At 33.3% G+C, this 60,948-nt stretch overlaps 1 protein-coding gene across 5 annotated transcripts; it reads right to left on the reverse strand.

Annotated features, from left to right (window-relative positions):
* Nucleotides 1-32,381: 32,381 nt before the first annotated feature.
* Nucleotides 32,382-60,026, reverse strand: LOC129953731 (probable cytochrome P450 9f2). Of its 5 annotated transcripts, none has more exons than XM_056067126.1 (4): nucleotides 59,655-60,026; nucleotides 33,445-33,937; nucleotides 32,718-33,384; nucleotides 32,382-32,650 (listed from the first exon to the last, which is right to left on the reverse strand). In XM_056067126.1, the coding sequence occupies exons 1-4, from the start codon at nucleotides 59,855-59,857 to the stop codon at nucleotides 32,481-32,483; spliced, it is 1,533 nt and encodes a 510-aa protein (XP_055923101.1). In that variant the 5' UTR covers nucleotides 59,858-60,026; the 3' UTR covers nucleotides 32,382-32,480. The 5 variants fall into 5 exon arrangements, with proteins under 5 accessions (XP_055923101.1, XP_055923099.1, XP_055923104.1 ...); XM_056067124.1 differs by lacking the exons at nucleotides 32,382-32,650; nucleotides 32,718-33,384; nucleotides 33,445-33,937 and adding exons at nucleotides 34,465-34,724; nucleotides 34,803-35,460; nucleotides 35,516-36,014; XM_056067129.1 differs by lacking the exons at nucleotides 32,382-32,650; nucleotides 32,718-33,384; nucleotides 33,445-33,937; nucleotides 59,655-60,026 and adding exons at nucleotides 34,465-34,724; nucleotides 34,803-35,460; nucleotides 35,516-36,014; nucleotides 36,087-36,488.
* Nucleotides 60,027-60,948: the final 922 nt, after the last annotated feature.

Consider the following 60,948-nt stretch of genomic DNA (forward strand, 5'->3'; position numbering starts at 1 on the left):
GACCGACGACGACGCGAGGACGGACATTGACGACAATAATTATTTTGCTATTACAACAATTATGATCGAGTGTTGTATGTAGGTAAGATAAAGTTACAGTCTTTCATCTGTTTTCAATAAAGATACTCGTTTATATTTAAACCGACAAATTAATTTTAAAGGTATCCGATTACCACGCAACACAAATTTTCAAACCGTACTGGCTTGGCTGTCTTGACTGACTTGAAAGACGGTAAATGAAACCTAAAATAAAATTTAAAAAAAAGACGCAAAAGACGAAACAAAATTGCTAGCCATTCATCAGATATGGATCCACGCAACGTATGTGCTGTGAGTGATCGCTTTCGATTTTTACGCCACACAAATAATGGAAATGATTTGAATGTGCAACTGTCAAGTCTGTTGGTTCAATACGAGAGTTATATGGTGGTAAATATTTGTTTTGCTTTGTTAAACGCAGAGAATTACGCGTCTGTCAGTTATTTACTCCTTCCCATAGAAATGCCTATACTTTAGGTAAAGTGTACACTTAGCTTCGTACATGGTATTGAAAGATTAATGAGACAACAACGTGATTATTGGGCATATTGTCTATGGGATTATGTACTCACATGTGACTGTATTTTCGTTTGTTTGTAATTTTAAAAAATGGATGTATATAAATAATTATGTTGGGATACCTAAGTATTTATGTACAAAAAGCTTACGTCTCTTAGATAAGACCGAGAGATCGTACGAGACTTTATGACAATACACAAGATGGCGCAGCTGTTTTTGTCACCCAGAGAAAAAGTACTCACCCGATCGGAAGATGTCAGTTCTCATCTGAGTTCTTTTTTGACAGTTGCAAGGACAACTACACATTGGAATAATTGAGACAACGTTAAATCAACTTTCTCTTTTACAGCTGGTCAACTTGATTTGACAACGTAACTTCTACTTAAAGACCCTTATTTCATCTGAATCGGAGTTTGCTAACAATGAATGTGACAACTTTTGCACCGAGTGTTGACGATTTAGACACCTTTTTTTGTGACCAAATAAATCAATAGAAAATAGTTACTTCGTTTTTGGCCCTATAATTTTTATTTACAACAAAAAACAATATTGACGGATTCTTCAATCAGGGCTATCAAATAAAGGGTTTCTTTTTAAAAAAGAGTATTTTTGTAAGAAAGTTCAATGGATGTTTATTAACTTCCCATATGAAGTTATTATAATCAAATCGATTTGTCAAATCGAAAATGTTAACATTTCTCGAATTTTCAGGGCCCCTAGAGTCTAATTAAAAGATTTTTAGAGAGAGTTTGCATGAATTTGTACGTATGTTCGTACATTCGCTCAAAAAACCAGTAGATACATCGACTTCAAATAAATTTTGTTAAACAGATAATAACGCAGAAAGATGCAAAAAGATCTCTCAACAAAGTTGAATATGTGTTTTTTTAACTACACTAATTTGAAAAAAAAAGTTAAAATGTTGGTTAATCCTAAATATCTTATTATATTATATGTTTTAACGTGATACCAACAAATTAACAAATGTTGGTAAAAATAAATTTTCGACTCAAATACATTTTAAAAAATTTGAGATTAAAGAGCTTCAAACTATTTTTAACTGATCAGAAATATTGTTTTCAACATTTATAAAAATTTTGAGAAAAATCCAATTGAGGTTTTTTTTTGCAAAAAATACTAAAACTTGATAAAAAATTACTCAAATATCTTTTCAAAAATTAAAAATATTCGCTTCAGACTTATTTTATATCATTCAGTAATTTGTTAATAAGAATCCAACAGTTTGTTTTTTTATGAAAAAATAAAATCTACAAAAAATAGTTCAAGAATTTGGTGAAAATTGATGTTCGGTTATCGATATCTCGTGAACTATAGAAAATATTGACTGCAAATTAAATATATTCGAAATAAATTAGGAAATTAAGAAATGCTACTTAAATTAGTAAAAAACTGTTTTTTCGACTACAAATCTCGCTTAGAAAATAAATTTTGAAATCAAACTATTTCATCAAATGCAAAATATTATTCGTAATTTTTAATTTTTTAAGAATAATTCAACTGACAATTTAAGACCATACACGAAAACCTACAAACTTTTAAGCAAGACAAATTGAAAGACAGGATGGGAAGTTATCAGTGTGGGTCGCATCTCAGCCTATTTTTTCATTTTAAGATGAAGGTATGTCATTTATAATGCTAACCTTTACCTTAAATTTTCCATGACCCGTTAGTTTAACTGCAGCTGCTCAACTCAACTAAACTAATCCCATCTTTAAGTACAGGGTGGCACACCAAAATTTAATTTTATTTTAAATAATTAATTGTTTCTCACACATATGTTGCACCTGATCAAAAATTGTTCATTGCAGCCCTTCAGGCTGGGATCGCCTCAATAATTGTCATCGTTTTATATATACACCTTTTGCTCGATATAAGCCCATACAAAAAAGTCTGGTGCAGTCAGTGCAGGTGACCTTTAGGGACAGTGAAAAGTGTAGTTCCAGTTAATAAATTTGTTTTGAGAATTTCCGTTGGAGCTCTGTCATAACTGGTCTGGCTACATCTCTAATTGCTCCGTCTTGCTGAAGAAGGAAAAACTCATATATACTGTAAATAACGGTTCCCATTTTCAGTTACTGTTACGCCGTTTTCTTCAAAGAAGTATGGCCTGACAATAAATAAAAATAAAACTGCGACCAACACAGTTACTCGTTCTGGGTACAGTGCCGTCTAAGGAGCATTCCTGGATTTAATTAACTTCAAATACGGCAATTTTATTTGTCTACATTGCCGTTTAGGTCAAAATAGGCCTCATCAGCCATGAACACGCAATTGATCAATAAGTTGTCTTTTTAAGCTGTTCCAATAATTTTTCGGAAAAACCGTGGTGTTTACCTTCCTTGTAATAGATACTTCCTACGGAAACGAGTTAAAGTCATCTTAAAGTATCCATTGTAATGACCGTCTATTAAATCCAATTTGGCCGGACAATTTTCAAGTAGAAACACTGGGATTTGCCTGTATTGAATATGCTGCAGCGGCGATTGTATCCTAAATACGAACATTCTGATTTCGATAGTACGGTCTTCGTGAGATGGTTTTTAGATTCAGAAAACATGTTTACCAGCCTCATAATTGTACATCTACTGTCTACTCTCATCTACGTCTACTGTCTAGTTGGGGGAAATTTGGAGGCACTCCCCCTGCCTCCAAATTCCAACCAACTTCCATTTGGATAGTAATGACGGACTAGAAAGCATGGTACCGTTGCAGTGTCCAAATTCTATTTTCAGTATGCGAAGCATTCATTATGAAAAATCTAAATAGTATCCTCACACAAAAAAGAATGTGTCTTATTTTTGTAACACGATTAATGCGCCATCCACCCTGTAATTGAAATTTGAAAAGAGCATAATTTCGATGCATTTCAAAAACAAAACGAGCGACTATACGACGTTGCTAATGATCGATCGACTTCAGTTATTTAAAAACTTTAATAGCCTTCAAATAGACATCTAATTTCCAATGGATATCAAAAAAATTACAAACCTGAGCTTCCAAAACACTTACAACCAGTCCATCAATCCAACGATCCAAAAATTCTTTAGAAAAATAAGAAACAGAAGTCTAGACGAATTTGCCTCAATAAGGAAATTCAATTATTTCAAAGTAACGTATAAATAAATGAAAAAAGTGGCGCACGTAGGGAAGTAGGGACTAGTGACTTACAACTTCGCTCTATTTCCGTGTGGGAGTCATGTCAGGTTTTATACTAGATCCGAATAGCTAATTTAAAAAAGCACTTTTCATTTGAAAAATAACTCTTGGAGGATTTGTAAATTCGTCGCAAGAGCCCTGTGAAAAAATTTAGAGTGGTACAGGCAGGGTTTGAATCCAATAGCAGGACAGCCTTACGCACTAACCATCACGCCACAGGAACTACTAAATAAGGTTTGAAATACAAGATTTTGGAGGCCAATTGTGATGACCTCTTCCATAAATAACAATGACAGAAGGCTCTCCTTACAAAGTTGAGATTGTTTTGTTGCTTGTGTTGCACGTAGGGCCTTTTTATTGAAATAAAATTGGTCATAAAATAAAACCTTTTTCGAAGCATTCTTCCATTTTAGACCACTTCTGCTTATAAACGTAGAAAATTTGAAAATAGACCTCATCATTGCACATTTTTTGAAGAAAATCCGAATAATTACGATGCATTTCAAGAACCCAAGCCGCGATGAACCGACGTTGTAGTTGATCAATAGGCTTCAGTTATTTAAAAGCTTTAATAGATCACCTAAACCTAGGTCACTTATTGCCGAAGAGGAATGGACAAAATCTAGATCTTCGAAAACACTAAACAGGCTGCAGCGATGCTTGATGATGATGATGATGCGAAAATGCTTAAGTTATGTGAAAAGTGAATATAAAATTTTCAATAATTCAAAACCCGTGTTTAAGTGAGTGCTGTTTCAAATTAGTTAAAAGATAACATCATCAAAAATAACAACTCCTCAAATAGAGGACTATTCAAAATCAAACTCTCATTAGAAAAAGCGGTAAATATATAATAAACCAATCAGATAATAATCTGATATTTAAATTGTAATGTGGGGCAAAAATAGGGACAATATTTTATTGATATTATAATATTATTTTGATATTGTTTACACATTATTGGAGCATTGTTTCAACTGATACCATCGTAAGATCAGTTTTTGTAATTTGTTTTTTCTACAAAACAAATGGACTCCAAACATAAAACTGAAATTGAAGACTGGATGTAACACAGTTTCGCTTAGAGTTAGTTAGAGCGGTTTTGTCAAAAAGAATTAAGCTATATCATATTATTATAATTTGGCGGTAAACATGTTTTAATTAAACAATAAAAACTATTTAATGCTTTCTTAAAATTATCTTAGGGCTAGACAAAAATTCATAAAACTAGCCTTACTAATGATAACTTACAATTAACTAACTAGTGCCATACGGACGGTCTAAGTTAATCTATAATACTTAAACAGGCTCTAGGAAGTATCCCATACATATTGTTAAATATCCGGTGTTAACTTTGTGTTAAATAAAAGAAAAAAAACTAAGGTAAACTCTAATAAAACATGACCTCTTGGTGCCCTAAAATATTCCCAAAAAATGATAAACATTATGTGAAGTGCATGCAATATTTTCAGACGGAAATACGTCCGTACGATTCGGGTTACCTTTTATCGTCGGCCAAATCTCAAGAACCAAGAAATAAATCGACTTCATATCAATTTACTATTACCGATTATAACATCAAAACATCAACTTGTGTAGAAAAGATTTTCAAAAAAACCTAAGACGAATGTTTTTATAATAGCTTGTGAAAAAAAGTTGAATTGAAAAATTGAAATTGTACAGTTCACAGTTTTAACAAAAAAACTACTTTAAAATGAAAATATTGATAAAGTTTTCAAACTTCTCAAGTAGCACAAAATTCCAAAATACACCAAAATATTTGGGGTATATTTTATACTTTCGTGATATACATTTTGAATATAAAAAATACACCACTTTTTGGTGCAATATTTAAACATTTAATTTAGATTCAGTGTAAATTATACCGCGTCACCGTTTAAAATTTGCACCAGCTGTGCAAAAAGTATACCGAATTTTGGTATTTAAATTGTGCTAGTGGTATACAAATTGTTCTATTAACTAGAATAAATAATACTCCAGAGGTGTATATTATGTTCTTAAAATAAGCGCTTACACCTCAATGGTATAAAATGTATACCACTTTTCGTAGAAAATCTTTCCCAAGAGCGTGAAAAATACACGATGATTTGATGGATTAAATATACCATTAGTGTAAAAAATCCAAAACTCAGAATTCATTTTGAAACAAAATATACACCGAAGTTTATTTATTTTGTATGAAACTAGTTTGATGAATTAAAATTTACACCATGATTTATTTCCTGGTGGAAAATGTATATAAAAGAATTCCGATCTTTCTATGATTCTAATACATAATATGTGCGCAATAAAATCAGTAATTAATATGAATTTGAGTGTCTCATTTCAAAACGAAGTACATTCTGTCGACTGATTTTCGGACCTACCCCATCTAAAAATCGAGCGCCTTAATAATTTTACTTAATTAAAGCTTTCTTAATGGATTCGTGAAAATTAATTTTTCAAAATTCATAGTTTTTTGGTTGTTCTTATTTTTTTTAAATACGTGCTGTTGAACAAGAGTCGGAAATACCAAAAAAGGGGAATATTCGCTCGAAATATATAATACAAAATTAATAATAGTCTTCAATTTGAAGATGGCGGCCAGTGGAATCTCATGTTTACCTTAATATTTTTTGAAAAATATGGCTGCCGTGTAAAAAATACACTGATTCGTGAATCTAGAGAATAAAATGCACTAATTTAGAAAAACAAGAAAAAAATACACCACTTGAGACAATTATATGCCATCTTCTATTTTCGGTACATTTATTTTGCTGAAAACTGTGCAAAATATTCACTGATGTGTATCAATTTGAGAAAATGGTATAGAAAATCACCAAGTCAAAGGAGAAATGAAAAAAATGCACCATTGTGCAAAATATATACAGGAATATTTTTCACTATGTTTAATGTATTCTAAATGGTGTAAGAAATGTCTAAAAATTCATTCAAAACAAAAACAAAATTGGTTCATAAGAAGTAAAAATATTTGTTAATATTTAGAGACATATGAAGTAGAAAAATATGTATTTATATTAAGGTACATATGTATTTGCATTAGTAATTTTTAAGTTTTAATTTTAAGCTTTAGGTCGCAACATTCGACACGGCTCCCACTAACTAGCATCGCTCAAATTTGCCGGTGTATGGAATGGTGCAAATTCTACCAAAATAGTGTATTTATTAGAACCATTCTCTTTGTTGTGTACATATTTCACCAAAAAAGAGTGTAAATTACACCTCTTCCCTGTGTGGTGTATTCATTCAAGTACATTCCATATGATATGGATGTAACCAAATAAGTTTGCATTTAATATGCTCAGCAGGATATTCTTTCAGGATAACACTTCAAATAATTGTTAAATTTTGAGCTACTCATTTTTGTAAATTATCAATAATTGTAGTGTGAGCACGTTAACAATTCAATGGAGACTGAATATATTCAGTCTAAGTTCAATAATATTTTCATATTTATTTTTCACACCATTTATTTCAGTGTATTTAATTTCCACGGGGTTTAAATCTTCCACGAAAATATAATTGCCATTTCAGATAGTGTATTTTATCTACTAAATATAGTGTACAAAATATACAACTTTGGTTTGTTTCAGAATCGAATAACTTTATGCACCATTAATGGTGTATTATAAAAACATCTAAGAATCAGTTTATTTTGTACACCGAATTTTAAAAAAATGGTAAAATTTTGCACAGAAAAGTCAATGGTGTATTTTGATTACCGGCACATTTTGAAAAATACACCAAAATATTAAATGTTTTTTCAATTTTCTCAGTTTTGCACCAAAATTATTGAACATACACCAAAATATGCACCAGTGTGCTACTTGAGTTATTTCATCTTTTAATGTGTTGTTTTAAAATTTGGAAGGCTTTCTATCTTCTTCGTCTACAGAACCTAGTTAGATAAAATTATGTAATTTTTTCATATGTTGATCGGAAACAAATAATAATAATTTATATAATAAATCAACATGATAGAATTCAGAACTATTGCTTATATCTGTCTATTTACCATTCAATTTTAAGGATTTTGATTTAAGATCCTACATCAAGAATAGTTCGAAAATAGGTACCAACTATTTAGCTCTTTTGTATGTTTTTTTATTTTACCTTCTTGTATACGAGTATTGAATTGTTAGGCAAGTACCGTTAGCATAAATTACAAACAAAAAATGTTAAACAATTTCATTAGATTTCAAGACGTGCCTTCTGAATATTAAGCCGCCATGAACATAAACGCACACACCACAGTGGGTCAGGAAGCCCAAAGAAAGTAACATTAAATGGAACGTGACTATGGATATGAATGTATTTATACTCGTACTAGGTACTGACGAATATACTTTGATTGCGAGTACAAGTGCGAGTACGTATTGTCTGCCGCCACATGCAAGACTATATATATACAAATAATCCGACTTCAAACCTTATCTATCTGAGTATACCAAACCAACCTAACAACCTTATATTTATGTATATCTATCTATCTACATAAAATACCTGGTTACCTGTTAAAGTACAATAAACAGAAATGCGAATTTTTAATCAATTTCATAGTTTTAAATCAAACAAAGCTAATTTGGAGCCAGTGGCAGTGGCAACGATATGGATGTCTATGTTGGTATTAATGAGTTTGAATATATGAAAAATGGTATCTACACAACCGTCTGCGCGTCTGGTGGATAATGGGATCTAAATTGTAAGATTATTATTATTATCTGTAACTGTAAAGTGATGTGCAAAATATTTATCAAAAGAAAATAAAATCTACTTTACGAAAAGTGTGAAACCAATCTCGGAGACTATATTCTATATTCTATATCCTATATTCTATGTTCTATATTCTATATTCTATATTCTATATTCTATATTCTATATTCTATATTCTATATTCTATATTCTATATTCTATATTCTATATTCTATATTCTATATTCTATATTCTATATTCTATATTCTATATTCTATATTCTATATTCTATATTCTATATTCTATATTCTATATTCTATATTCTATATTCTATATTCTATATTCTATATTCTATATTCTATATTCTATATTCTATATTCTATATTCTATATTCTATATTCTATATTCTATATTCTATATTCTATATTCTATATTCTATATTCTATATTCTATATTCTATATTCTATATTCTATATTCTATATTCTATATTCTATATTCTATATTCTATATTCTATATTCTATATTCTATATTCTATATTCTATATTCTATATTCTATATTCTATATTCTATATTCTATATTCTATATTCTATATTCTATATTCTATATTCTATATTCTATATTCTATATTCTATATTCTATATTCTATATTCTATATTCTATATTCTATATTCTATATTCTATATTCTATATTCTTTATTCTATATTCTATATTCTACCTTCTATATTCTATATTCTATCTTCAATATTCTATATTCTATGTTCTATATTCTATATTCTACGTTCTATATTCTATACTCTATATTCTACATTCTATATTTTACTGTTCTATAATCTATTTCGCTTCTTTTTAACTCTTCCTTAAACAAACTTTGCTAAAAACTTTACACAGCTCGGTATAATGGCATTATGATTATATTTAAGTCTTATAAGTTAACTTGCATGCTAATTGCAAGATCTAAGTGTGTTTAAATTATTTCCTTCAAAACAATAACCACATTATGTAGATGCAATAGTTTAAGGTTAGGGTTGGGGTTGCTGGAGGAACTTAAGATTGATTTAAGTTCAAGTTTTTTTTTTTTGAATCAATAAGAGTTCAAAGTTAATGTTTGCTGTTTACAATAAAATTTTAAAGGCCAAACTACATTGAATATCTGTTTCGATGTAAATAAAAATAATACAACATTTTATACTATTAACCGACATAAACTCTAAACCCTTATGAAAACGACATTTATAAGATCTGGCTTTGATTAAATAAGGAAACAAAAGAATATATGTTTCAAATTGTTCGTACGTGAGTTATTTTAAGCAAACAATTTATTGCTATTTAAATATACTCAGATGAAAATGGAATCATGTGATGCTATTAATGTTTAGTAAATATTTTTATAAACGGTATTTAAACAAATACATGATTCGATGAAGGTTTTGCACCTGGATAATATTTTTTTTTTTAATAATAAGCGCACACTTTAGGGGATATTACTACCCATATTATGGCTGGGAAAAACAGAGTGTGGTAAGGAATTCCACATTCGCGTAGTGCGGCAAAAGAAAGAATCTCTATACTTGATAGTACGACCGAAGTTGGGCTCGATGGTATTCTGATGAGCATTCCTAGAAGCGCGAGTATTACGGTTGAACTGTTTAAGGGGAAGAATGCAACTGGCTATTTCTCTTGAGCATAAACCATTAAATTAACGGTAAAAGAGGGTGAGACAAGAAACATTTCAACGATGTTCAAGAGACGCAAATGATCTTATGATGGTAATATCACCTACCAATCTAAATTCTCTACGTTCATAGACATAGCGTATGTGATCGGTTCACAAAAGGTGGTTGGTGATACACATGCCGAGAATGTCGAGATGTTCAGTCTCCTCGATGCAAGCGCCATCCATGGATAATGGCAAGGGGGTGAATCTCGCTTTAACGATACAAGACAGCATTGCGTTTTCGAAGCATTAAATTTCTCTCGGTTGTTTAATCCCCATTTAAGAATGATGTTAAGGTCGGAATTTAATGAGCTTATCATTTTTTGTCGTTGCAGTTCCACATCCGAAGAATAGGGATGTAAATCTGAAAACGAATATGAAAAGCTTAGAGTACCATCGTCAGCAAAACAATGTATTGGATTAGAAGCTACAGACAGGACATCATTAATAAAAATGAGAAAGAGTGTTGGAGATAGAACAGAGCCCTGGGGCACAGCAGCATTTATTATGTGGTTTTCAGACCTGAACCCATCCAATACTACTTGTATTGAACGATTCAAAAGGTAATTACTAATCCAATGAAGCAGGGATTCGTAAAAGCCGAGAGCCAGAATTTTCAATAAGACAGCTTGATGCCAAATCCTATCAAATGCTTTTGAAATATCAAGTGCAATAATCTTACTTTCTCCAAAACGATGTAAAGATTTGCTCCACTATTCGGTGAGATGAACCATGAGATCACTTAGTAGGTCATTAAGAAGCTTTCGGTCTTCGAGATATTTCTAGAGCTGATAATTTACCAGCGTTTCCATGACCTTGGAAAGAAGGGACGTAAGTGCAATCGGTCGATAATCAGAGGTTGAGGAAGATTCGCCTTTTTTGGGAATAGGCTGGACAAATGCAGTTTTCCATCCACTCGGAACGAGACGAGAGGAGTAGGACAGATGAAAAAGCTTACGCAGTGGTTTTGCCAGCATTGAAGAACATCTCTTCAGAACAATAACGGGGATACCATCCGGACCAGCAGATTTATGTGTATTAAGGTCTCTTAAGATTCTCGCCACTGTACGAGTGCGAAAAAAGATTGGTCCAATAGAATCACTAACGCGCTCGATGACATGTGGAGTTATAACACGCGGCGTCGAACTACGAGATTAGCTTTCTCTAAAGAACTAACAAATGAAGTGACATTGACAACTAGCGTAGGAACCGAGGAAGAGGAAGGATTCCTAATGATTTTTACAAATGACCAAAAATTTGTTCTGAAATTGGGACACTGCAGTATTTTTTGACATAATTGTTGGTCATGTAAAAATTTGGTCCTTCGAATATGGGCTTTGCAGGCCTTTCTGCCTTGCTTGAACTTATTCCGGTATTCCTCTGTTGGATTGGCTTTAAAACAAGGAAAACTTACGTTCTTAACCCTAACAACCTCTTTAAAGCTCGCATCGAACCATACGTTTTCCTTAGGTCTGATGCGATCAAACTTGTTATCATATCTGCGCTGGTGTTAACGTCACTATCGAGGAAGCATAGTGACCAGTTAAAGATTCTAAAATAATTATTGAGACTGTGTCCAGTTGGCTTTCTCGTATTGCCAAACGGTTCTCCTAGGAGCTATTTCTTTAACTGAGGAGTTTTCACACGAGAAATTTGCAGATATAACACAATGCGCCTAGAGGAGATAGAACACTAATAACGTACTAATCAGGGTCAGAGGTAAGAAACAAGTCAAGGGTGTTTTCTGCTTCACCTACCACGTCCGATGTTCGAGTGGGCTCGTTGACCAGCTAAGTTAGGTGGTTCAACTCAGCGAAGATCTCAGCACACACTCCTTCTGGTGTTGTCTGACCCGAATGTTGAAGCCATGAAGAATTGTGTACATTGAAATCACCCGTAACAACGATTTCAGTGCGAGGATAGGACGAAACAATTCTTTGGATGAAATCAGACAAAGCATCAAATTCACAAGAAATTGATACTCTGTCTAGATTATTTACGGAAAATTTAATCCGCAAATAATTAAAAAATAAATTAGTGCAGATACCATATTGTGGTAAGCGTTGATAAGCAACATCACTCCTGATGTAGATGGCGAGGCCATTTTTCTGGATTTTAAAAAACCCTGCTGTCTTCTGTCTTTAAAAAAAAATGCCAAATAGAAAAAAAAAGAAACTTGGTATTTAATTAAATAATATTAAGAACAAGCTTTTAAAATTGAATTCAATCAAATTAAACATACATTTCAAAATATATACATTTTTAGACAAACAAATTTGAACCAACATTAATAAAACATCATTTATAAAAACACAGTTTTAAATTAATATATACAATGTATCAGCATTAAAAAACAATTTTTAAGACGTTTAATCAGGGTGGGTGATCAGAAACTTAACATAAAGATGAGCACCGCTTAAAAATGTTTTTTAATGTTCTCTAAAGGAGAATCATAAAATTTAAATTACATAACGTGTGTCTTTATATTATTTTACATTTCAATTTTTTATTTTATATCGAACTTAAAACTGAATTAAAAAAAAAATATAAACCGAAACCGGTCCGGCAAAAAGATCTCCCATATTTTAAAAAGCAATGACAAATAAATAAACAATTTAACAGAAAAATTGTATTGAATTTTTTAAATTAAATACTATGCCATTTTACATTAACTAAAATAATTAGTTAGTTTTAAACATTATATGCGTTGAATATTGTCCTTTCCTTTCCCGGAAGTTTTCCATTGCTCGTCAATTCATTTGCTGTGTAATGGATGCCGCTTATTGAGTGGTTGTCTCCTTAAGTGCTTCCAAAGATGTTGGGCGATGGGTGTAGACTTGGGCCTTTAAATGTCCCCAAAGAAAAAAATAGAAGGTGATATATCAAGCCCAAAAAATCATCGAAAAAATACGGACCTAACACACAAAATTCAGCAACAGCACAACAAACTGTCACATAAGAAGGGCTATGAAGTTGTAGTTGATGAATTTCTTGAGGGTTTTCTGTTGCCCAGTATCAGATATTTTGTTTATTTATAGTACCCGATAAATGAAAATGGGCCCCGCCAGACGAAATTAAAACAGCACCAACGGGAATGTTTTGAAGAATGTCTTCCCAAACAGCTCTGCGAGTTTCAAAATCTCTCTCACTTAATTCTTGTGCGATCATCATTTTGTAGGAATGCATATATGTGTGTGCAAAATTCGTCTTACACTTTTATCAGAGAAACCAAGGGCAGCTGCATGTTTAAGTGCTGAACCCTTCGGAGATTGCTGGATAGACGCACTTACACGTGCCACATTATTTGCGGTTAAAGGTCGGCCAGACGATTTTCTCTTTAGTGCAGAACCCGTTGCCCTAAGGTTTGACAACCAAACTTCAATTGTTTTTCTATCCGGAACAGGATCATGTCATCCAAGTTGAATTCGAATGCGAAATGCTCGATGATTAATAATCGCAGACCCACCATTACGACAAATGCGCGATGCTAACCGTGCCACGCCATTATGATTACTAAAAACAGCACATAGACCTCTATCTATCTATACCCGGAATACCGTTTTATCTATAAAAAGCTTTAAATATAAACTTCTTAAAGTACGGGAGGTTTTTTTGCAGGACCCTATAAAACTTAAGCTACTTAAAAAAATCAATACCAATAATACTACTTAAAATTACTTAAAACTACTTAAAAACGAGAACAGCCTCAGTCCATTACCCACCTGTCCTTAACCTAATCCTTAAACCTATGTAAGCCAGCCAAGACCAAACGCCCTAGACAACTTCAAATGTCATTCTCAATTTGAAGCAACCGAACTGGTTCCTCCTTTATCTCTTCGGTCCCTATTGGAAACAGTCCTACTAACCCGAAGGCGCTCCGCTCTGTCTACTGCGAGGACGTCTCGACTGTAAAGAAGTCGCTTGTCAACAGTTTTACGACTGACGTGGTAGATTAGCTGAACCGCCTCCCTATCCTGTATCCTCGATTGTCTAAATAGAAGAAAGCTTCGGGCGGAATTTTGTCTCTTAAACGTGCACTTTCGTAGTACTCATTGTTGAGGAAGTAAGCCTCCAAAAATTAAGATGTTAGTCGGCGCCATTGCTCTCGCAATGTGACACCTACCTACCAAGCTTCAGCAATAAATTATCTATTCTGTTTATGTTAGCTGTGTTGTATAGAATCTGGTGAGAATAGTAATGTTTGTACTCCGACTCTGGTGTTCTGTGTAGTCCAAGGCAACGTCGTTGTAGACATTATCTCTTAAACACCCGTATATTTTCCTTATGACTTTACAAGGGCCATGTAGCAAATCACCTTCAACCTGGGGCCAAGACGGCTGCTATAAAACCACCGTTTTGTTAGGCAAAAGGCTCCCCTAGCTATGACCAGAGCACCACTCATATGTCTGTCGAAATACAAGTACTGATCCAACCAGATGCATATGTAATTTACTCCACTTTTATTCGCCAGTGGCTGTGGATTTGGTCCAACGATCTCTAGATTTTTCCAGTTCTTTGTCGTATCCCTGAACAGAATAGTTTCTGAAAGTTGAATTTCAACTTCCAGTCATCGCAATATTGCTGAATCTTGTCGAAATCAACTTTCAAAAGTGTCTTGATAACCTTAATTTTTGGGGTCGTTTTTTACGCAATTAGATCTTTTTCAAACACTGTTGTCTAGAAAGATATGGTGTGACTATTTATTTCATACATTTCACTACGTATGAAAGCATTCCAAGACTCCAACAGTTTTCTAAATATTTTCGAAAATAATATATTTTGTTCTTGTTGGCATTTTTTTTTTATATTATATTTTACGAAGAACCCTACAAAAACATTTTCGAAAGTCTATCATTGCTACTGTTATCAACCTGTTTACTCGTACATTAGAGCGGATGCTAGAAGACAAATTCTTAAAAATTACTGTTTATAGGTTTGCATAAATTTTCTTAAAACATTTTGAATTTAAAATTAAAATTCCACCATGGCAACTATAAATTTTGAAAGTTCGAAGCTAAAATTATTCAATCGAATTGAATTGAGTTAAATTATCTTACACCGACGGAAAGCCCCTTGAAAGTCAATAAGACTTATCTTGTCACTTATCACCTTATTCGATTCCACTCTAGATTTCGGAAGCTGTAATACTTTTCAGTTTAATAAAAAGAACCGTAGAGCTTTACGAGTTTTAACAGAGTATTATAGTGATCCGTTTTTGCTAAAAATGCACTCAGGGAGTTTCAAAGAACGACGACGACGTTATCTACGTTTGTGAATACCATATTGTGGTAAGCGTTGATAAGCAACATCACTCCTAATGTAGATGGCGAGGTAATGGTGGAAAAAGAATATAGACACCAAGCTATACCCATGAATACAAAATTCAGCAGGATCGGAATCCTCACCTATTTGGGTTTCACTTAGTGCCAATACAGCAGGCCTATTTAAAGCAGTGTGGGAGTACGCCGAAAGAAAATTCGCTCTAAGCCCACGAATATTACAACAATCTACCCTGAAATTTACAGCCATTACAAATTAGGAGATATTAATATTTTTAAACACCATCTTTATGCACAAGAGCAAGCAAAAGGAAGCTGAAATTATGGATTTTAAAAAACCCTGCTGTCTTTAAAAACAAATGCCAAAGAGAAAAAAAAGAAACGTGGTATTTAATTAAATAATATTAAGAACAAAATAAAAATACAGTTTTAAATCAATATACAATGTATCAGAATCAAAAAACAATTTTTAAGACGTTTAATCACAAAGATGAGTTTTTAAGCACCGCTTAAAAATGTTTTTTAATGTTCTTAGAGGAGACTGACAAAATTTAAATTACATAACGTGTGTCTTAACCTTATTATATATTTCAATTTTGTATTTTATATAAAACTTAATACTAAATTTAAAAAAAAACCAAAACCCATTGCACAGGGTCCGGCAAAAAGATCTCCCATATTTTAAAAAGCAATGACAAATAAATAAACAATTTAACAGAAAAATTGTATTGAATTTTTTAAATTAAATACTATGCCATTTTACATTAACTCAAAATAATTGGTTAGTTTTAAACATTATATCCGTTGAATATGGTCCTCTATTATTAATACATTTACGAAGCCTTTCCCTAGCACACCAAATTCAGCAACAGCACGCCAAACTGTCACATAAGGGTCGTTGATGAATTTCTTGAGGGTTTTCTGTTGCCCAGTATCGGAAATCTTGTTTATTTACATTACCCGATAAATGGAAATGGGCCTCATCAGACGAAATTAAAACAGCACCAACGGGAATGTTTTGAAGAATGTTTTCACAAACAGCTCTGCGAGTTTCAAAATCCCTCTCGCTTAATTCTTGTGCGATCATCATTTTGTAGGAATGCATATGAAGATATGTGTGCAAAATTCGTCTTACACTTTTATCAGAGAAACCAAGGGCAGCTGCATGTTTAAGTGCTGAACCCTTCGGAGATTGCTGGATAGACGCACTTACACGTGCCACATTATTTGCGGTTAAAGGTCGGCCAGACGATTTTCTCTTTAGTGCAGAACCCGTTGCCCTAAGGTTTGACAACCAAACTTCAATTGTTTTTCTATCCGGAACAGGATCATGTCATCCAAGTTGAATTCGAATGCGAAATGCTCGATGATTAATAATCGCAGACCCACCATTACGACAAATGCGCGATGCTAACCGTGCCACGCCATTATGATTACTAAAAACAGCACATAGACCTCTATCTATCTATACCCGGAATACCATTTTATCTATAAAAAGCTTTAAATATAAACTTCTTAAAGTACCTAATGTAAGCCAGCCAAGACCAAACGCCCTAGACAACTTCAAATGTCATTCTCAATTTGAAGCAACCGAACTGGTTCCTCCTTTATCTCTTCGGTCCCTATTGGAAACAGTCCTACTAACCCGAAGGCGCTCCGCTCTGTCTACTGCGAGGACGTCTCGACTGTAAAGAAGTCGCTTGTCAACAGTTTTACGGCTGACGTGGTAGATTAGCTGAACCGCCTCCCTATCCTGTATCCTCGATTGTCTAAATAGAAGAAAGCTTCGGGCGGAATTTTGTCTCTTAAACGTGCACTTTCGTAGTACTCATTGTTGAGGAAGTAAGCCTCCAAAAATTAAGATGTTAGTCGGCGCCATTGCTCTCGCAATGTGACACCTACCTACCAAGCTTCAGCAATAAATTATCTATTCTGTTTATGTTAGCTGTGTTGTATAGAATCTGGTGAGAATAGTAATGTTTGTACTCCGACTCTGGTGTTCTGTGTAGTCCAAGGCAACGTCGTTGTAGACATTATCTCTTAAACACCCGTATATTTTCCTTATGATTTTACAAGGGCCATGTAGCAAATCACCTTCAACCTGGGGCCAAGACGGCTGCTATAAAACCACCGTTTTGTTAGGCAAAAGGCTCCCCTAGCTATGACCAGAGCACCACTCATATGTCTGTCGAAATACAAGTACTGATCCAACCAGATGCATATGTAATTTACTCCACTTTTATTCGCCAGTGGCTGTGGATTTGGTCCAACGATCTCTAGATTTTTCCAGTTCTTTGTCGTATCCCTGAACAGAATAGTTTCTGAAAGTTGAATTTCAACTTCCAGTCATCGCAATATTGCTGAATCTTGTCGAAATCAACTTTCAAAAGTGTCTTGATAACCTTAATTTTTGGGGTCGTTTTTTACGCAATTAGATCTTTTTCAAACACTGTTGTCTAGAAAGATATGGTGTGACTATTTATTTCATACATTTCACTACGTATGAAAGCATTCCAAGACTCCAACAGTTTTCTAAATATTTTCGAAAATAATATATTTTGTTCTTGTTGGCATTTTTTTTTTATATTATATTTTACGAAGAACCCTACAAAAACATTTTCGAAAGTCTATCATTGCTACTGTTATCAACCTGTTTACTCGTACATTAGAGCGGATGCTAGAAGACAAATTCTTAAAAATTACTGTTTATAGGTTTGCATAAATTTTCTTAAAACATTTTGAATTTAAAATTAAAATTCCACCATGGCAACTATAAATTTTGAAAGTTCGAAGCTAAAATTATTCAATCGAATTGAATTGAGTTAAATTATCTTACACCGACGGAAAGCCCCTTGAAAGTCAATAAGACTTATCTTGTCACTTATCACCTTATTCGATTCCACTCTAGATTTCGGAAGCTGTAATACTTTTCAGTTTAATAAAAAGAACCGTAGAGCTTTACGAGTTTTAACAGAGTATTATAGTGATCCGTTTTTGCTAAAAATGCACTCAGGGAGTTTCAAAGAACGACGACGACGTTATCTACGTTTGTGAATGACAGCAGATTAAAAATAAAAATGAAGTTTAACTACAGACAGTGTTGAGTCTTCAACTTATTTTGATGTCCCAGATGTGACGTTTTGAGGGCGGATATTAAAGAAAACGATTTTTATTCCGATGACAATGTAGGTGATCGAACTTTAAGTGAGTTAAGTGAGGAGACTAAACATTCCGGGCCAATTTTGGAATTTTGGAGACAACCTTATTATGTGATAAAAAAAGTCGAAGTTAGAAAAGCAAAGAAGAATATTGGTATAGAATATTTCAACAATTAATTTATCAATCATAAAAAAGAATAATAAATTTACACACAAAGCTTACAAAATTAAAAAAGATTGAAACAATTAAATAAAAAATATAATTAATTAAAATTGTAGCAAATATAAATAAAAGTGATTATATTATAAAAGTAGAAATATTCAAAACAAACATCTGGGAAATAATGTCTGCTTTCGTTTCTAGACCCGCTTTTAGGATCATTCCACAATCTGACCGCATGGACAATAAATTGGCTGCACAATGTCAAATATGCTTGGTTGCAATGAGATAAAATGACTTGAGAAACAATAACTCAGTCTGTTAGATAAATAAGTTGGAGTCTTTTAAACAATCAAGTGATCAGTGGTTAAAACAAATTGAACAGTGGTATTAAATGCTACCTTTAACATCTGAGCCAAAAGAGAGTCAAGGTCTGCAAACAACTCGTACCCATACTTAATCATAGGCAGAACGACTTAACCAACTTTAATTTAGTACGAGTGGGTAGAATTGATGTGATAACAGATAGTCCTCTGAGGAAAGCATACATCTTTGACACAATAAAACGATGTGGGTATCCCAAGTTACTCTTTTGTTAAAGATCAATCCCAAGTGTTTGAATTGTGTAACATTATCAATTATGGAATTATTTTATATATCGGAAGGAAAGTTTTCAGGTTTAAGTTCCTTATTGAAGAAGATGAAATGTTTGACTGTTAACAGTCGAACTGTTTGTTCCGAACACCAATTATTTTAATAAATATGATTTAAAATCATGAAAATAATATTTTTATTTTTAAAATCATTAAATGAAAATAAAAATGAACCAGCATAGTGTTCAAAAAATCAAGTCAGGTTATTACAGTAGTAAATTTTTGGTATTAAGCCTGTTTTATGTCATTAATCAAAGCTTAAACGCAGCTATGTCCACATATCGGACAGACTGCAGAGGTGTCAAGATTTGTTTGTCTTTAAAATATTTTTTTTTATTAGATACTTATAAGCGTTTCAAAAGCCTAAGACAAAAAAGGCGGGTAGATAGGGGCCTGTACTGCTTTTTCTTTTATTATTTTGGGATAATTTTGCACTTCTTCCAAGAAGTAAAATAAGTAGAGGTCACTATAATTGTGTTGAAGATGTGAGTTATGTGAAGGAGAAGAAGATGTAGGAGAATTGTTATAAAGTCAGGATGAATATTTTTAAGCCCAGAGCATTTCGATTTCAAGTAGAAAAAGATTGCTTTCCGAAAGAAAATTTACGATTCATATTCTCCAAACCAATATAGCCATCACAAACTTGCACATCTTTTCTTAAGCCAATGTTCTTAACTTCTTTCCTAAAAAAAACTTTGAAGACCGATTTGAGATAAATCGCACATCTTTTTAAGCTCGTAACAATATTAAGCTGACGTTTAAACTCGATAACCTTTATGGGGAAATAAAACGTCTCCAACAACTGTATAAAATATCTTTTGCCTTAATTTCAAGAGTACAGCAAGGCCAACAAAAATTCATAAATGTATTAAATACTCTACTGATCAAAAATTTAAATTTGCGATTTCCATAATTTTATATATAAAGGAAAAATTAATTAAAACTACATCTTTATAATCCCTCTTCATTTCGTAAACAAAGATTGCAAGTTAAAAATTCGCTTTCTGAAAAACTATTAAAACTTTACTTCTTTTGAGAAAAATTTAACAAACTTTGTGTTAAAAACGAATGTTTTTAATTTTTTTTTTTTGTTCTTGGGTATTATCTTTTGAGCAACTTAATTTCCACTGAGAAAGTTATGCCTCATATCAATAAAAGACAATAGGCATTGTACCTTTGTATTGTTTGAACAAAAACAAATATTTACTAAACACACACAAGTCTTGAAACACACTTTTTCTTTGTTTAAATTTAGTTACGTTTAATTATTTATTCTTCTATTCTTTTACGATTTTTCAATTAAAAACAATGTTAATGACAATGAAATGACAGCTGTCACTTGTCACAGCTCCAAAAGAAAAAGAAAATCTGCTCTCATGTTGGATTTCAAGCTGACGAAGGTGTATAGTTCCGATCTAAGGTTAACATTTCAAAACTTTCTTGTTTAGCTGAAAACTTTTAAAAAATAAAACACAAAATTCTAAAGTGCTTATAAGAACGACGCCTAAACCTGAATTATAATCAATTAAATTATGACAATTCAATGAATAATTATTCACAACGGATATTTTCCACTTATTTGACGTAGGCAATTTGCTTTAAGTGACAAATAGAAAAATTTAAATCATGTTTCTAAAACTGGTTTATTATTAACATTGACCTAGATTCTGGCCTTTCTAAAGTTTTATTTCAAACATAATATTTTGCCTCATTGGAAAATTGTATGTTATTAATTAAAAAGCAGAAAAAACGTCTTTAAATCAACAATAAAGTGTGAAATGCGTTCATAGCGAAAAAGATATTAGCACAACCTTTGTATTTTAAACTATCTGTAATAATGTATAAATGCAAGTTTTTAGAGAAATAACAAATGTAAGGAAAACATCAAAAATAAATGGTTTTATTTTAAAAAAAAAAACATGTTATATTTGTTTCTAATTAACACAATTAAAACTTAATACATTTTAAATTAATTTCCGGAAAGTTTTTTTTAGAAGAAATACCGGCACACATTGGTGTTAAACTTCTGAATATCGAAATGGGAGTGAAAACAGAGTTGGGTAAAACATTAAACATTCTTGATGTCCGGTTGAAAAAAGATTCTCTATACTTGTCAGAAATTGAGCTCAAGCGTAATCTAATGATTATTGCTGGAAGTTCGAGTATTAAGGCTGAATTAAATCAATAACGTTGTTAATAATTTCAACAAAATTCTTGATCTTATATTTATGCCACATGATGATTTTAAAGCGTCAGTTAATTATAACTTTTTAAAAACCAATTTCGTTTAGCTCGATAACTACCTTGGAAGTATCGACTGGAAAACAAAATTATTAAATTTAAACTTGAAGGATATATTAAATCATTTTTCGGGCTTTTTACATAAAAAAGAATGCCTCAAAGCCTCCGTGGTATAATAGGAGGCTTGCTCACCTTAAAAATTTAAAAAACAAAAACAAATCTTTTGATAAGTTTAAGCAATCCAACGATTTGAATGAAAAAATCCAATTTTAAAGCTTCGTAAAGCATTCATTGTTCTCTGTAAATTCTCGCACTCATGAACGCTGAAGTGAACTTAAAATGCGACCCAAAGCAATTCTGGTCTTTTATTAATTCTAAACGGAAATCAATTAAGATTCCCAACTCTATGACTTTTAAAGGTGAAGAATCTACTGAGGTTAGTAAGACACTTGAACTTTTTGCTTAGTATTTTGAATCCGTATACTGTAACGCTCAGGGATATGCTTTCATTCCTTCTAATGATCAGTTCAAAGCGAATATTGGGTCCATACAGCCTAATTCTGCTGATGTTTTAGAAGGATAAGTAGTAGTAGTAGAAATCTTTATTGATTGCATAATATAATATAACAATTATTTTTAACATAAGATTAATGTGGTTTGGCCTCATGCCGTCTATCAGATTGACATATCTTTTTAATTAAACTTAATATTTTTAATACAATTTAAAATTATTAAAGTTTGTTTGTTTTTTTTTTATTTTGCTTTAAAAATTGTCTTCAATAATTTGTGATCTATATCTAAGCGCCGAAACTGCATGTCTATATAAAACTTCCCAGCTTAATTCGCCATTCAAAACGCACAGGACTTCGTTTATATCCATAGAAGATTTTCCAAAGTGTCTTACTCGGAATTCTCTTAGAATGGGACATTTTCCAATAAGATGGAATACATCTTCTCTCTCCTTAAGATTACAAAGGTCGCACAAAATTGTGAATTCAGGCCGATGTGGAATGTAATTGAGCTTAATTAATTCTCCTCTTAGTTTTAATATTAAAGTTATCATGCTTAGTGGAAATAGATTTAGAAAGTATGTGTTTTCATGAAGATTTAAGTTTAATTGGCTGTAAATCATCCTGTGTTGCGAAGATTGCGCTTCCAATAAACAACTATTATACATAGAGCGACTGGCTCCTTTCAATAAATTCTGAAAACAGATCCTCAAGATACCCGGGCTAATATCAGAGTGAATGCGCACATTTTCCCCAAATCCAGCTCCTAGTTTCTCCCACTTTCTCACGAGATTTCCTTTTGATAAAATGATGTTTTTCAGGATCAGCTTAGGTAGTCTTCCCTCTTCCATCTCCAAGATTTGCATTACATAATCAAAATGTAATTTAAGAACGTCCAAAAATAATGGTGAAACTTTTGTGTCTAGATGCAACGTGTATTCGAAAAATCCGTTTAAGAAAGTATCTCAGAAATCTTTCTACATCATCGAATTTAGAATATCCCCATACTTGAGCACCATACAGCAAAATAAAGACTGCAGTTGCTCGGAACAGTTTGATCTTCGCGCTATGGTCGACGTTTTTACTATCGATGCAAAGACCCCAAACTGCTGAGATTGCTCTTGTCGCCTCCGGAAACTTAAAATGAAAGTGTCTTTTCATATTAAGGTTTGGGGTGATCAACATACCTAGATATTTGTAATCCAGTACAATTTCAATATTTTGACCTTGGAATTTCCGAGAATATCTGCCGCCACAATTTCTTAAGATCATCATTATCGATTTTTCCAAATTAACTGAAAGATTCCAAAGACCGCAAAAGCTTTTGAGTCGGTTTATAATTCTCTGCATTCCTTCAGCAGACTCCGCCAGGAAGACTATGTCGTCGGCAAATAACAAGCTCAATTCCTCCTCCAATAGGTTCAAGGATATCATTTATAAATAATATAAAGAGCAAATTGCTTAAAACGCAGCCTTGTTTAACACCCATTTCCGTTGCGAAACCTTCTGAAATGAGTTCACCATCCCAAACATACTAGGCGTTGCTTTCATACATAGCTTTCAATACATTAATAATTTTACTTGAGAATCTACGAAAAAAGCATATAGCTTCTTGCTTGTTCTTTTATAACTTTTCGCAATATTAATCAATGAAAATAGTTGATCTGAAGTTGAACGGTTTCTCCTTAAGCCCGCTTAAAACTCATTAAGTATTCCCTTATTATCCACAAATCGCATCAACCTATTAAAAATCAGAGCACTGAATAACTTTACCGAGTTGTTCAAAAATGAAATACCCCGGTAGTTTTCTGGATAATTAAAAGCTCCCTTTTTATGCAGTGGGTATTCTATTGCTTACTTTTTTGAACTCATGCGGAACGTTTGCTGTTTCAAATATCCTGTTATATTCCTCGGTTAATGCGGACACAAATTCTATCGTACAGTTCTTGTAGAATTCCATTGGTATTCGTTCATTTCCTGGAGCTTTTCCTGCATTAGCCTTTTCAATCACATTCACCACTTCCAAAGCTGAAGACGGTGCATCAAGAAGCTCGTTCATGAAGAAAGGGGCTGCATACTGTGGAAGCGGTCAAAACTGCAGGGTGTTGAGATTTTTTTCAAAATAGTCTCGTAGATCTTCTGCTTTCAATGAGGAACTGATCCTATCGGTTCTGCCATTTATGGTTTTTACAGCTTTTCAAAATTCTGCGGAAAGGGTTTAGGGTTACTAAATTTTGTTGTTCATATTGCCTCTTCTTCAAAAAACAGAGTTGCTTGTAATCCTTGTTTGCTGCTGCACACATTTTCTTGAAAACAGAAGAGTTGAATTTTTTTAGGCTTTTTAATAATGCAAATGACATCTGCCTTGATTTAAGGCATTCTGAATCAAAACATTTTTGAATGTTGAAAGATTCAAAAGCTGAAATGAAGTTCGAAAGTTTAATGAGCAGATGAAACAAAGTTCCCAAGTAACCCAACCCGAAAGTGGAAACATCATAGTTATACCGCAGTCAAAGCTGAGGACATGAAAGGATCACTTTTGCGGGCGACTACGAATCGAATTCCGCTGTTTCCTACCTGACATCGGAATTCGGTTGATTAATTCAACATAGACGACGAAAACCAACAATCCCGTCTTCCCGACTTAGACGCAGTTAAGTTTGCCATATCTAAAATTAGAAAAAAGCCGCTGGAGCAGAGCCTTTTAAAGCGGCTGGATATAATTTGATTAGGAGCATGTACCAACTTATCTGTAAGATATGGTCGGAAGAAAGCATTCCGGATAAATGGAACCTTAGTATTATTTGCCCTATTCTGAAAAAACCAGACCCCCTTAACTGCACCAACTATAGAGGCATCAGTCTGCTTTAAATCGCTTACAAAGTCTTCTTTGCCGTAATATGTGAACGTCTAAATCCTATCGTCAACAGCCTCATAGGTCCTTATCAATGTGGTTTAGAAGTCCACCGCCGTCGAGCACATGTTTACAATACGGTGGATCTTGGAAATAAACCCAAGAACACCAAATCGACACCCACCATATATTCATCGATTTCAAGGCCGCATATGATAGCATCTACAGGAAAGAGCTCTATAGAGCCATGTCTAGTTCTAGCATCCTTAAAAAACTCGTACGTTTGTGCAGCATGACCATGGAGAATTCGCGCTGCCCTATAAAGGTTGGAAATAACTCAACAGAACATTTCGATGTCAGAAAAGGCCTTACACGAGGTGATGCGCTGGCATGCAATTCTAAACATCGTACTTATAAGAGTAGTGCAGAGTTCCACGTCAACACTAAAGGCTCAAAAGTCTGTTCAATTATTAGCATATGCTGATGACATTGACATAATCGGAAGAACTCAGCGTGATGTTAATCGGGCTTTTTTCAGGATCTGCCGTAATGTGAATATCTGATCGACTGTGGACTTTCCTGGTCCAAAACCACACTGATAACGACATATCAGGTTATTAACGATGGGCTTTAGACGTTCACATATTACGGCAGAGAAGATTTCATAAGCGATGTTAAGTTACAAAAACAAATTGTTAAATTTAATTTTAAGTCATATCCCTACTTATTCTATTCTTTATTCCTAAGTTATTTTCTCTTAAAACCTTTTCATTTTAACAAAACATTGAAGCAAAAACTTTTTAACTATACAAACGGTAACAGCGAGCACGTGCAACCTCTTCAATTTACTTCTTTTTAGCTTAATTTTGTTTTTATAACCATTCCTTCATATATTCATTGCATTGAAGATAAAGTTTCTCATGATTGTTCTTTGCAAAGAAAGCTTCATTGTCATATCTTTAGCTATACCCGAGATTGCGCTACGAGTACTACACCCATCGTAGTAGTAAGTTCAGGTGAGAATAAAACAAGTATAAGAAGAATCACCCAAACCAACCTTCCATTGTTTTAAAATCGTAAAACCAAAGATAAAAATCCATTTCAAGGACTTTTTTACCTAACAGAATTATTTTACTATATACTCGTAGATACTTATCCAACTTAGAAGATACTTTTTTAGTGTATTTTTTTTTTTGGTGGAAGTGGCTTAACTATTTTATAGTTGCTTCCATTCTTCGTCATCCTCATCAGTATGTCATTGTTATGTGGAAATGCTTTTAATTGTTTGAAGTTTAAGCTTCATTTTCTTGTTGAATTAGTAAATAGAAGTCTTGCCAAAATAAATTAAAGGGATTTATGATGAGTTTTATTGTTTAATACATTTTTCAAATCTTGATTTACTTTAAAAATATTATTTTTTAGTCAGCAAGTTGTGAATTTCTCATAAATAAGTTAATTGCAAAATTTATTTTTCTACACCATATCACTTCAAAAATTAACTTTTTAAAATTCTTTGCGACTTAAAGAAACCCCACAGAAAAAAGTCCAGCAGGGTCAAATCCCATGACTTTGGTGGCCAATTCCCATCAACCCTGCGAGAGATAAACTAATACTCAAATCGTTCATGCAAAATGTCAACCGTGGCGTTTGCGTTGTGGCACTTATCGTCGTTATGTAGCGCTCGCCCTTGACGGTGACAATTACGCCGCGCGCCGCCGGCGCCGGCCCGGTAACTTTTTGAGGATGCATTATAACCTGGTGAACTTCCCGTGGGTTGGTGTTGTTCCATATACGGAAATTTTGCTTTTTAACACAGCAATTAATTCAAAAAAGCGCCTCGTCACTAAAGATGATTTTTAGGCCGAAATTTGGGTCTTCTACCAAGTGATTCAAAGCCCAGTCAGTGAACAAACGGCTCATAGTGGTTCGGGTTATATGAGAGCGGAAAAAGTCTCTTTAATCTGAACGGTTCAACGGATTTAAATGAAATTTGGTAAACATGTTTAGATTAGTCATATACATATTTGGTCAAAATTTGGTTGAAAAAAAATAATTATATTTAAATAAAAGTTTTTTTTAGTAAAACCTTTTAAGGCATTTCTTAATACTTAATATTGGCGTTTCGACAATTTTGCTTGTATAAATAAGGCAAGAGCCTTATCCGTATCAAATTGTGAGCTGCAAAAGCAATCTGATGTTACTGCGTAGTTTATCTCTTCTTGAGGAAACAAAATTTCTAGTTTCGTCCCTCTTATACCTTTTAGCTCGATCACAGCATTCGTCAAAACTCTTTCGTGATCTTCCCATATTAGTTGACGTTTCGGGCACTACACTTTGGGTTAGTTCTACTTCGAAAACTCCTTCGAGCCAATGAGTGTATTTTTTTTTTTTCAAAATGACTTTTTTTCCTTGAACTCCGTTCCATAGACTTAATAAATGAGACATAAAAAGTTTCTTTAATTCTGACAGCACAATTTCTATTTGCTCAGAAATTAAGTTGGGGTATTCCTTTACAAAATATGGTAGAAGATTTTGAAAATCATGACCATTAGTAATAAGATCACTATAAAACACCGAATAATAAATTTCGATTGAATCCATTTTAATGTAGAAATTGAATTCACTATATACGATGTGTTTGATATTATATTTTACTTCACTTTCACTTATTGGTTGATCAAAGAGCAAACATTTTTCTTAAACACCTTGCACAAATGCTCAATAGCTTAATAGTTACTTTTTTTACATAATCCTTTATATATATAAATTTAAGTAAGAGATTTTATTGTAATAAGCCAGGTAATAAATATGTACAAAACAAAAACAAAGCATTAAAATTTCAATAATGACACCTTTTTTATTTCTACCTGCCCTACTTTTAGCTGAAAATTCAAAAAAATAAAGGACTATCCCTAATCCTTCACTTTATTTTGTGTTAAGCTATATCATATAATTTAAAATATCATGAGACTATATTGTTTTTCTTGTGTTGTTTTCAAGAAAATTGAGTTCAAAGTTGGAAAAAATTTTACAGGCAGAAATAAATTCTCAGACATGGGTCAATGTATTAATTTGGTTTTATTTTAAAACAAATGTTGACATGTTAATACGGAAGAAATGAAACTTTTTGGTAAACACAACCGTCAAAACGGAGTTTTTTGAAATCCGATTCAGTGAAACATTTTTGAATATAACTTCCACATTTGCTGGCATACTTACTTTCTTGGTATCTTTTGGCGCTTTTTTGAAAAATCAAAAATTAAAAAAAAAACACACATTTTTTCCTAGTACTAAAGCTTTAGACTACTTATAGAAGGTATCTTTTATAAATAACCAATATTTTTCTTTTCTTTAAGATAATCGAAAATAGACCAATCAAATTATTTTCGTAAATAATGGAGAATTTATTTAAAGGAACTTTGGAAAAAACATCTCAAAATTTGTTGAACTTTGAGCTCCTGGGTCAGTTGGATGTTGTACGAGTGCAGGCTCAAGTTCCGAAGCATAATTCGCCAAGTTGAAGTCTGCGAACGGCAGAGTTCTTGTGCGTCATGTTTTAATGTACACTTTCACGGAACGCGACTATGTTATTTTGCGTTCTTTGAACGTACCGGTGTGTCGGCTGATTACTGAACCGGTCATCTCAAATTTGGACACCGAACGTTAAAGAGTCGACTGTGAAGAGCCACCACGTCTATGCGCTCAACGTTTGCGTTCACGAACACTCAAATTGATAATAAATTTTTATCATTATGAACGTGCCGTTCAATCGTGTAACTTGCCATGATGATTTGGCATAAACAAATGAATAATAAACAAAAGATTTGACAGATATTACCTACAAAAAAAATGGCCGCCACGGATCGCCAAAATCATCCCCGCCAATGGAAAAACCCTTTATAAAGTGATCAATCCGACGAAAAAAAAGTTTGAAAAATTACAATTCGCACAGCATTCGTATTCCAAAATCGTTTCTTATTAACGATTACGCCTAAAATTAGATACAATTTATCGTTCTAAGTATTTATAATATAAATTTGTTTCATGCCAGGCGCAAAATTTCAAAACGTAAAATAATTTTACTTTTTTACATTTTTAAGACAACTTTAGTTGGTTTTAAAATAACTAAAATAAATACTCAACATATCTGTAAAGACAAAAACAGCCTAGATTATCTTCCTTATCAAATCATATTAAAAAAAAATAGAAAGCTTCTAATGGGGTTTTCTATTCAATCGATGTATTTTTGATCTAGATCTGCAGATATGGACTTTTCGTCTTAAAAAAAAAAACGCTTAGCAGAGAATTTGACAACTCTGTTGCACTCGTTAACACGTCCACGAAGTTACAAAAAACCCAAATAAAAGCGTGTTCTTTACGCCATTAAAATAAATTAATTTTTAAAGGAAATCAGATTTTACCCAAATTTAAGAATATGATTATTCTACTTGTAAATGTTTAAGAACTCTTACTACTTAAAACAACTAATTTATTATTAACTTCCTATAGGAAGTTATTGTAATGGGTCCGATTTGTCAAATTGAAAATTTTGACATTTCTCGACGTTTTTTTTATAAAAAATAAAAATCTAAAAAAAAAACATTACTCAAACTTGGTAAAGATTGAATATCGATTCAAATATTTTTTCAAAAACTTGAAATTTAGGCTTCAAACTTATTTTATCTTACAAGAAATATTGTTTTTAACATTCTGAAAAATGTTGAGAAAACCTAAGCGAAAAATTAATAAAATTTGGTAAATATTGATTTTCGACTCAAATATCTTTTCGAGACTTTAAGATATTGGCTTTAATTTACTTTTATATTTCAAAAAATATTGTTGCCAACTTTCAGTAAAATTTTGAAAAAAAACCGAATTGACAGTTTTTTTACAAAAAATTAAAAACCTAAAAAAAATTAACAAAAGTTCGTAAAAATTGATTTTCGACTCAAATAGCTTTTCAAAAATTAAAAATGTCGGCTTTAAACTTATTTTATTTCACAGAAAATATTGTTTTCGATATTCAGTAATTTTTATATAAAAATCCAACAGTCCGTTTTTTCATAAAAAATAAAATCTACAACAAATAGTACGCAAATTTGGTAAAAATTGATACGAGTACTAATGGGCAAACTTTTAAGCAAGATAAATCGACAGACGGGATGGGAAGATATCAGTGTGGGTCGCATCCCAGCCTCTTTTCAAATTTAAATTTTTGAATGCATGCATTACACTATGTTTCTTACATTTTAAATTAATTGTTTCGTTTAACAGAATAAGGTTTGTTTGATTTTTTTTTATTTTTCACTAACTACCACTGTTTAAAAGTGTTTAGAAAATTTCAAACTAGTAAAATGCTTAGCAATACTTACTTAAGGTGGTCTTACGTAGTGACAAATGGATGTTCAAAAAAGGGTATTAATGTTTTCTTATCCCAAAAATCGGCGGTTAGCAAGAGTCATTCTTCGTTTGATCTCAGCACTGGCGTTCTTTTTGGTCCTTAACTTTCTTAAAGTAACATTTGTTAATTGAGACGTTTTGACCAAATTTTTGGTGTTGTAAGTCCTTTTTTGCTGGCCAAATAACCCCGACTGTATCTCAAATCAAAAGTCCTATTGACTACACACTGAGCTCATCCGATTACGTTAATATCATCAGCATATACTTTTGAAAGGCAGATTTCAAAGAAATCACATGACAGCGCATTGCTGGTCTAAGACCACTCTGAAAAGGACCTATCAGGTTGTTGACGATGGGATTTAGCTCTTGGACAAGTCATATGAGCAGTGCCCTGGTTATGATATTGCAATTATCTTAGGAGATGGTGCCTGCACGACACCACCTCCAAAAACGGATCCAGGCTGATCGATTTCGCTGCGGGGCGAGACCTTCTGGCAGCTTGTACGCAGTTCACACATCTCAATATCCACAAGGGGACATGGAAATCTCCTGATCAATCAACCGTCAACCAGATTGACCACATTTCGATCGACGCACGACACTTCTCCAGTATACAGGATATCCGAACATTTCGAGAGGCCAACATTGACTCGGACCACTACCTCGTTGTAGCCAATGTATGGCTACGGATATCCCGATCAAAGCCAAAACAAGCTGTGAGAAGATTCGACGCTAGACGGCTACAATCGCAAGAGACTGCCATGTCCTTTTCCGATCGAGTCTCTTAAAACCTCATAAGGATTCCTATGCTGGCTGCATTAAGCATTGTAAACCAGAAGCAACATTGCCTTGCAGCCATCAGGAATGCCGTATCTGAAGTGCTAGGTTTCACACGACCAATAAGGCGAAACACCTGGTTTGACAACGACTGCAGGCAAGCGCACGCAGCAAAACAACAGGCATACAAAACGGCGCTGTACAGAAGGACCAAATCTGATCGCGAGCTCTACGAACAGAAGAAGACAGAGGAACACCGGCTTCTTAGATAGATCGAGGAGACAGAAGGATGTCACAACAGGAATGAGGTTCGTAAATTTTACCAAAAGGAAAAAAAAATCTCCCAAGGGTACCAGCCACGAACCGAAGCCTGCAAAGACGATCAGGGGGACATCGTCGTAGAACCGCAGTCGATGCTAAGAATATGGAAAGACCACTTCTCCAAATTATATAACGGCGATGACGAACCGAATTCCGCTGTAAGGGACATAGAACCACTTAACCTAGGCGACGCAGATCCACCACCTCTTTATCGATTTCAAAGCCGCGTATGACAGCATCTGTATAGAAGAGCTCTACAGAGTAATGTCTAGTCTTGGCATCCCTGTCAAACTTATCCATTTGTGCAGAATGACGATGCAGCATGCACTCTACTCTATCAAGGTCGGAAAAGATCTCACCGATGCATTTGATGTCAAAAAAGGTTTTAGACAAGGCGACGCACTGTCATGCGACTTCTTCAATATCATTCTGGAAAGAATTGTGCAAAACTCAACCGTCAACACTAGAGGCGCAATCTTCCAAAGGTCCATCCAATTACTCAGATACGCAGATGATGATTGGAAGATCAAAGCGTGATGTCAGTGGAGCGTTTTTGAGCATTACGACGGAAGCGAAGAAGATGGGTTTGTGGTCAATGAGGACAAGACCAAGTATATGCTGCCATCAAAAAAGGACACTGTAGAACGACGTCTTGGATAAAACGTCACCATGGAAAGCTATAACTTTGAGGTAGTAAAGTACGTTCTTAGTTAGCAATATTGTAAATATTTACTATTTAGGAAGTAACGAGCTCTTTCAAAGTTCTAATCATTTGTTAACTTGTAAAAGTTAAGGCAATTCAACAATTCCTTATTCATTGCCCTGAAACCACTTACAAGTAAAATAATAATGAGCTAACAAAATAAATTACTTTGATTTTTATTAATTTTTATAAACACTTTTTGAAAACGAATTAAATTTACTATTACAAATATTTATAATACTATACAACGAATAAGCCTCTAAGATTTCAATGGAACAAGCTTAGACCAGAATCCATTCTTAGGAGCTGGGTTGACTATTCCCTTTTCCAACACCATGGGAATAGTAGAATTCGGTGATGGTCTAATTTCAAATTCACCCACAAGATAAAATAGCATAGCCTTAGCCTCCATTAGTGCAAATCTATTAGCTATAGGAACAAAAATTAAAAAGGTTATAATCATTTCCTGAAATCATATATCAGAAAATCTATTTACCAATACAATTCCTTGGACCTACTCCAAAAGGCAAATAAGTGAAAGGCAGAATACTGCCTTTATTCTCATCGCTAAACCTCTCTGGGTCGAATTTCAATGGATCCGAGAAGTATCGTTCATCCAAATGATATCCAACAATTGGAATCCAAAGGTGTTGACCAACTTTGATGGTGACATCTATTTCATCATCTTTGTAATGGAAGTCCTTGTTACATTGACGATCCGTTACAACAGCTGGAGGCCATCTTCTAAGAGTCTCTGAAACTACCATATCCATGTATTTCATGCTTTGCAGAACCTCATAAGTGAGTGGTTTTCCATTGAGATTTTCTTTGACATCCTGGATTTCTTGACGAAGTCGCTCTTGAACATCAGGATTTACCATAAGTTCATGCGAAGCAAATGACATGAGCACTGCTGTGGGCTCAAAGCCGGCAAAGAAAAATACGAAGAATTGTGCCACAATCTCATTGTCTGACCATTCTCGGGCCAATGCTGATGGTTTTTCATTTGGTTCCTTATCGATGTATAGACCCTTTGCCTCCATCATCATATTAATCATATCGGGTCGGACTATTTTGTGCTCTTGGCGATACTTCATTGTATCCAACACAAGTCGGGTAAAGTAAGTAGTGTATTTTTGACTAAAAAGGGACATTTTGAAGGCCTGAAACAAGAAATCTTCTAAATAAAATCCAATAGTTCAAAATGCTACTACAAGCCTTACCCTCATAATATACTTAAAGTTTGTAAATAGTAAAAACTTCATGTTCTGCCAAAAACTGAATTTTGTCACTTTCTTTCCCATCGCGTAGAATTCATTGTCTTCGTCTTTGAACGAATTGATCTGCAGCCCGAAAACAGCTGAAGCAATCACATCATTGGTAAAATGTGTAAAATAGTCTTTGATATTAAAGTCGATCTCGGCTTTGCCGTCTTTTTTTAGATATTTCATAGATTCATGGGCGACTTCGTTGATGAGAACAAACATTTGACGCATTTTACTTCCCGTAAAGACCGGACTTAGTGTCGAACGCATAGCCTTCCATTTCTCATTGTGCAAATTAGATAGAGCGTTCCCGAATAGTTCATCATCCTCTACTGAAAACACTTGACGATGATTGACAAAATGATCGAAATCCTTGATGGTGATCTGTTTCAAGACCTCCGGATCACGAATAATGAATGTAGGGTTGCGTTGATCGAAGACTCCAGCGATACTAAAATAAAAAGTGAATTTTTGATTAATTTTGTTATTTTTATTAATAGACTTAAAGGTATAAATGTATTAATTTTAAAGTATCATGAAGACCATTTCAGAAATATTTGTCATAAAACTAATGGGCTGATAGAAGAAGGTTCATTTTTACAATCGATATAAAACTCACCTATTTTAATTGATTTAAATATATACATATTTATTTTTTCCATCTTAAAGACTTCAGTAGAAATAGTTTGTTTGATAAAGTTTCAGTTTTTTGTCTAAGAAACAAAGTCCAGAATATTTAAAGTACGCATACCACATGGGTGGGTAATAGATCCGCCACTCTTCAATTATCAACTTTGAACTAATTTTTCGTTTGTAATTATTTGCTATCGATTGTATTCATTTATAAACAAAACCTAACACAACGGATCCGAAATCCGTAGGGTAACCCTTGATCTAAATTATTAGATTTACTCGCCTTTAAATAATATATAATTTCTAATCCATAAGAAGCCTCACATTTATAAATAAAAGTCGAAATTAAAAAAGTACAAAATTATATGATATTTATTGCAAGGAACACTCCTTCTTTTCTAATTCGAAAATCTTCTATGGTTGCACTCCCCTCGAGGCACTTTCAAGCGGAACTAGCTTCATCCAATTACCACCTTTCGCTACAAGATTGAATGCCGCAAATTCTAAAACAATTGGAACTCTGCTCCGAGGTGAGTGCTCGATGCGGAATTCACTCAAAATATAAAACAATATAGCCTTACCCTCCAAAAGGGCAAATCGGCTTCCTAGAACAAAAAAAGAAAAATCTATCAAATCATGACTCAAAGAGTACACATGAGTGTACCTCCACTAGTTCTATGTACCTAGACAGCTTCTTGGTCCGATTCCGAAAGGCAAATATGTGAACGGACGAATATTACCTTTATTTTCGTCACTAAACCTTTCCGGGTCGAACTTCTCTGGATTCGGGAAATATTGCTCGTCTTGGTGGAAGCCAACAATTGGTATGGCAATTGTTTCGCCAGCTTTGATCGTCACATGAACATCATCATCCTTATACGTGAAATCCTTGTTACAATGACGGAATGTTATAGGTGTTGGCGTCCATCTTCGCAGAGTTTCAGATACGACCATATCCATGTACTTCATGCTTTGAAGAACTTCATAGGTAAGGGGTTCTCCGTTGAGGTTTCTTTTCACCTCGAAAATTTCCTGACGAAGTTTCTCCTGCATATCTGGATTTTGCATAAGTTCACTAGCAGCAAATGCCATCATTGTTGCAGTTATCTCAAAACCAGCAAAAAGGAATAGAAAAAATTGGGCTACAATTTCTTCATCTGTCCATTGGACTGAGTTCTTACTCTCTTCCCCATTTCCCACCAGAGATCCTCTAGCTTCCATCAACATGTGCACCATATCTGGGCGACTTATGTTATTATTTTCCCTATATTTCATTGTGTCCAGAACCAGGCGTGAGAAATAATCGGTATCAGCTTTGCTAAATATTTGGATTTTCAAGAACTTGAACAATAAATTAATTTAAGATTCGCTTAAGATTCATTAGTGACAGACTTACTTCCGATAAGGATTTTAAGTTAAGATACAAATAAAACTTGATGCTCTGGAGAATTGTCGGTGTGGTAACCCTCTTTCCCATCAAATAAAACTCATTACATTCGTCTTTGAAAGAATTAATCTTCAAACCAAAAACCGCAGAAGCAATTGTGTCATTTGTAAATTTGGTGAAGTAGTTTTTGATATCAAAATCGATTTCCTGGTGATTTTCGGATTTTTCTTTCAGGAAATCCATTGATTCTTTGGCAACCTCATTGATTAATATGAACATTTGACGCATTTTGCTGCCAGTGAAGACGGGACTCAAAGTATGACGCATATTTTTCCATTTGTTATTTCGCATGAAAAACAAAGATTTACCAAAAAGACCACCGAAATTTTCATTAAAAACTTCACGATGATTGATAAAATGATCAAAGTCCTTAACCATAATGCGTTTAACTAGTTCTGGATCACGAATTGCATAGATCGGATTGCGTTGATCGAAGATTCCGAAAATGCTGAAATGATAGTTTAATCAAATTTAGTTTTTTTGTACGGAATTTTCAGTCTCTTCGGAGAGGTTTTCTTACTTAAGTTTCAGCGGATTCCAAAGAAAAGCAAAGCGGCTGTTGAAAAGGCAGTTAATAGTAAGCGAAGCTTTAAGATTATCAAGCAGGCGGATCTCGTTAACACGTGACGGTAAAAATCATGTGTCTAGATTTATTAAAAATTAAAGCATTTAATATGTACAATAAATCATAAAAAGTAATATTTTAAAACTTCATAGAATAATGAAAAGAAGGCGCTTTGATTCCAAAGACCTTCCGAGATACTTCCTCGTTAGTATTTTTCTCAAAGCCAAATAAGCAGCGAACGACGCATGCACAAAAATCTCGAACGCATTTCCAACAACAAAAAAACTTCAAAAACATTTTGAAAAACTCTTTTAATCGTATTCCTACATTAACTTTTTTTTAAAGCTTGTTTGGATCTAATTTTCAAGCGGTACCAGCTTCACCCACCATCCACCTTTTGGCTCTAAATTAAAGCCAGATGAAGATAATACAATCGGTACTGTACTCTTTGGTGATACTTCAAGGCGAAAATTCTTCACAATATAAAACAATATAGCTTTGGCTTCCAACAGAGCAAATCTATTTCCTGAGGATAAATAAATTAAACAGAATTCAGGTTAATGCTTCCTCAACATACATTTAGTTTGAATATATCCTCACCTATACAATTCCTAGGTCCAACTCCGAATGGCAGGTAAGTAAAAGGCTTAATATTGCCCTTATTCTCATCGCTAAACCTCTCTGGATCGAATTTCAAAGGATCTGGAAAGTAGTTCTCATCGAGGTGGAAACCAACAACTGGAAACAAAACTGTGTCACCAGATTTGATAGTAAGATCCAGATCATTATCCTTGTACGAAAAATCCTTATTACACAATCGATCGGTAGCAACCGCTGGAGGCCACCTTCGAAGTGTTTCAGATAATACCATATCCATGTATTTCATCCCATGAAGAGCTTCGTATGAAAGTGGTTCTCCGTCGAGAGCTTCTGTTACATCAACAACTTCTTGGCGAAGTTTGTCTTGACAATCGGGATTTTGCATGAGCTCCATGACAGCAAATGCCATCATTACAGCAGTTGTCTCAAAACCAGCAAAGAAGAACAAGAAAAACTGGGCCACAATTTCGACATCAGTCCACTTTCTATCTGTTGATGGCTTATGTTCAGCTTGCTTATCATTATCCTTGTTGATGAAGATGCCTTTTGCCTCCATCATCATGTTTACCATATCCGGTCTCATAACCCTGTTTTGTTCCCTGTATTTCATTGCGTCGAGTACAAGACGCAGGAAATAATCCGAATCCTTTTTATCAAACAATTCTATTTTCAATAACTGCAAACAATTAATTATTACATAAATATTATAAGTTTTGGGATCGAATCAGATTCAAGAACTTACTCGCACGATGGGTTTGAAGCTGGTAAACAGGAAAAACTTTATATTCTGTATCGCTGTGAATTTTGTTACTCTTTTTCCCATCTGATAAAACTCATTTTGTTCTTCCTTAAAGGAATTTACTTTCAATCCAAAAACTGCCGAAGCAATTGTGTCGTTCGTAAATTTTGTTAAGAAATCTTTGATACTAAAATCGATTTCATTTTGGTTTTCACATTTTAACTTCAAGAAATCAATAGATTCTTTGGCGACTTCATTTATAAGAATAAACATTTGACGCATTTTATTTCCAGTGAATACGGGACTCACAGTTGATCGCATATCTTTCCATTTATCATTTTTCAAAACGAACAACGAGTTTCCGAAAAGACCACCATCGTTCTCATCGAAAGTCTGTCTGTGATTGATAAAATGATCGAAGTCCTTAACGGTAATTCTCTTCATTATTGCTGGATCACGAATTAAAAAGACCGGTGTTCGATTGTCAAAAAACCCACTTACACTGAAAAGAAAAATGCAAGTTTTGATATTTAACGATAAAGCATTTTCATTTACCACATTGACACAAAACAAACAGAAAGTAAAAGACAAATTATTATTGGCCCCAAAGGTAAAAGAAGCTTTCAATTATTTAGTGTTAAGCCCTTTTACCACACCTAGTTGGTATAGACTTCTAATCATTGTCATCCGGCAGAGGAAAATTCAACAGACTATTAAGTTTTGTCTCTGAAGAAGTGGGTCATAAATCCACATTTTATGTTATCTATTCTTCCGTTCAATTTGACAGCTGTCAGAACTTAGGTGCCTATAATTAACTGATTCATTTATGTAATCGGAAACAATGAAACAGAATTAAACCATGATAAGACCACGATTTTAGGTGGAAAGAAATAGACATAATTTCCCAAGCTGCTTATTATCAAAAAAATTTTGAACAATATCAAATACAAATAAGTTTAAGGTGGACACAAAAGCATAACCCATAATTATTTTAATCAAACATTCAATTATCTTCTTATTTTTAAAATATGATTTCATCGATGAAGCAATAGATAAAATTTTTAGATTTTTAAATAAACAAACAACAATTTATTAAAGTTCATTAATAACTAAATTAAATATATATACAAACTTTGAACTTCATTTGCGTTTAAACTACAAAAATAAAAACATGTTCACATTGTACGTACAATCATTATTTAAACGAGTTAGTTCTTAATAATTAATTAATATTTTCAAACGCCCCAGTAATAAAATAGAATATCTATTGTATTACTATATATTTATTTAAAGTGATGTTTGTTATTTCAAAGTTTCGAACATATGTATGTTCGAATTATTTATTGCAAAAGCTCTTCGCAGTCAATCCATGTTATTTGCATTTTAAACAATCAAAACAAAATACAAATAACTAACAAAAAATGAAACATAAGTTTACTTTTTGACCTTGAAATTTGATATTAAAATAGAATTAATCAGTATCAGTATTGTTTATTTTTAGATAAAAAAAAGTAATACCTGTCTAATTAAGGTGTGAATGAATTTATACAGATTAGATTTAAGGCACAAGCACTGATCATAAATATACTGAAGGTTGGATAAATTTAAAGAGCCGATGTCGAATGTGGACCAAACCTAAACGTCAAATTATATCCTGCATTGTATTTGACATTTTCCAAACCTAAACCCTCATGGGCCTTGCACATGAGGGCGAACAACCAATGAACGAATGGACAAACAAACGTGATTTTACACATTTCAAAAAGTCAATTTCAAACAAAAACACATTAAAATTATTACAAACCAATTGACACTTATGGTTAGGATAATAAAATCTTCATTTTATTCTCTAAATCAAGACAATTTTGTAAAAACAATTTGGTAGTAACGAATTGCAGTGTGGTTGCTACGAGCTGTCAAACTCTATTCGAGTTCCACATACTATCCACACTGCAACGAATACTTATTCGCGTGCAACATAACCTCAAAATTATACCACTCCTGTTATGTTTTTGTGGGAAAGATCGTGGCTGAGGAAAATATGAAGAAATGGAAATTCGATTTGTCGCTGTTTGCGAATAGAAATACTCGTAGAGCCCATGTGAAACAAAAGTCAAAACATGCGAAAATCAACAGTTCGCAGTTAGTAGTTCGTAGCTCATGTGCAAGATGCTTTACCCAATTTAATGTTCGCGTCTTTGCGACAATGTGACTGAAGAAGACCACCTTTGACGCTCGTCGTCGATACATAAAGACTTACGCTTACAAGGTGTAATTGACTCAGGAACTAAAGCCTCGTGACCATTTTAAACGTCGTGGTGGCAAGAAAGAAATGACAACAGTGGATAATCAATTTTCGAAGAAATTCATCTTCAGTAATGAGGCACATTTTTTTTAGCAGAATTTCAACATTTGGGCGATAGGCCAGTAACAATTCAAGAGCTAACGCATGAAATAATTCCATTCAATGAAGGTGTCGTAGGGGTCATTGACCAATATTTTGTTCCATACCTAATTTAACCATTCCAATATTATCATAATAAAAAAATTACAACAATTTCATAAATAATTTGTGTTTCATGCAAATTCAAAATCGGCCCTTAAAATGTAACCTCCCTTAACCCCATACTAAATAACGCAGGTAACTTAGCGTTTAGATTTCGTAGTATTAAGCTGTAATATGCCACCTGTCACACTCAGCTGTCATTTAAAGTGTCAACACATATGTTAAATTTTGCATCCATATATATAAAACTGAAATCAAGCAAAAGAGGAAATATTTGTTACGCTTTGATTTCGAAACTTCTTATCAAATTGTCATGCGGATTTTTTAAATGAAAGAGATATCACGGAGCAGGTTTTAGGCATAAATAAAATCCGATAATGTTAGTCAATAATTTGTCATCTATACCTACCACCAGGTCTTTGCTGTTCAGGAGGAAAAGTTTTATAGGCAGAAATTGTTGATCCACCGGAACAATTAAATAGTCTTTTGAATCATTGTCATCGAGATTCTAAACATTTTCTTGATATGATTCGTGTTTACAATTCTGCTTTCCAAATCACGTCATTCGGTGCCAATAAAATCAGACATGGAGATTTTATGCCTACATTTAAAGTTCAGGTCAAGTCTATAATTTAGCTGGATCTCTTTTACCAAACAACCCTGATAAACCGAAATTTTTGCAAATATATTTCATGGATGATTCTGGTTCAAAAATTTAAACATTTTTAATAGCGTTGAGTATTCTACTTTTCAAAGAGCCTACCAGGCACTCGGTCTTTTGGAAAATAAAAAACAATGGGCCGATACTTTAACTGAAGCAGCTCTTTTCTACTCTGCATCACATTTACGCGAACTTTTTGTAACAATGATAATCTTTTGTCAGACATCAAATTTGAATGAATTAAGGCATAAACACACAGAAAATATGGCATCTGGAATATTGCAACAACACAGGCATAAATTCAACAACCGGGAATTAGGAATCACGATACAAATTTTGAATAAGGCATTAATATTGGTTGAAGATCAACTTTTAAAAATATCAGGAAAAATGATATCAGTTAAAGAAAGAGCTCCTAAGAGCAATACGAGAAAGCCAACTGGGACGGTGTCAATAATTATTTTAGGATCTCTAACTGGTCACTATGCTCCCCAATAGTGACGTTGACGCCAGCGCTGATATGAAGTTTGATTCTAATGGGAATGAGAACTTTTATCCCGAAAAGGGTTAAAAGCATCATTAGAAGGTAAGTTTCCGTTGTTTTAATGATTCTATGGGGCAAATCTTTTTTCGCACTCGTACTGTAGCGAGAGTCCTAAACGATCTTAACATACATAAATCTGCTGGTCCGGATGGTGTCCCCGCTATTGTTCTCAAGAGGTGTTCTTTATCGCTGGCAAAACCACTGCGTAAGCTTTTTCATCTGTCCTACTCCTCAGGTCTCGTTCCGAGCGGATGAAAACCCAGCCTATTCTCAAGAAAGGTGAATCTTCCTCACAGTCTAATTACCGACCGATTGCACTTACGTCCCTTCTTTCCAAGGCCATGTTAACGCTGATTAATTATCAGCTCAAGAAATATCTCGAAGATCGAAAGCTTCTTTATGACCGACAATACGGCTTTCGTTGCAATAGGTCCACTGGTGATCTCATGGTTTATCTCACGGAACAGTGGAACAGATCTATACATTGTTTTGGAGAAAGTAAGATTATTGCACTATAGATATTTCAAAAGCATTTGATAGGGTTTGGCATCAGGCTCTCTTATCGAAAAGGCGTGCTTTCTGTTTTCATGAATCCCTCCTTCATTGGATTAGTAATTACCTTTCGAATCGTTCAATACAAGTGGTATTGGATGGATTTAAGTCTGAAAACCATACAATAAATGCTGGTGTGCCCCAGGGCTCTGTTCTATCTCCAACACTCTTTCTCATTTTTATTAATGATCTCTTGTCTGCAACTTCTAATCCAATACATTGTTTCGCTGACGATAGTACTCCTAGCTTTTCATGTTCGTTTTCAGATTCACACCCCTCTTCTTTAGATGTGGAACTGCAAAATGCGATAAGCTCATTAAAAAGCATTGCACAATGGGGAGTAAGAAACCGCGTGGAATTTAATGCTTCGAAAACGCAATGCTGTCTTGTATCGTTAAAGCGAAATATACCCCCTTGCCATTATCCATAAATGGCACTTGCATCGAGGAAACTGAATATCTCGATATTCTTGGTATGTGTATCACCAACCACCTTTTGTGAAACGATCACATACGCGATGTCGCCAAAAATGCCGCAAGATGTTTGGGTTTTCTAAGGCGATGCAAGAAGTTTTTCTCCCCCTCTGATCTGGCTGTTATTAACAAGACATTTATACGTCCAAAGCTTGAGTAATAACTCCCATATCTGGGCTTGTGCCCCTGCAACTTACTTAAGCCTCTTGGATAGTATTGAACGTAAAGCATTTAGATTGATTGGCAGTACCATCATAAGATCATTAACGTCACTTGAACATCGTAGAAATGTTTCTTGTCTCACCCTCTTTCACCGTTATTTTAATGGTTTATGCTCTAGAGAAATAGCCAGCTTCATTCCTCCCCTTAAACAGTTCAACCGTAATACTCGCACTTTTATAAATGCTCATCAATATACCCTCGAGCCCAACTTCGGTCGTACTGTCAAGTACAGAGATTCGTTCTTTAGCCGTACTATGCGAATGTGGAATGCCTTGCCACCCTCTGTCTTTCCCAGCTATTGCAATATTCAGGAATTCAAAACCAATGTGCACCGACATCTCCTTTCAACCTCTCTCTTAATAATAATAAGGGTAGTATATCCTTTTGAGTGTGCGCTTATTATAAAAAAAAGTCTTTGATATGGAATCTCCTACACGGATTGAAAAAAAAATTAACCGACGACCAGCGACTTGCATACAACACTATAATCGACATTTTGATCCAGAACAGTGGTAAAATATTCTTTCTTGATGCACCTGGAGGGACTGGAAAAAGGTGCTTGACCAATCTTTTCCTTGCTTAATTTAATGTGCAAGGAAAAATTGCATTAGCAGTAGCATCATCTTGGATTGCTGCAACATTACAACAGAATGGAAAAACCGCTCACGCAACTTTCAAATTGCCCTTAAACTTACAAAGCCAAGAGTGTCCATTTTGTAGTATCTCGAAACAAAGCTAACTAGCTAAAGTGCTTAAAGAACCAACGTTTATTGTATGGAACGAATCGCTGGTGATTTTTAGCAAACATTGCCAATTGTGCCAAGAGGTACAAAAAGTGATGAAATAAATGCTTACCTAAAATCGTCGTTTCTGTGCAAATATGAGCGTACATTTGGGTGGTGATTATAAAGCAGCACATTTTTCAAGAACTGCCACTTTACAAGAACGACAGACGCAATAATACGTTTTTCATCAAATGAAGTACGTCAAAAGTCCACAAAGATGGGACATAGAAGAATTGTAACGCATTCACTTGAATATTATAAATAGAATTATCAATGAAGCTTGTACTATCAAATGAGATATTGTATCTTACTGTGTAAGTTATGAAAATACAGTTTGAATTGAATTGAAATTGAACGAATTATTTAATTGTGGGTTTCAAGGTAAGTGTCAATGTCATCAGTTATTTTATGTTCCTGGTGCCTTAGGTGTTCCTTCAAATTAACGATATCGCACCAAAATATTGATAAGGCAACGATTCGTTTATTCTATTCTTTTTTATGTGTCTGCATTTAATGCAGGTGATTGCCAGGGCTTTAAGTAAAAACAAGAACAGCAAAGGAGTACAAAACCTTTACCCGTTCTTTGGCATTAATCAAAAATCTTTACGTTACTTTGATGTTCTTGCAATCCTATCATTGTCTTCCAGTGCAAAATATGTGGGAGTTATACTCGTCCCTAAACAAAACTGGAAACTAAATATTGAAGCACGGGTTAAGAAGGTCTGTACTTCCTTCTACGCCTGCAGAAAAACTTTAAGCAAAAAGTGGGGACTTCAATAGAAGATAATTTTATATAATATTAATAAGCTAAAGAAGGTTCAGAGAACAGTTTCCGTGGGCACCACAGGGGCCATGCGTACTTGCCCAACGGACGCCTTAAACTTTATTTTGGATCTTCTACCAATCGACCTTTTTATTAAATACATAGTTTCCTGCAGCGCTATTAGGCTGAAGGAATCAAACAGCTGGTTGTCAAAACCTTATGGTTACAGCAACACAACGAAATTGATTCCCTCAGATATTATCTCGGTAGACACTGACTACTGCACTCCTACTTTGAACCTTAGTAAGGGTTTTAAGGTTATTTTCCCATCGAGAGAAGATTGGAAGGATGACATCGTGTCGATAGGTTTCGACACAACCATCTTTACTGACGGCTCAAAGATGGAGTGCGGAGTTGGTTCTGAGATATTTTCTGAGTCCCTTAATGTAGCCAAATCCTTCAGGCTTCCTGACTTTGCTAGCGTTTTTCAGGCTAAACTGCTGGCAATAAGGGAGGCATGTAAGATACTTAAACAAAACCCAAACCAAAACCGAAATGCGGCTATCTTTACAGACAGTTAGGCAGCTGTCAAAGCCATTAACTCGGCCATATCCTCATCTAAATTGGTCCAGCAATGTCGCGATGAGCTTGCGAGCCTGAATATTAACCTCGGTGTCACCCTGATCTGGGTTCCGGGCCATAGTGGTATCGTGGGAAATGAACGGGCTGACGAGCTAGCCAGGCGAGGATCGGCCGTTCATAGCTCACTTACGGAAATGGTTAACATACCTCTTGGTGCTATGAAGGGTAAGATCTTTTCTATCTACCAAACTGAATCAAACCAAAGGTAGAGCAATTTAACCAACTGCATTATATCTAGGAAGATATGGCCCACCTATAACAAAACCCGTACAAACGATCTTCTATGCAGGCCAAGGCAAGACATAGCCAGGATTGTTGCGGTTTGTACCGGACATTGGCCTATAGGAGTTCATGCAGAGATGTTGGGTATCGCCATTTCTACCTACCTACCTACCTTGCTGTTCTTGAATTTACTTGACTTCACTAGAGTGCAAAAACTTCAAGTGAATGCAATATAATAGATGAATGATTGCAATCAATTGCTTACATTCAAAAGATTGCGAAAAATTATAGCAATCTTTTAAGAGTAAAATGATCGGGAACTGCAGAATTGATAAAACTTAAAGGCACGCTTAATAATAACACTACTTGTAAATATACCCCGAAGATCAACATAAAGGCCATATTCATAGTTCCTCTTCTGCCCCAATAAGTCTTACCCATTATCAAATATTCAATAATTTTCTTGTTCCAAGAATGTGATTTTATTTCATGAAGCATCAGTAATTATAGATGTTTATTAAATTTGCACCTAATTTCCAAGCACACATTCTACATTTTGATTAATAATAAAATCTTTATTGTACAATTGCATAATTTAATAATATTTCAGCATGCTCGAGTACCTCAACTAAATACCTATAGAAATAAACAAATTCAAAATGTCTTATTAAGTTAATAATGTTTCTACATGTGTCCAAATAATTGTTCTCAAAAGCTTTTCACAGTCAAATATCATATTTTACGTTAAATAACAAAACAATAGTGATAACTTCTTTGTGTTTATTGTTTGTTTATTGCAAGTAAAATAATTTAAATTTAATTGATTTGAAATGTTTGACCTTTAAAGCTTTTGTAGATTAAAATTAAACTAAATTTTCTAAGATGTTAATTTATTGATAAATTTAGTACCTGACTTATTTAAGTATAAATGAACACACACAGCTTGGAGATCGAACGTAAACATTAACAATAAATATATATATATTCTACATTGTACTACGTATGTATACCGGTAATCCTAAAAAAGATAACGTTTTATTTTCAAGTGGATTTGATATTTGATAAACAATTTAATTAAGTTTGAATCCGGCCGCAGTAGACAGCACGCGTGGGGCTTGATTTGATAATCTTTAGATAGATGACGTTTATGTTTAAGTTGTGACAATCTTGTTTGATAATTCTATAATAATTTGTGTGTGACACTTTGAAAGCTAAAGACCTGAAAATCTTTAAATTTTTTGAATCCCCAAATACTGGAGATCTAATTTAAATGAGAGCCAATATTTGCAAGTCTCCGAAATTCTTCGCTCTGAAAATTTTCTGCAGCCCGACCTGAGCTTATATCGATTAATGCAGCAAATGTTTCATGATATTTTTTATTTAAGTAATAACAATAGATAATTGAGACTTTATATGAATGTTAGGCAAAGTTATAAACTCTGGCTATTAGAAATGTGATCACCCAAAACGTCAGCAACAGTTTTGATTAAATCATTTTCGATAGCAACTGAAAAATTTTAAAAACTTAAACGTTTTAAAACCGCACTTTTTTTTAAAGTTATGTTGGATACTTAATGCTTCGTCTTTTCTAGTCGGATCAAAGGTAGCTAATTTAATGACATTTTGCAAATGGGAGGCACTTAGCTTGTGTTTTCTCTGAAGTGTGGTTAGAGTGTTCATACTGTCCACATCCGAGGAACTCCATGCGAAAGAGATACCGGAAAAATGCAAAGAAGATCAACAAAATAATTTCTTGTTATTCTCGCTACCAAATAGCTATTGGTTTTGGTAATATTATATATTGTATACTGATTTTCGCTAAAGGTTCGACTATACTCCCTGTTTCTACATTTCTTTGTTCATTTTAAATCTGTAGGACGCCAATTATTAGCTTCTCCGAAAACTATACTGTTGAAACAGTTTCTCTAATAATTTTTGAATTACGTTCCTTGCTTGAGAAGTATTGGAGATTCCATTTTAATTCCTACCAAAATAAAGTTCCTATTGTTACACTAAGATCATGAAAATAAAGTATCTTTTTTTAAACAAACAAAGAACACTCTGTTTACAACAACTAATCTCATTGCCTAAAACTTTATGCTTAGCTGGTCAAAGAATTATGCAATTTCAAAACTTAAAAGTCAAATTTTTAAATTAAACTTCATGCCATTTTTTTTGTTATTGCAAAAGAATTGAAATTTATCCAATGCAGCTGCATAAGTCGTAATGTTCTTATATTTAGTTTTGTTTCGCTCAGGCAGTTTTGAATTTAAAATATTATAGTTTTAATTGTTTTTTAGAATTAATATTAACGAATTCTGAATCATGAATCGAAAACATTTTGAAAAATCACACTTTAAACTGATTTTTTGACTAAACATTTGTTTTTTTTTTCGAAAGCTTTTAATAAATTTCCATAAAAGAAATGCTGTTCTAAGGAAATCAACTAAAATAATTTCTTACAACTAGCAGGTACCATGTTCCAATTGATATGGAATTATATTAATAGTAATTACAATGAAATGTATGTACCTACCTAAAAAACATATAGATCATAACACATTTAGTATTTAACTAAGTGCCTGGATACACGAGCGCAATAAAGAATTACTTTTGTGGATGGTTACGTTAGGTTAGGTTATAGTGGCTGGCCAAGATGGAAACGGACACACTTAATGGCACATTGTGATACCACAGGAATCTTGAAGATTCCTCCTAAGCTCAATGAAACTATTTGAGTCGCTTACGAAACGTGAGAGGCTGATTATGCTATGACTTAGATCGTTAAAGAAGAATTCTCCTAGGTAATTCCTGTGTTTTCGAGCCAGAGCAGGGCATGTGCAGAGAAGATAAAGAACAGTTTCTTCTCTTCCCCGTCCATACAGCTTCTGCAAAAGTCATTTGAGAACACTGCCATAGAGTTTGTAGAGACAGAGTCCAGAGATTTAATAGCGACTTGGCTATCTGAGAAAATACGGATATCAGATGTTGATATCACGTTTTCTTTAAGCCAGGACAAGTCTTCCTTTATCGCCAAAAGTTCTGGCTGGAGCATGCTACAATGATTGAGAAGGCGGAATGAGAGACTTAATTTGCCTTTCAATAAAGGCAACTTAATTGGAAACTTGACTTTAAAGTTAGTCAAGAAAAATCTTCCTAACTTTCAAGTCAAGTCAACTTATGTCAGAATGACAATCGATCATGTTTTTTTTTAATGTACTGAATTCATTCATTTATTTTTCCACTTAAAATTATATGTAAAAGGGTTTCTAGTCAAATTGGAAAATAAATAAGTAATATTTTTTTACGATATGAAATTCAAATTAGGATGGACTTTCAGTTTGCCTGAGGACTGTTTTGTAGACAAAAATGTTTTTGGCAGGTTTTGTACGTGAGTACCCGTGGCACGATGGTTAGTTCGATGGACCGTCATGCGGAAGGTCTTGGGTTCAATCCCTGTCTATGCCACCTAAAGTTTTTTACACAGGTACTGCCACTTGCGAGGATTTGACAAATTCTCCAATAGTAATTCTTGCTTAAAACTGTAGGTCCCTTCCATCCCTGACAACAGTGTAAACCAATTATTTGGTAATTCAATTACCAAATAAAATTCATATTACAAAATGTATTACAAAATTCTTGGTTAAGCGCCGTGAATCCTGCTGACTATGAGGAATCGCCCCTGATTCGTATCTTTACCTTAATAATTAAATACTTTGTTACAAAAAACGACTGTCATGGAATTTTCCAACGAACAATCAGTAAAATAGTTTTAATGATTTAAAAAAATTGCCTCTCTAGCTACAGCATTATATTTTTGCCAATCAACGAGAGAAGCCCAACAAAACAAAATCATCTGTTTGTTAATTTTTTAATAGTTAAAAGTTTAATTCTATTAGACATTTTTCTTACCAAACATAGCTGTCAAATTTGTCATGAACAGCAGGTGTATCTAGTGTGCATGTTAAATTTAGACTCGGGCTTAAAACATGACTAATTACTTCTTATGGGAAGTTAATAATATGCCTAAATATTTTTAAAGATATTAAATGCTTGAAACTTTTTATAAAGAGTGATTTTTTAGCCAATTTATTTTTGGCAACACTGGTTTTAACAGCTGATGCACGTTTCGTGTTATGTTTCACTGTCAAACATCTTCAATTTCGTCTATAATTTAACCATGAATCGTCTTACAAACGAAGAACGTTTGCAAATTATTGAATTTTATTATCAAAATGCGTACTTAGTTAAGAAAGTTCATCACGCGGTTTTTATCGAAAAATTGTTTGCAGCGCCGCAAAGAAGCTTATTTTTTTGTATATTAAGCACGGGGTTGTAAATACCTTTATTATGATTAAACACAGAACGAGCAGTATTTAGGAAAGTATATTATTAAAAAGGAGAAATCGATGCACATTGGTTTTGAATGTCTGCACATTGGAATGAGTGGAAAATATTGAGCCTGGTTAAGCATTCCACATTCGTGTAGTGCGGCTAAAGAAAGAATCTCTGTACTTAACAGTACGTCCGAAATTGGGCCCTCGGTTAAACGGTTGAATTGTGTAAGGGGAGGAATGCAACTGGCTATTTCAATAGAGCATTGTTTATAAAAGTAACGATAATTTGAGGCGGTGTTCAAGAGAAGCAAATATCTCGGTAAGAGAACGATCTCCAATCATTTTTGAAGCTCTTTTTTCAATTCTATCTAGAATATTCAAGTACGTTATGAGAGTTATACTCAGGTTTTTTACGAATAAAAGATTTGTAAATTATAGCCAGATCAGAAGTGGTAAAACACATCTGACGTCGTCGGAGAAAACCTAAACACTTAGCAGCATTTTTGGCAATATCACAACAAGTGGTTTGTGATGCACATACATAGGACTGATATTTGTTCAATCTTCTCGATGCAAGTACTACCCATGTATAGTGGCATTGGGGGAGGGTAACGCTTTTGTGACAGTAGACAGCATTGAGTTTTCGAAGCATTAAATTCTGCACGGTTTTTGAATCCCCATTCAACAATGCTGTCAAGATTAGAAATGAACGAGCTTATTATACAATGCAGTTGTAGTCCACATCCAAAAAACAAGGATGAGAATCTAGAAACGAATAGGAAAAGCAGAGGGTACTGTCATCAGCGAAACAATGCAGTGGCTTAGAAGTTTTAGACAAAAGATGTTTTGTGAATATAATGAATAGAGTTGGAGACAAAACGGAGCCCTGGGGCATACCAGCTCTTAAATGGTGGATATCAGAATTGACCGGTCCAATACTACTAGGAAGGTAATTTCTAAACCAACAAAGAAGATATTCATCAATACCAAAAGCACGCATTTTCGATAAGAGAGCTTGATGGCAAACTCTATCAAATGCTTTTGATATATCAATTGCTATAATCTTACTTTCTCCAAAACGATGTAAAGATTTGTTCCACTGTTTGGTGAGATAAACAATGAGGTGACCAGTGGATCGCCTAGATCGTGGGATTTAACGCCTTTAGGCTATTTTTTGTGGGGCTATGTTAAAGCTCATGTCTATACAGACAAGCCCGCTTCAATTGACTCATTGGAAGAAAACATTGAAGCATTTTTTTGTGAGATACCGGCTGATATGTTGGAAAGAGTATTCCAAAATAGGACTAAGCGGATGAATTATTTGAGGCGCAGTCAAGGTCAACATTTCCATGAAATAATCTTCAAACATTAACTTAAATGGACCGAACTATCGATTCAAATAAAGATTTTATACATTTTTCTGAATTGTATGTGTTTTTTAGCTTTCTTATAGCTTTTAAGAAATCACCCTTTATCTAGTGTAGCACAAGTCTAACAAAATGGTACAAAATACACGAACTTTCTTGTAATAATTTTGGAGTTATTATCTTTTTTTAAATACATTTACTCCATTAATTAATCAGTGAAATCAATATTGAAGAAAACAATAAATTGTAAGAAATAAGAATTAAAATTGAATTAAATATGATTGATTGGAAATACCAAGAGTTTTCATTCATAAAAATTCATTCAAGAGTATAATTCTACTTTTATCATAAACAAATAATATTTATAAACAATATCAGATAAGAGAAATCATTATATTTATTTATACATACAGAATTGAATATAATAAATTCGTTAAATAAGAAAACAAACAAAAATAAATACAAACATTGCTGAACAAATTTATTATAATAAAATATAATTTAAATTGTTCTTATCTTTATAGATTTGGGATTCTTTTTTTGTTTTGTTTATCAAATAAAAAATTTGTGGTTTTGTCTTTTGCAAAATAAATAATAACACTTAATCCTTACATCAACTTATCTATAAAAAGAAAGCATATATACAAATTGTATAATAGATTCGTTTTGGCATAAGACGTCATTTTTAATGAGCTTTTGAGGTATCTTATGGTATTTTATGGTATTTAAAATAGAAGAATATGGTCTGTAAAAACAAGCAGGTTTCAAGCCTTTGTTTTATAATTTAGAGGAAAATAGTTGCAATTGTAAAAAGGAATTGAAAAAAACATTTAATTCAGCGAAGAATTATGTCCAAAATTCATTGGCGCTAAATTTTAAACAACCTATTTTAAGGGTTTAACAATTCACTAGTTAGGAATTTGCTAAATATTACTATCACTCAATTGTTTTTAGTACCCCTTATATGTTTATTTTTGAACTGAGTGCGAGCATTAAGAAAATAATGGAGGATTTAAGAGGAGATAGCGGTGCACATTGGTCTTAAAATTCTGAACATCAAAATGGGAGGGAAAAACAGAGTTGGCCAAAGAATTCCACAATCTCTATACTTGACAGTACGCCCGAAAATGAGCTCAATGGTAAACTGATAAGCATTCCCGGAAGTGCGAATATTTTGGCCGAATCGTTTAAGGGGTGGAATGCAAATGGCTAATTCGACAGAACATTGTTTGTAAAAATATCTATAAAACAACGAAAGGTATGAGACATTGCAACGCTGTTCTAGCTATGTAAATGTTTCGATTATACTTATATTGTTTTTCATTTTTAAATCCCTTTTCTGTATTCTATCCAAGAGCTTTAAACTATCTGTCCAGATATGCGAATTATAAAATTATCAAATTGCTAAAAGTTAAAGTAGCCATTTTGTGATTTTAACTTAACCTAAATGATAAAAAATAGTAAGAAGGTAAAATAGTTTAAAATTAGATAAAACATCTTTCAAGCTTAGAAAATAACTAAAAATGGCTTTAACATTTTACTTAATCGTTTAAAATTTGGAGCCATTGACTTTTTAACTTGTTTTCAATAAACTAACTATCAAAAACTTTTAAGATTTTACTTATTACTTACGTCTTTTTAGTTGTATAATAAAGTGGCTTATCGACGGTTTAACTTTAAAACCTCGTAACAAAAATCGCTTCAAACAAATATTCAATGTTGAAGTAAAATAATATTAGTTAATTTAAATTCTTAAAAATACAAGGTGTTAAATGTTTAATAACATTTGTGTCGAAATAGTTTATCGTGTTCAAATGTTAAGAACACTTACGAGGTATTGCATTGAAATTTACAATATTTACGATGTATTGCATTATTATTGCATACTCTAAATAAGCTAAGAAGTTATGAAATACTCGTAGTACCTTCAGTATGACGAATGGTTTGGGCAACACAACCATTTTGATACCAAAGTATTTTAGTGATCACTTAAGATAGCTCAAGTGATTCAGTTTTTTAAATATCTTTAAATAATATGGTCAGGAGGGAGCCCTTTTAAAACGACCAGAGGCCTGAAGTCCGTAATTTTGTACACCTTTTAATCAACTTATATTCGAAATTTGAAGTACCTGTATTGATGAGACTTAGTGATGCACCAAATTTAATTATATTATCATTAGAAATTTACTTTAGACAACAATCATTAGATTTGGTTAGGTAAGTACACACACATGTTGATTACGTCAGTCATTTGGTTTCGTTATCATTTATAACAATTAATTGGATTTTTATATTATCAGAACAATAAGTGCTAAGATAGTCAGACAAATAACTAATTTATTATCATTTTTTAAAGTATAAGGTGAATGTTAATGTGTGTCCAAGCCAAAGACAAATTTTCGAAGCGTTTCAGAAACATTTAAAACAACATTTTAGAAACAGAGAAACATTTCTGAACATTTTCTTTGATCTAGAACCTATTGAAACATTTCTGAACTGTTTCTTTGTTTTCCATTAGGAATGTGTAAACTAAATATGGTTTGAAGTATTGGCATAGGTAGAAAGTGCGTTAGTGGTTTAAAATATGTAAATATGAAATGCCGCGAAAAGTGTGGAGATACGAGAATTTCATCCAATTGATAATTATGTTTTATAAAAGTTTTCAGGATTCACTTGACAAAAGTTTTAAAATGTTGACTTAAATTTCCAGAAACACAGATAATAAAGAAAATGAGGTTGAAAAAATACCACAAAACATTTCTGTTTTTAAACAAATGGTAAACATTTCAGATACATTTTTTAAATAATATTTCCTGAAATGTTTCTTTAAGAACAAATTTAACTTTCGGTTCATCAGTTAAGTGATTTAAGCCTTCCAACCATATTATGTCAGTCCAATTCTTCTAAGGTATGTTATTCTTTTTCATGGCAGGAAATATTGCTTTTTAATTGCTTTCAATTCTTAAGCCGGTCATTCACGATAAACTATATTTTCTATAAGATGTAAAAATCACTCAACTCATAAAAATTGTTAAAAACTACTACAAGATTTGTGATTGTGCGCATAGGCGCACAGTATTTTTGGTCAACCTGTCGTTTACTAACACAAATAGGTTCGACGACATGGATTTTGGATGGGGCCCTGAGACTTATTTTTATATAGTTTTTTTTTTTTAATTAGCGCGGTAGATTTTGGTGCCCCAAGGCGGCCATTTCGTTTTGGTGACATCTGTCAAATCTTTTGTTTATTACTCAGATGCTTATGCCAAATCATCATGGCACGTTACAAGAACAGCACGTTCAAATGATAAAACTTTATTATAAAAATGAGTGTTCGTTAATGCAAACGTTACGCACATTGCGAATATTATACGGTAGACGTGGGGGCCTTCACAGTCGACTCTTCAACGGTTGGTGGCCAAATTAGAGACGACCGGTTCAACATCCCTACGTTCAAGGAAGGTAAAATCGGCCGAAAATATCGGCGTGGTCCGTCAAAGTATACAGCACAACCAAAAGAAGTCTATTCCACATCATAAGAACTCGGCCTTTCTCAGACTTCAACTTGGCGAATTCTGTATCTAAACTTTTGCCTACACCTCAACCAGATCCAACTGACCCAGGAGCTCAAAGTTCAGGAGCATAGACAAAGCCGTTAGTTTGCTGACTGGGTTTCGAATATTTTCGAAGATGACCCTAATTTTGGGCAAAAAATCATCTTTAGTGAAAAGGTGCATTTTTAGATGAATGGCTGTGTTAACATCAACCCACGCGAGATTCACCAGGTGATAATACATCCTCAAGAAGATAACGTCTGGTGTGGATTTTGGGCCGGCGCGCGGCGTAATTGGTTCGTAGTTTTTTGAAAACGACGTTACATAACGACGATAAATAGTTTTGTATGGCCAAAATATGGACCTAGACAGCATGTTGTGCAGCAGGACGGCGCACAGTGGCCCGTTTTGACTCTCTTGGTTGCAAAAATCATATCTCCTAAACGAATAAAGGTATTGCTTAAATTTTTTGTACCTTGAAGGAAATTTCCAAGTCTGTAAAAAGTATTTTTAATTTTAAGGCATTTGTTTTTGTTTTTTCCGTATTCAAGAGTCCATAATGTATTTTGGTAATATACCAAAAGTTTTACACTTTGTTGAAAGATGTCCAGTTCTTAAAGAAATAAGAAGGAATACTTTTGGTAACTTGAAAACTATCATCTAAGTCCGGGTAAATGTGTAATTAACATTTCTGGAGTATCATTCTTTCAGATCTGCTTCTCACATACCTTAAGAAAGAAATAAGTGGATCCGAAGAGGTTGAAAGCATGTTAAATAGGTATTCATTCTGCAGAATCCTTAAAACGGTACACGTATTCTGATATCGATATTTCTTCTAGTCTTTAGTTTTGAATTCCTGGACTTCGTCTGACAATTATCCAAGTGGAAGTGATTGATATTCAATGATATTTTGACTATTAACCAATATTTTGTGTAGAGTAAGTATGAGTAGTTTTTCAGGATACTTTTGTTTTAAAAGCTCTGCCGTTTTCTTAGTATACTCCCAAAATTTATCTGAATTCACTTTTCAATATTACTTTGAGCCTCATTATAACTTCTTCAATGACTCCATTTATTCGAGCGGTTGCATCTGATTGTTCAAAAAATCTTCTTGCAGTGTTTCCGTCATTAGTGTTTCCAAACCCTTGCTTTGGTTTATCCTCATCAAGGCCAACCTTTGTTTTCTTTTTTTCCGCCTCCTTGTCGAAAAATATACTCAAGCTTTAAAATAAATTCCATGCATATGACTCTAGCGTACAGTGGAGAGATTCCATATTCGTAATTATGTTCGTCCTCAATTGATTCATTTTTATTAAAGTTCTTTTGTGTCCTTTTGCATATCAGACATGACCGCGTAGACTATTTAAAATTTCTTTACAGGATTAAAAAAAATTAGCTCTTAAACTCTTGAAAATCTTAGGTAATAAACATAAATCAAAAATGATTAACATTTTTTTAAATAAAATCAAATTTTTGAAATTAACCACACAAAAAACAGAGAAATTATATTTCCAAAGAATTTTCCATGAAAAAAGAGGGTAAAAAAATGACTGGCTTCATCAATTCAAATCGCGATGCAAAATGACGCAGTTGATCTTTTGGATTTATGTTAAGAAATCAAGAAATTCTGAATTAGTTGAGAATCTTTATTTTCTATACATTTTGAAGTCGAAAAAGTGTGCAAAAAGTAGTGTTTCCAAAAACATTAAAAACATTTTTTTAATAATCGATCTAAATAATGGCAAAGCATATTACGAAAACAAAAAGCGTTTTGAAGCCCTGTTTCTAGTTTTTACATTCAAAGTTAAGAAAAAAAATTAAAAAAATAAACAACAATTATCATCACAAAAAATCTTCAACTTTGGCCTGCTCTATAAGGCACACCAATAACCCAAATTGAATAATTTTTACTTGCTACATATAGGAACTATATGGCAAGTTTTGCATTAGTGCGAAATTTCGAACTCGAGATTTTAATCAAACATGATATTACGATGGTAGAGAAGTCGAAAAAAGTGGGTCCCGCGATTCCGTCCGGTCGGTTTTGTCTGTCTGTCCACGCTCCTACAGCCTAAACTATTGGGCCGATTGAGGTCAAACTTGGAAGTTAGGGTTTTGAGCAGATTCGCGTTAGGCGTTTTTTTCATTTTTTTTTAAGATCAAAACTAACAGTGGCTCCCATACAATTTTGTTGGTCAAAAAACGAAAATTTGAATTTTCTCAAAAACAAACCGATAGATTTTTTTTTAATTTTCTCTAAAATTTTATTTTTTAACTCTGCTTCTTTTAATAAGAAAAACGTATTTTTGTATTGCTCAGGAATGGTACCGCCCATAGAACCGTTATTTTGTTTTTTAATTATCTCAGCAACTTATCAACCGATTTCAATATTTTTTTTTCTGAATAAGCTCTTATATTGCCTTAACAATATTTCATTATCAAAAGTGAATTTTTTTTTGTTTGGATTTTTAAAAAAATATTGAAATTTTTTTTTTTCAAAATTCGATATCTCAAAAACGGGTAAACATTTTTTTTACAAAATTCGAATGCATAGCGTATATTTTTAATGTTTATGCAACTGCATACCAAAAATATTTTTAGAAAAAAATGGAAAAATTTTATATATAAAAAATTAATTTAAAAAAAAAAACCGCTCTAACGATTTTCAAAAAAAAAAAATTGAAAAATCAACATTTTTTTGATTTATAAAATAGCATTTAAATTTTTGAAGACAAACTTATTTTTCAGGTAAAATTTTGAATCTTAAAATATTTTTTTTAATTATTTTAATTTAATTATTTATATTTTTAGTAAATTATTTTGACAAAATTTTAATTACAATCCTATCTTTTATCTAAATTAATGCATTTGGTACATTTGGCATTAAATACCAACTATGGCCGTGAAACGATTATGATATGTTTAATCAACAATCTATTTTAAAGTGTCTATCAAGAAGTATTATCTTGGTACTTTTGTATATTAGATTTTAAAATATAGTTTTTTAAGAATAAGGTTGTTTAACACATATTTTACTTGCTTTCGATTACATAAAAAAATAAATACTTAGTACTAGTTAAAGAAACGTACAACCTCTACAACTACTGCTTACGTGTCACTTCATAACTAAAATCCAAAACGCACAAGAGCCTGACTGTAACCAACACATGAACAGCAATTTCTTGAACTTTAACGAAAAAAATTAACGGAACGGAATTACTCCATGTTTGCGCTGAAAACTTGTAGGAAAGAAGGATACCTACCAATGACATTCTTTCACTATCATCATAAACATGTCTTTATCTATCTATCTGCATAAAGCTGATCGCTTTACAATTTAAACATACATATTCTTCCTCTTTCTTATCTTCAGATAATTTACTTTCCATCCTGGTTCTCTTAACATGAAATTAAAATAAGGCTATCCAATTGAACGAAATAGTTGAATATATAGACAATTCAAGTACGGTTACAAGTACGGTTACAAGTATATTTCATTTGCGGGATGAAATGTCCTAGGATGAGTTGTGTGGATGAATTGCTGGTTTTTTTACTAATCAAATGGCATTTATGTCTTTGAAGACAAACTTATTTTACAGATATATTTTAAAATCTTATATAAGTACTTTTTTAAACAGACTTTTAGCATACAGTAGCAAGTTCGTGCGACCCAGTCGTGCATTTTATTTTGATTACTCGAGCTTCAAATATTTGTGAATCCAGTGAACTTAAAAGACTTGCATTACTTGCTACGTGAGACAAAGCAAACGCCACGACAGTTACACAAACATCTACCCACCCTTATTGAAAAACCCTATATAAAAGCTAAACAAATTGGAAACTGTAAACTTCTGAAGGGTATGGTCGAATCGACGGTATCATTGTAATACGTAGCAACAGGGCCACTTTACCTATTAATTTTCCAGGCAAAATGGTCGCTTCAAGAATATTTCTAGTGATCTTTTTGATGCGATATTATATTAACTATACATTTTTTTTTAAATAATCAAGTCTAATATTGTACTTCATATGAAACGTTTGGAAGTTTGACGTATCGCCATCTATTGAATACTTTCTCAATCTATTCAACATAAGTTGCCATCTGTTAGAATCGTTCAGAGATATAAGATAATTTGCAATAAAATTATATTGCGATAATAAATTAATAATGTAAGCTATCCTATCTTTCAAGTTGGATCAAACTGCACACGGTGTACAAATTTACTAAATTTACGGTTAAGTAGTCAAGGACAAACATCGTGACACATAATTTGCTATATATTAAGATGTACACGTTTGAATGTTATTATCTGTACAAGACAACTATTTGAAGCTGATACTCGTATTACAGCGGATTCTTCAGATGATGCCGACGAAAAAATGATCGCGAACATTTAGACGAACTCACCGTGTTTTCCGAGTCTAATGACCTCAAAAAGCGAAGAAATTTAAAATATCGGACCGATTGCTATAATTTGTATCACTTTTTAAACAAGTAAAGAAGAGCTATTTAAAGCCGATATTTCAGTAGGTTCTTTAGATAAGGCCGACGAAAAAGGCCTCCTGAACATTCCGACGAACTCACCATGGTTTCCGAGTCTAAAGACCTTAAAACGACGAGAAATTTCAAATATCGGACCGATTGCAATAATTTGTATACATTTTTTATACTTGCAAAGCAAACTTATTTGCAGCCGATATTTCAGCAGGTTCTTTAGATAAGGCCGATGAAAAGGGCTTCCTGAACATTCCGACGAACTCACCATGGTTTCCTAGTCTAAAGACCTTAAAACGTAGAGAAATTTAAAATATCGGACCGATTGCTATAATTTCCAGATACAATTGGATTCTGTATTGACCAAGCAATAAAACGCATTAAAGTATTTTTCTTCTCATAACAAAACTGCGTCGCACAAAATCATTGAACACACACTGGCACGGTTACATTTTAAGCATTTGCAGCTTCATAATAATTTTAATAAAAGTTAGAAGATAAAGTCCAAGCGACAACCATAATGAATTTCCCGATGCTTTTATTGACAAACTTCAAGTTTTAAATGAATGAATATTATAAAACAAATAGAAATAAGTTAATTCAAAGTTCCATCACGCTTGAAAAAATCTATCAATTTATTATTCATTTGTTTACACTATTTAATAAGATGTAGATATGCAAATAAAAATAAAACCCATATCAAACCCCTCACTCAAATAAATCGAGAATATTATGCATCATTTAGAAAATAAGAACCTTCCCATATAAGTGTGTCTGATTAAATATTAAAACAAAAATACAAAACTAGTTAAACTTGAATATGATCTAAATTTATGACATAATGCACCATCTTCACTGTCAATGTCATTTTAAATGAAATGTAGGTACATGCATAAGTTTAAATTCATTAAATAAAAATATCACGCAATTATTAATTAAAGCCAATATAAAACCATCACTGATGACAATCAAAACAAAAACCCACTTTACACTTTATTACGCGTGCATTAAAAAATAATAAATTTATCTTAAAAGCCAAAAGAAAGAAAAACAAATCTTACCTTGTATTGAATTGTTTATAGAGTCTATTTACATTATCGTACATGGAGCTTTTTCTCAAGACAATATCCTTTTGACTGCCGAACAACGGAAATGGTTTATCATAAGGGATACCGATCTTTTCGAAAAAGTCAAAAGTTGACGTTGACCATTTGTAAAATATAAACAGGGCTAAGCCCAAAAGAATTATGAACTCGATAAGCATAATAAAATATTAATTATTATTAACAACTTCAAGCACTTCAAAACTTCACAAAACTTGATTAAAACAAAAACAACAACACTACAATATTTAAAAAAAAAATGGATCTACTATTTTATTCACTAAACCGCCTCGGACGTCTGTAGAATTTACACTGAATTCAATGAATCCAATAACGAATTGAAGCTTTTAACATTAGACGAGTACCTACTTATACTCGTTAGGGAAAGCTTATCGGACGTATAAGTGTGACCATTGGACTAAGAAGTTTGATAGATTAGATTAGATAGAATAGAACATTAGGGTGGTTCTTATGAATGCTGCATGAGAAACTTTGACACTGATAATATTGACATTTCTGTAAAGTAAGGTTTGACATTCATCATAATTCGTTAAAAGCTAGAAATAGGCTTAAAATTGTAATCAATTACTTCGGTAAAAAAAGAAAACTATTCGCAAAAGTCTTAGAACACATTCTATATTTTGCGGCCAGCAAAGACTTTAAGTGGCTTTAACGCTTAAAGGCATCTACTTATAATGCTTATTTCCCTTAAAATGACAAACAACGTGCCGTTAGGGTGAACGAAAAGCGCTATCAAGTCATTCTCACAGGTTTTTTGATTTTTTTTTTCTGAAGCTATGTTAAGTTATTAATTCAAGTCGACAAGGCAGCAACTCTAAAAATTGTGAGCAAATATTCAATCCCCCATTGAAACCATACTGCCAGAATAATAATACTTGAAAGAGCAATGAAAAAGTTGAACCACCTATAACTCATTAGGCCAACGAGCCCAATCGAATATCGGAACATGAAGGTAAAGCAGAAAACACTCTTGTCTTGTTTCTTACCTCCGACCCTGATAAGTATTTGAACCACAACAAGTATTTGTATTTATTTCATCAAGCAGAGTACAACTCTTACAGACTAATATGTATACTTATATGTAATATGTTAATAAAAGAATAATATAAATAATAATTAAAAAATAGATAATAGTATTTTAGATAAATACAATGCGAAAACGAGAAACATTTTTAACGATTAAATATTAAAGTCATTTTCAGGTCTTTCATAAATACATCTCTTGAACAAT

This window comes from Eupeodes corollae, chromosome 1, assembly GCF_945859685.1.
Source record: "Eupeodes corollae chromosome 1, idEupCoro1.1, whole genome shotgun sequence".
NCBI classification, from domain to species: domain Eukaryota; kingdom Metazoa; phylum Arthropoda; class Insecta; order Diptera; family Syrphidae; genus Eupeodes; species Eupeodes corollae.

What these genes read in the sequence shown, in the direction of transcription:
- LOC129953731 (XM_056067124.1), bottom strand. Translation starts at nt 59,857, where the DNA reads ATGCTTATCGAGTTCATAATTCTTTTGGGCTTAGCCCTGTTTATATTT. An exon ending in TATAAACAATTCAATACAAG is followed by an intron (nt 36,015 to 59,654) that starts GTAAGATTTGTT and finishes CTATCATTTCAG; the next exon opens with CATTTTCGGAATCTTCGATC. An exon ending in CGGACCAAGAAGCTGTCTAG is followed by an intron (nt 34,725 to 34,802) that starts GTACATAGAACT and finishes TTTTTGTTCTAG; the next exon opens with GAAGCCGATTTGCCCTTTTG.